The sequence below is a fragment of the Lissotriton vulgaris genome, chromosome 4_1 (genome assembly GCF_964263255.1).
Source record: "Lissotriton vulgaris chromosome 4_1, aLisVul1.2, whole genome shotgun sequence".
Lineage (NCBI taxonomy): Eukaryota > Metazoa > Chordata > Amphibia > Caudata > Salamandridae > Lissotriton > Lissotriton vulgaris.
In genome coordinates, this window is record NC_141691.1 from 846,015,099 (window position 1) to 846,087,187 (window position 72,089).

Below are 72,089 nucleotides of genomic sequence, written 5' to 3' on the forward strand. Positions count from 1 at the left end.
CATAGCTAGGACAAAGGGACCAATGATTCAGCACCAAAAAGAAAAATGAAAGTTCAAAACAGGTGAGGGCTCGGCTCGCCCACAATAAATGTGTGAAATAAATCACTATATGCACTTTTCCATTTTTAATCAACCGTTTATGTTTTATGACAAGCTTGATTTTAATAAATATTTTTACTTTTAATAAAGCTTTAAAACTTAAATAGACTCTGTGGTTTTTGGTCATGAGTGAATGAGCAAAAGGTTTAGCAATTTGCAAGCATGAGACCATGCCTCTGACACTTCTGGACTTTGACTCCGTACTCTTGTCCTGCGTTGGATAATCATCATTGGGGATCAATCATCGATGAATTCGGGAGCTAAATGACTCTGCCACACTATCTAGTTAGTAAGGAGATTGGGGGTTCTTCAAAGTCTGATATCACTGAGGTATGTGGAAATTCTACCTGCGCCTATTATAATTGATAAACAATGCACTATTTAGTGTCCATAGTTCTGTTTGTGCAGATTTGTCCTTGCAACAGTAGTAGTATGGATTGTCCTCCTATCCAAACCAAAAGTAAAGTAGTATCTTATTCTTTCTTGATGGTCATTCACCTTTTTATTGTTGGCAATTGTCAAAGCATAAACATTTAGAAGACTTGAAAAGACAGTATGGACAATCCCAGAGGACTGCACTCAGTGCATAGAGCTACTGCTGACTAGAATGGGAGTTTCATTTTACACCTTTTGCCAAATGTGCAATCTTAGTTAGCTACACAGACAGACTAATAAGAATAATCTAGTTATACCACAGGGAGTCATAGTCGAGGCAGGATAAGAATTTAGATACAGTCTACAAGAAGATCAAAGACGATTTAGAAACAATCGAATGAGGAACGCTAGGAAAAAATAGGTACTCTATATTAAAATTAAAACTTACCTGGGCCAGCAAAGGAGCCCTCGTCTGACCGATCCTGGCCTTGTTCAGCAGCAGAAGCAGCCTCCTCCAATGCCCTCTTGCTCCTGGGGGAGCTGATGAACAACATGAAAGAAAGAAAGACCCGAAAACATGGGTGATATTTGTCAACCAAATCAAATATTTCAAAGGAACAGTAACAAAATATTTTGGCGAAATAGCAAATAGACAACTATTCCACTGGATATATTGACCTATCTCATGTGGTCTACTACGATATTAGTATTGCTTGATTTGCGGACCGTCGACTTGGAAAGTTATGTAACTCACTAAACAAACTACTAAAAAGGTTTGCCTAGGACTGGCAGACAGCAGTCCGCAGCACGCAAAGTGACAAAGTCCATTGTGATTGCAGATCAGCGACAACACTAAAAAGTTTCCTACTACATTAACCAGTCATTAAAATACTCAAACTATCAATCCACCACCACTATTTTTCTTATTGCCAGGTGTACAAAGGAAGGACTGGACTTGAGTCTGTAGGGGCAGATTTAAAAGCCCCTTGCGGCTCTTTTGCTCCATTGTTGCATGACTTTTGTGACGCAGCGGCGCAAGGAAGGGCATTCCTGCGCAGGAACGCATCCTAAAAGTGGCTGAGGGAAATCTACAAGATTTCAATCAGTCACTTTTAGGACAATGATGCGTGACTCAAACCATGCGCCTGCTTGAAGCAGACGTACGGCTTGACACAGCATTGGGGAGATAGGGCACCCCAGAGCATTGCTGGAGCTGTGCCATCGTTGCGACGCAACTCCAGCAATGCGCCGCCTTTACGGCACAGATGCGTAATGCTTCGGTGACGTTTTGGGCCCATGGTGTGCCTCATTGTAAATACGGCGCACCATGGGTGGTGGTGGCGTGGCGCACAATTACTGGCGCATCCCTGCTACTTTGCAGGGATGCGCCGGTAATTAAAAATCTGACCCTTAGTGTCTAGCATTACGCAGTTCTTTAAACTACACTCATACATAATTTCTCAGGCCAATGAAATGAACACAAAATCGAAAACAAATAAGCATAGTAGCAACGCTACTGAGAAGTAGAGCAGTGCACCTGAAATGCACAGAAGATTTTGAAATATAATTTACCTACAATGTAATCAGCAGCATTATTACTCTTGGTAAAAAACAAAAATTTGCAATATAATAACACACAGAGCAGGAGAAAACAGAGTAGTGAAGAAATAGCTACCACTACTCACCAAGCCCGGGGATCTCAAGGCCGAGCAGGTTGATCAAGTCATGTTCCCGGTCCAGGAGATCCGTCCAATGGTGGGTGGCCTGGTTGTAGGTGCGCCGGACCCGAGAGTGTTGGTACATGGCCCGGCACACCTTCCCCCACCGCTTCCGGCGCTCCCGGATCCCGTACCCGCTAGCGATCTTGCCGCCTGCCATGATGGTCCTGGGGAGGCGGCGCTGACCATAAAAAACTAGTGCGGCCACCTCCTCCGCGCTGAAGATCTCCCGGGCTGTGACTGTCTCCCCCCTCAAACGCCCGCACGGGAGCCGGGCACGGGGTGCGGGACCCTTCCCCTTCTCAGGATGCTTCCCGGCTCCCTTTACCATGGTCTGGGCAGAAAGGAAGCTAAATAATAAAGAAGAAATAGAATAGGGAAGAAGAAAAGAAAAGAGTTTAAAAAAGTAGTTTAAAATTAACCAAAAGTAGCAGAAAACACAAAAATATAGAGCTAGAAAAATAGAGGGATAGATAATAAGTAAAATAGATTAAAAAAAACTTCAAACAAGCAAAGGATGGCGGAGATTCAGAGAGGATACAGAAAGCATGCCCAGAACCATAGCAATGAATGAGAAACAAGATGGCCGCGCCCGTTCACGACCGCTTGGGTAAGTTTGCGCGAGATTTCCCTCGCGATCACACGCGAACTTGTACTAGCGAGCCGCACACTTTGCGAGATTACACATCGCGCCCGGAAACGGAAATACGTCATGCAAACAAGATGGCCGCGCCTGTGAACGACCGTGAGGGTAACTTCGCGCCGTTGCGCTACAAGCGGCTCGCTAAAACGCACAAAACCTTGCGAACTAACACGCTGCAAAAAAACAAATCGCATATTCGCACGAATTCGCGGCTTCCGAATTTGATCTCGCGCAAATTCGTGCCCCGCGAATCCCGCGAAATTGCAGAAAAACGAGTTTTGCAAAACTGAAAGCACTCAGCAGGTGCAAAAGTTCAAACTCATCATTAGTAACCATTCCCTGTATTGCTTCCTGAGGGGCCCCTCCAGAGTTCAGTTGCCTACTTGCAACTATTCCTTTGACCCTGCTCTAACCCTCCTCACAGCAGGCTCATAGAATAGCTACAAGTAGGCCACAAAGGTCCTGTGAAAAAAGATTGCACTGCAACAGAAAGCAAATTACAGATAAGGAAGCAGGTGCCAGACTGGAAGTTTAAATTCAGTGACACATTAATCAACCCCAAATTAATTCATGTCAGTTGAAGCAGGGCAGGTGTGCTTGCTTTTCCCGGCCATAATCTACAGTGATGAACCAGAGGGTGGCAGTGATGTGCCAGAGGGTGGCATGGGTGAACCAGAGGGTGGCAGTGGTGAAACAAAGGGTGCTGTGAACCTGTGATGATGAACCAGACGTAGAAACAACATAGTCGCAACCGTTGCGAGCCGACAAGTAAGTTTGCAATTGAGAACTGGTACAAAACCCTTGCGAACTGGCAGAAACCCTTGCGAACACAAAAAAAAAAGAAAAAATCCGCAAATTCGCGAGAGTTCGCAGATTTTGCGGATTGCGAATTCATGAATACGCAAATTCGCGAACCGCAAATTCGCAAAATTCGCCCGTGCTTAGTCATTTGTTTATACCATATATTACCATGTTTAAGGGAGAAGCACATGCACTTTGGCACTAATCAACCGAGGTAAAGTGCTCAGAGTCCTAAGCAGGCAAAAGGTTTGGGGGGAAGACCTCCCTAAGGATGACAGCTTCAACGGGTTCCATTCATGTGCCATGAGCATGCCACTAGCACAAAGCATCCAGTGATCTGCAATTTAACTTTTCCCATTTAAAGTATGACCCTAGAAGTCACACACAGTATGCATTACCTCTATTGGCTGAAAAATCAGAAGAGTTTGTCTCACTTATAACTTGGTCAATGAATAGCTTTGTTGAGGTGTGGGAGAGGGTGCTCCAAGAGCATAGTAGAGGGCAGGAAAAAGAGTATGGGCACAAGGTATCCTGATGAAACATGTATTATAGGACCGTTAAAGGTACAGCTGTAACATGGAGGCTGAGTACACTGTAGTAGTTTTGAAGGGGTAAATGCAGAAGCTGTGAAGGTGGGAGTGAATGCTGCAGGAGCCTGGAGGGAAGGCCCACAGGATTCCAGAAGGTAAGCGGAGTGTGTATTACAGGAGTTTGAAGGGAGGCCTGATGCTTCTACTTGTTGGGGTGCACTTCATGGTTATAAACAGAGAGCTGTAGGAAGAGGGAGTGAGAAAGGTAATGTGGCAGAAGGCATAAGGTGTAATATTCTGCTGTTGTTAGGACCAAGGGAAATCAAAAACAAGCTGGGGGAGAAAAGTATGCATCCCCTGTAGGAAGCAAGTGGTGTCAGGTGGTCTGGCATGCTGACAGGCAGTTCTGGTGCCCGGGCAGGTTGCCCCCTTGTAGTTTTCAGCTAGGATAGTTAAGTGGCATAGCAGCTGTTCGCTCAGGTTTCCCTGTTAAACATTTGAGTAGAACGTACAGTTGGGTTTTTCACTTGCACTCAGGTACTTGTAGTCATGTTTATCCCATCATAAATTCAGGACCACCACATGTGCCATAAAGGGACTCAGAAAAATCTGAACTAGTAGAGCTTCTCATAAAAGGAGGAGAAATGTGATAGATCTGTAGCAGTGAGCTTGCCCCATGTCATCCTCCTGGGCACCATGTTACTACTGCATATATTCCTGGTAATTTTTATTTCACATTCAGCGCTTGCATTTCATTACTAAGTGCTGAAAGCAAAGCTTGCTACTGCTAGTGGCCATTCCTCTGCTTCTGGTCAATAATTACGTTTGTGTTCTTTGCAGGCAGTGGACTAGTGCCAATGGGGGAAGAGGGTGATGCATTCTTTGCCAGTAGATGTTGGATGTCAAATAAAAACATTTGGCCCCAGCACTTATTTAGTTTACAGACTAAGCACTTGTATCTCTTTACACCTCAAGATTAACTTGTGATCTTAACTCTTGTACTATTGGAAAATATGGCTCTTGAACAGTACGAATGGAGGGGGGGCAGTATCAATGCAGCAAAGCATTCGCAGATGTATACCGTCTTATCACTGGTTTGCTAGGACGATTCAAAATACATTCCTAAACCCCTGCGCATTTCCAGGGCATCAGCGAAATACATCTAGATGAAGGGTATGGATGCATGTGAACCTTAGTACTGTCATTTAAAACTGACATACATGATGCTTAAAGAAGGCATCCATGAAGCAGGAGAGGGTTTATGATAGCCCTAAACGCAATGAATAGGCAGGTGACATCCATGTCCCTCAGTAACATTTCTGCTTTAATTCGCTAGAACACTGTTACTGTCAAGGAGAAGCAGATATAGATGTCTGTGATGTGTGTTTTGATCTTTAACTGTGGAGCAGGATGTCAGGAAGACCCTCAAGACCATATACTGAACGGAAAGAGCTGTCTACAACCAGAGTCGTTTTAAGGCATGGACAAAGTGGGCTCTGGCCCAGGGACTCAGCTTTTCGGGGCCCACGTGATACAGCCAGCTCTGTTCTGCAGAGAGTCTTGCCCTGAAAACCTTGAATAATGTTTAAACAGATTGTTGCAAATCACATTTTTCTATCATTTATTTTTAATGAGTAGGAGTCTATTACAGACATTTTGCAGACAAAGGGACATATATACACGCCCCTATCGCCATGAGAATGTCACTTTTACGGACGTTGTAGTGGTGATAGGGGCTGCACCTTATGTAAAAGGCAGCGTTAAGCCACTTAACATGGCTAAACGCTGCCTTGTACATAAGGCACCCTTTCACGCTATGGTTAGTGTGAAAGAGGCGTGCAGTGAGTGTTGTGGTGGGCGTTCCACCGCAGCACCCATTGTATTTGATGCTGCCCCCTATGTACAAGGGTGGCATACATAGGAGGAAGCGCCAAAATTAAGACCAGAAAAACCTTGATCATAAGTTGGCGAAACAAGGAGAAATGCATTATTTCTCCTCGTTTTTGCTTTTTCCATGTGTGCTGCCTTGTGCCGCACGCATGGAAAAAGCAAAGTGCCATGCTTTGTTTATGTACAGGAAGGTGTGCCCCTTCCTGTGCATAAACAAACCTTTAAAAATATGCTATTTTGACACTTTCATGTGTACTGCATGAAGTAGCACACATGAAAGTGGCAGAATGGCATTTTAGAATTGTTTATGTGCATGAAGGGACACATAAAGAGTCCTCCCCTGCAATCAGACACCCTCACACTCTGGAGCATGGGTGCCTGCGTTGGCGCCAATTTGCCAAACTTAGTGCCTTCGCAGGGGGTAACGCAAGTGGCGACATGCTCCCATGCTCCGCCACTTCCTTGTACATATCCCCCTAAATGTCTTTATGTTTCGTGTTATCATTCATATACAAAGTTTCTTTTAAATCAATACAGGACCTCTCAAATGAGAAATTGGATGTGACAAGGATTATTTGCAGTAATATTAGTGAGCTGCTGCTGTATTACAATAATGAAAACACACATCACCTGAAAATTAGATGTACACTCATTTAGAATGTAACCAAAGAGGGCATGATAGAGCTGAAACTGGATCATAACATCGAAGCTGTTCCGAACAGGGACCCCCAAAATACATTTGCCCAGGGCCCCCAAAATCCTTAAAATGTCCCTGTCTGCAACTATCACTAATGTGCGCCATTCCCAGTTTATCGTAAATCTGGGGCAACAGTAATTGCAAGGAAATACTCCTGCGTGAGGGATTTGTGGTAAAACAATCGGAGAATGGGACTTCTGTGTCTATATCAAACTCCTGGTACCTGCACCAATGGAATTAACAAGCCTCTAATAATGGGTCTTGGGCCACCTCTTGTTTGAATCTTATTTATAGTAATCTAGGCCAGTATGTTACATCTATTAACGATAGAGCTTTTATCGAATAACTACGCCGTTTCTATTCCTGTCCCGAAGTTTTTGTAAATGATGAAAGTGTGCACTCTGTAATAGTGGAGACCTTAGGAAACGGTCTTATTAAGTGTAATTGGATTCAACCTTCAGTGAGTTCAATGCTTCTATTATAAAGGAAATAGTGCAGACTAGCGGATCATGACTGTTGGGCTTGAATAACTTTTTAAGATTATTTCCTGAATTAATTAAGGATCGTACTATGTTAATTGGGCAGATACGTAAAAGGCGCCAGAGGACCCATTATTGTGTAAAACAGGTACTTTAACTGTTACATAAACCTAAAAGGAAAACACTGCCAGGTGGTATTATATTTATTCCGCCGTGACAAATTAACATTTCGAGATAAACATTAGAGCATTAAATGAATCATAAAGATGGGGTATTAAATGTAATGGAAGATAACATAATTTTTAAATATTTTGCAATAAGATCATACTCGCGTTTAATTTTTTGCACGTTGAATGTTTGAACCAGTGTTGGAAATCTAGATGATAGGATAAACATGTATAAAGCAAAGGCTCTTTTCAGAACAGCTTATATTTTACCCGAGTCCCATTTTTAAACCTACCCTTCTTCAAGTTAGCAGAAAATTAGCTGTTTTTGTTTACTTGATAATTATGAATCATACCTTATGATGTAAAACAAACACTTTGCGCCATTGGATATTCTAAGAGACTTATTTACAAGGCTCTTGCGCCAGTTTTGCGTCATTTTTAACATGGGCTTGTAAATCTGCCCCTAAATGTTTATGTAGTGTCGCCTACATCTGGCTTTTTGTTGTGACCTGGGCCCTTAACAATACTTGCTAGTATATTATCTTGTCTTTTATATACAATAATTGTCTTATTGTGAGCTCGCTGTGTCCAGTTCCTACTCGTGGAGCCAGTTCACAAAACATTTTTGCTGGTGCTATTTCATGTCATTGGTGGTAAGTAAGGCAGTGCTGGAGGCGTGGGTGAACGATCAGTCTACCTTGTACTAAATGCCCCATTCACTGAACAGTAGTATCCAATAGTCTTAGTCCAACTGTTCCTCATTATGTTAATTACTAAGGAAGTAGTTGCCAAGACAGCAAAATTCCAGTTTAAATGCTTGCAAAATGTGTCCTGCACAACACTAACTGGGTGCCATACAAGTGGCAGGCTTTCCCAGCATTTATCCTGTTTTTCTCTGTCTCCATGAAGTGCAATTCAGAGAACATCTGGCTTTGGCTTCCAAGCCCATGTTGCCACTGAGAAGTTTCCCAATTCCCAGCTTGTAGACTTATTCTGGCATGCAAAGAGGGACTTCAGGATTGGGGATTCATTGGAAATTATTATTATTTTTCCAGGCCCTATGAAAGGCCACAAGGCCACTTCTTTTGACTCTCCATTGCAGTCCAATCTTCCGGGATATTCACTGTCTTTTGATAAGTCAGGGCATATGAAAAAAGGTAAATGCTACACTGATTGCAGAGTAAGTGGTCATTGTTTCCTGGTGGTGTTTTATTGACCCTTTATAATGGAGTCAGCATCTGCTAAAAACATACCTGCACATTTTCATGCAGAGTGGAAAGTGGTAAGTGGAATGCCATTTTACAGTAGGAGTGGCTGAATGTGAGAGGAACCTTTCACTTTAATACTGAAGTTAATACATTTTACAGTAGAAGTGGCTGAATGTGAGAGGAACCTTTCACTTTAATATTGAATGGGAAGTTTCTTAAGGCTCTCCTGATATGGCAGTATTTTATTGTATTGTTGGATTTACCTAATGCATCATGACCCCTGTCAGGCTCAGATGTGCTTTGGCGAAAAGATAATATGCGACAATGCTTGTCTATAATAGTGTTGACTTTGCACAGTGGCCTACATGGAAAGCTCGCTGGTTTCTTGCATCAGTAACAGGCGCCCAGTTACGTAAATGGAAAAAAAAATGTAAGGCATAATGGACATGGATTTAACAATAATTTATTTCTACATCTTCCTGATTATGGCTGACAACTCTGTGGATCCACCAATGGATGAGTGGACAAGTCCATTGTATGCACAGGACACAGACAGTCATGGTAGATGATCTATATCTAATCTTCTGAGAGATGAAGATTTTGACATGACAACAAGGTAAGAAGAGGCTATTCGTTCTGGATGATATAAGCCCTGCATATAGGTGCCCATGGTATTAGGTCTATGTAGTCCACCTAGGAAGAGTAGCCGCAGGCATGTGCTATATAAATCAAGTGTTAGATAGTCTTCAGTGTCCAATCTGCAAAGGTTAGTTGTTATCCACCAGACATGTTGTTGTTGTTCACTAACCATAGGAAGCTCTTTTGAGATGTCTCATGAGAGTTACTTGAGCGAAAGACAGGTATTCTATTGGCTATAGGCAGCCTCAGTATTTTTGTAGAATCAAAAGACAAGGAAGGGCTCAGGGGCACCTATAGCAAAACCAAGATAGGTGACCTTAAGAGCACAACTCAATGTAACATAAAAGCAACTCATGGGTTGCCATAGAAAAAGCACCCATTGAAAGAAATGAACAAGCCAGTGGGGTCTGGGTAGTAACTCTCATCATGGTCTGGTTCTAGGCGGCAGTACCTTTGATCATTAACAAAGATTCTTAAAAAACCTAACAACTAAGATAAACAATACTGAAGTTAATTAATAAATTACTGGGGAAACATGGCGGCCGGCTAGGTAGCAGGTCGCGGATGTCAGGAGCAGCGGCGGTGCCTGTTTGGGGTGATTATCGGTAACTGATCGTACCGGGAGCAGATTCAAAGAAAGCTCTTACTTTTCTGAGCATATGGGCTCCGGTCCGAAGAGCTTGCTGCGAGTTTTGCTGTGATTTTGAGGCTGTTTTGTCCGGCGTTTCATGGCGTATGGCGGCAGCTGGGATGGAGACCTCCATGCAGTAGTGGGCGGAGAACGAGGAGGCAGAGTCGTGTCTGCCAGCGGGACCGCAGAGCGGGAGCTGAGGAAGGGCGGCTCTGGAAATCGGCAGAATGATAGCAAGGATTGGAACGCAAACGAGCGGAGGCCAAGGGAGAGGAGAACAACCCTTGGCTAAGTCTTTGGAGGTAAAAGGCAGTGAGGGTTTGTTGGAGGATACTCAAACATTGATCCCAGCTGATATTGGCTTGGAACAGCCAAGGAGTGGGGTAGATACAAAAAAATTGGTGACAGGGAGTCCCAGGTATCTATTAAGGAGTATTAGGTCGGACATTAACGAATCTGTTCTGGGTAAGCCAAAAACGTTACAAAAGAGTTTCAAAAAGGGCTCCATCAAAGAAGCTAAAATTACCAAGACAGGAGAGTTATCCTCAAAAAAAAGATACGAAAAAAAAAGGAAAACAAAAGGGGCCTGAACACAAGGTAGCTACAACCCCATCACTTAATTCGTATTTTAAGCCAGTTCCCAAGGTACTGGTTTTGAAACCGCACCCTACACTGTTATTCAGGACCCCATCTCTGATAAAGGTGGAGAGTTAGTGCAGTGTTTGCACGGTGACATAGAGGAACAGGATTGGTCTGCGCACTTAACCCCAAATCCTTTTCAGGCTCTGGCAATTGGGATGGAAGAAGAAGAGGGAGAAGTTACGCAAGTGACTGCAGAAATGACTGACGCAGAGACCTCACAACAGTTAAATATAACACCAGCAGTTGATGGAGTAGCGGGGGCAGTAGGAGGAGTAGGTAAGGAAGGGATGGAAAGAGGAAAAGAGGTAGGGAAAGCGGTTGAAGGGATACCCTTAGTGACAACAGAGAATATAATAACAGAGAAAATGTTGATACCCCAGGAAGGTTTGGAGAAGATGCAGATAGCCCTCCAGCAGAATAGTTCAGATCCCTCAGATATGTCGGTACTGGCACTGCTAAGAAAGTTGGAGAGAGACATTCATTTGGGCTTTGAAGCCTCTAAAAAACAATCAGGAGCGTATAAGTGCCACATGCAGTCTACTAGAGGATACACTTGATAAATTAAGTACTTGTACAGAAGTGCTTGAGAAAGAAATGAAAGTGATGCAGGGGAGAATTTTGGATAATCGTAAAGAAATTGAGATTATAAAATTTAAAGAGCGAGAGAGCGACGAGAGAGTCGAGAGATTGGAAAATATGCAAAGACGTAATAATTTGAAGATCTTAAAATTACCAGAAGGAAAGGAGGGGTCAGATATAAAAAGTTATGTAGTGCAATTGTTAAAAACTGAGCTACAGTTAGAAGAAACAGAAGAAACGTTTCTGCAAGACATTCAGAGGGCTCACCGAGATCCCTTCCGGCTGAATCTAAATCGCTCTAAACCAAGAAAGATACTAATTAATTTCTTAACGTACAACTTAAAAGAGAAGATTTTGACAGTAGCCCTCAAGAAAAAGAATATAATTGTGGATGGAACTGCAGTAGACATTAGATCAGATTTATCACCTGCCACAGCAAGTAGACAATGGGAATTAGGAAAGCGAATGGAGCCACTTAGAGCATTGGGGGCGACAGTCCAATTGAAATTCTCTGCTTTCCTAAAAGTAATGTGGCAAAATAAAATGTATACGTTCCGTGTAGTCGAAGAAGTAGATGCCTTTTTGGATCAATGTCAAGGAGAATAGCACTCAGTTTAGGGCAAAGTGAGTGATATAAAAATAAAATAAAAAAAGGGTCAGATTACTGTTTAACACCCATAAATCAATGAATAATGACTATAGGAAAGCAGAGGCACCACTACTGCGGCATCCACTAGCCTAGGCCATTGGAGTTTTGGTTGGGTTTTCCAGGGAGGGAGAAGGGGGGGAGGGGGAGCACGGGGTTCTTGGGGTAGGGGTAGGGGGGAGGTAATGGGGGGGGGGTGAGGGAAGTGGGAGTAAAAAAGAAAAAAATCCTCAGGAGCGTCTTCGCCACTAAAAAAAGGGAATTGTGGGCTAGTTTTTATGAGTGGGGCTAAGACTAAGGAACTAAGGTATCTTAAATGGAATGTTAACGGTTTACGGGTAAAGTCTAGGAGGCAATTAATATTGAAATATCTAGAAGATTCCCTTGCTCACGTGATTATCTTACAAGAGACGCATTTAACTGAAAAAGAAAGTAAGGAGATTTTTCCTGATCAGAAATGGATAGCTAGTGTTTTTTCACACCCCAAGAGATGGTTACGAAAGGGGTGGCAATTTTGATTAGGAAAGGGGTTGATATTGTTATGGAAGACAAGACAGCAGATAAAAGAGGTAGATGGGCGATTGTCAAGATAAGAGTGGCAGGGGAAGTATTGGTTAATATGGACCGAATGTGGATGATCCAACAATTTTGGATAACCTAGCTGCAGAATTACTAGACTTTTCAGGAAAAATAATTATGGCTGGAGATTTCAATACAGTCCTAGACTGTAAATTAGATAGGACAGGAAATAGCAGAGCTGTGGTAAATGGTAAGATGTCGTCTAGGTTAAGGTCGATCATGACACAGCAAGGATTATGTGATATTTGGAGACTGAAAGCAGGCCAGCAGTTAGGATTTACCTTTCATAATAAAAAATATAATCATAGTTCACAAATAGACTTTTTTAAATCGATATTAGGTTGAAAGATCGGGTAACGAAAGTGACACACTTAGGAGCGCATATGTCAGACCACTCAGCTGTTGGATTAAAATTGGAATTAGGAACAGACGGTTTGAATGCAATCTGGAGGCTGGACCGTACAATCCTGCTAGATGAAGACTATTTAGAAACCTTAAGGGATGAGGTACAAGTCTTTCTAGACAAAAATGATGGATCGGCTAAACGAGATATAGTATGGGACACATGTAAGGCATTCTTGAGAGGGATATAGGGAGCTCAGGGTGCTAAAAAGATGAGTCTATATCATAGTATGGTTTCAGAGTTGGAGAAAGAAATACGATCTTAGTAAGGTAGTGGAATTAGACTAGGAGGGAATGCAACGGAAGAGGAAGTCAAAAATAAGCTCCTGGATTTAAAAATAGAACTTACAGCTGTATTGTCACGGAGAATTAATGAAGATGGGAAGCCAGCCAGTTGGCCCACTTTTCATATGGAGAAGGGTGTGGCAAACTGTTAGCATGGAAATAAAAAAAATCTAATACGCAATCAAATAAAAGAAATCAAAAAGATGGATTCAGGAGAAATCATAACAGATAGCAAAAGAATTGCAGAAGCTTTCCATGACTACTTTGTAAAAGTTTACACGGAAGATCTTTGTCCAAGACAAACTGAAATGGATAACTGGCTACAACTCTTGAAACCTCTCTCTGGAGGTTGGAAGGGAGCACTAAACAGGGAAATTTCGCAAGCTGAAGTGGTTAAGGTGATTAAAGTTAGTAAAAGAGGGAAAGCACCCGGCCCGGATGGCCTCCCGGCTGAAGCATATAAAGCTCTAGTGGATTTGATCGCTCCCACACTGTGTCAATTGTTTAACCAAATCTTCAGAGGGGAGGTAACTATACCCAGCTCTTGGAATGAGGCAACAGTCTCCCTAATACCTAAACGAGGAAAATCACCTAGTAGTTTAGACGCATATAGACCTATATCACTTCTGAACTGTGATTATAAGTTTTTTAAAACATTTTTAGCAGACAGACTTAATAAGGTTATTCACAAACTGATTCATGAGGACCAAAAAGGTTTTGTTAGGGGGAGACATCTGAAAGAACTAACTTTTACTCTGATTGGAATAATAGATATGGCTTCCAAGCATGAACTTCCCTTGGCGGTGATTGCTTTAGACGCCGCCAAGGCTTTCGATCGAGTTAACTTTGCTTATTTAAAAACACTCTTGCAGCACCTTAACTTAGGAACAAATTTCACTGAATCTCTCTTCTCTCTGTATTGTTTTCCGACATCACACGTTCTAGTTAATGGAATACTTACTCAGCCTATTAAAGTAATGTGTGGAACCAGACAAGGGTGTCCTTTATCACCCTTGTTGTCTAATTTATATATAGAGCCAGTAGCCTGTAGAATCAGAGCCTCAGAGGAGATACCCCCTTTTATAGTTGGTGATTGGTCAAAAAAATTGGGTTTATATGCGGATGACATTATCATTTATTCTTCTAATTTACATAATTCTTTGGAAAATTTGGTGAAAATAACGAAGGAATTTGGAATCGTTTCAGGCTATCAGATAAATCAGGATAAAACTGAGATAATGGCTTGGAATTTAAATACGGAAAGGGTAATCAGTAAATCAGAAATGAGGTATCTGGGGGTTAGGATAACTCAAAATATTGGAGATCTCGCTGAAGTTAACTTTTTCAAGATTAAGAAAGAAATTGTGGCAATTTTAAAAGGGTGGATGAATCTTCCCCTGTCATTATATGGTCGGACTAATCTTGTGAAGATGGTGATTGTGCCAAAAGTTACGTTCTTGTTCGGATTTAGAAAAGAATGGTTGGCTAAAATACAGAGTGAGATAGTGTCATTCACTTGGGCATCAAAAGGATCACGATTATCGTGGAAAAAGTTAAGGAGGAGAATCAATAAAGGTGGTCTGGCGGCTCCGGATTTGCAAATTTATGCATGGGCCTTTTGTTTAAAGAACTGTAGGATGCTTTTTGGTACCCTAACTAACTCAACGATTGGAGAACTATTTGGTGTGATGCTGAAAAGTTGCGGATATAATGATTTTGGTTTTTTATATAAGTTTGCAGACCCTACATTTTTCAAAAAGGTGAGACTTAAGGTCTTACGGGACTTGGCGGAGGTATGGTATAAGATAAGAAGAATATTGAAACTGCCTTATTTTAGTTATATGGCCCCAATATGGGACTCTCCTGGTGCTCCACTTTGGACAAAAGATGTTTTGGCTTTTCAGTTAAAAAAAGAGGACGCTTTGCAGAGATGGAAAGATTTGTTCCAGGACGGTAAATTGGTGCCGTGGGGCCTCTGCCAACAATTGTGGGGTCAGGTCTTTTTGAGATATAAGTATTTGCAGATTCAGAGTTGGGCAAATGATCCAGAAAATGTAATTGGGTCTCAAAATGACTTTGAGTTGAAGTTGGGGATAGGGACCTTTAAGAAGGAAGTGGCCACATGGTACTGGACGATATTGGAAAGGGAAGATGGACCTTTTCTGCTTCTGGAGGTTCTGTGGAAGGAGTGCTTGCTGAAGATCGCGACAGAGAACCAATGACGAGTAACAATGTCTATGCTTTACAGTATTGTTAAACCTGCAAATTTAAGGCGAAATCTTTTGTTTACCATCCATAGGGCATATTGGTCCCCTCGTAGATTATCTAAATTCTAAATTGGCGGAGTTGTGGGGTGTCCGAAATGCAAGACCCCAAATGTGGATGATCTACACATGTTCGTCTTTTGCCCAAATATTAGACAATTCTGGCTGGATGTAAGCAATTATCTATCTCAAGTTCTGAATCTGCGGATAGAGGTAAGCCCCGAATTAATAATAACGGGGAGATTTGATTTATAAAGTAAATGCATGAATGATAATGTAAGACTTAACTTTTATGCCATTCTATTAGCTCGTAGAGAGATATGTAAATTGTGGGTCTCACCACTCAGCCCTAATTTAATGGACTGGATTTTAGCTATGAGGTATACGGCTAAGCTTGACACTTCAGATCACACCAAGAGAAATCGGAGATTCTGGGTACCCTTTCTTTTATGTTTTGGCTGAATAATATTATTTGATATAACTTCCGATGATTAAGCCCCCGCCTATCTCGCTGGTATTTATTATATGGGATTTCAGGTCCGAAATAGAGTAGGAGGTGGACACACCTGGTGAGTCAGATGGCCAAGAAGAATCGATTGATTGGGGGTCGGACTCAAAATAGGTGGAGTTTATGCCTCGCTACTCTAACCAGCTTATGAGATAAAAAGCCCAGTGGTGGACTAAGTTAGAAGATATGGGTGGCGAGACGGCGAATGAGGAAAAAAAAAAAAAGAGAAAAAAAAATGACTGGCTTATGGCAGAGTTTGGCCTGGACATTTTTATGGTGTTAGGTAAGTATTAGAAGGTGCTATTTGGGTTGTCTATTGTATACAATTATACTCTGTGCATCCCCACACACCTATGCACAGTCTCCTCTTCCCCTTCAGGCTGTTCGTAGCCACCACCAGTGCACAGAGGTCATATATTAACAGGATGGAGACAGTGGCAAATTGCTCATTGCTTGTTGCAGAAAGAAAGGATCTGAGAGTCTACCTTAAAGCATGCTTAGTTGAAAATCAGCCAGGTGTATATTACCTTACTGAATTTCATATTGCCTTGGTCTTCACTAGGAGTGAATGTCTTAGTTTTCCTCCTCGCACAGTGAATTATATTCCACCAATGCTCTTTTTGTTATAGGCGAGGGTCGAATATGTGCGGAGCTACTCTAGAGTGTAGTGCTTATATTGTGAGTATCTTTGGAATTTAGCTTGCTGGTGAGACTAGCTCCTGGATAAGGAACATTTGCAACATGTGAAATAGCAAGTGTGGTGGGTGTCTGAAGTTTCCAAGGATATGTATTAGTGCTCACATTGTGGAGAAAATACTTCTTGAAACTTGATTTACTCAAATAATTAAGAACAGGTTGGAGTATATAATTACTCCAAGTATTGTTACTTACTTTTATATCAATAGTGGGAACTCTATTTCCTCTGGCCTGATGATGCCCACTGTCTTTTCGGTTAGTTTCACTCTACACAAAAAACACATACCTACATAAACACATACAAGGTAGCTGCGTGAGCGCTCTGCGCGCATTTTCTTAACTTCGCTGTTTTAACCATTTATATTTGTATTTTGATTGTTTAATCCTGTTTTTAAAAAGCGCCCCTCACTTGCACTATAATAGGCCCCCGCACTGCCGTTTTGGCGGATTTGGTTCTGGGGTGGGTGCCCTGTCCGTTTTGGTCGCCATTTTGGAGTGGGGTGTTTGGATAGAGGTGTCTCTACCCTCCAGCGGTTCCGTGCGCAGGAGCAGCCTGGGAACACCTACTTAAGGCGAGTCCCTCCTGACACTGCCCCTGACAAGGTAGCTGCGTGAGCGCTCTGCGTGCATTTTCTTAACTTCGCTGTTTTAACGATTTTTATTTGTATTTTGATTGTTTAATCCTGTTTTTAAAAAGCGCCCCTCACTTGCACTATAATAGGCCCCCGCACTGCCGTTTTGGCGGATTTGGTTCTGGGGTGGGTGCCCTGTCCGTTTTGGTCGCCATTTTGGAGTGGAGTGTGTGGATAGAGGTGTCTCTACCCTCCAGCGCTTCAGTGCGCAGGAGCAGCCTGGGAACACCTACTTAAGGCGAGTCCCTCCTGACACTGCCCCTGACAAGGTAGCTGCGTGAGCGCTCTGCGCGCATTTTCTTAACTTCGCTGTTTTAACCATTTTTATTTGTATTTTGATTGTTTAATCCTGTTTTTAAAAAGCGCCCCTCACTTGCACTATAATAGGCCCCCGCACTGCCGTTTTGGCGGATTTGGTTCTGGGGTGGGTGCCCTGTCCGTTTTGGTCGCCATTTTGGAGTGGGGTGTGTGGATAGAGGTGTCTCTACCCTCCAGCGCTTCAGTGCGCAGGAGCAGCCTGGGAACACCTACTTAAGGCGAGTCCCTCCTGACACTGCCCCTGACAAGGTAGCTGCGTGAGCGCTCTGCGCGCATTTTCTTAACTTCGCTGTTTTAACCATTTTTATTTGTATTTTGATTGTTTAATCCTGTTTTTAAAAAGCGCCCCTCACTTGCACTATAATAGGCCCCCGCACTGCCGTTTTGGTGGATTTGGTTCTGGGGTGGGTGCCCTGTCCGTTTTGGTCGCCATTTTGGAGTGGGGTGTGTAGATAAAGGTGTCTCTACCCTCCAGCGCTTCAGTGCGCAGGAGCAGCCTGGGAACACCTACTTAAAGCTCCTCCCCTAGCGCAGCGGGATCGCGCAGCGGGCGTGTCCTCGCGTGGCCGGAGTCGTGCCAGAGTCCTGCCCGTCTGCGCTCGTCCGCGCTAAGGACGCGCTGGACGTCGCGGCACTCTGGTCAAGGACTAATTATTCCATCCTGGGACCACCATGCTGACTTACTCGCGGGAGTGCCTGTTTGCCATCGGTCAGGTAAGCTGCTGTTGTACCCTTCCACCGGTACACCCATCGTGTGGCCCATATCATTGCCCTTGTAATGGGTGGGCTCTTGACTCTCCGCGTCCTCTCCCAAGGACTATTTCCTCGGAGACCCGCAGTGCTACAGACACTCCTACTACCCAGAGGATCCTGAATTTGAATGTTAGGTCTGCGCTGAAACACTATCAGAACATCTATGACCTCATTGAGGAGGAAGCTCCAGACATATTTGCCATGACTGAAACATGGCTACAGGACGCTGACACCGCTATTACCAATCTAGCCTGCCCACCCGGCTATTCTATGTACACCTTGAATAGGCTGTCTAGGGGTGGGGGTGTTGCGTTAGTGGTAAAATCTATCTATTCCTGTGTCTGGAGTGCCCTAAGCATCTCTGGGTGTGAAAGCGCCTTGTTTAAGGTCTCTGTCAGCCCTGAGTTTACCCTGTCTGGGATGGTCATTTATCGTCCACCCGGCAGTGATGTGGCGTTCAGAAATGCTTTCCCTGATATTGTTGGCCCTCTGGTTGCAGACTGTGCCAACTTTTCTATCATGGGTGACTTAAACCTGCATTTCGACACCCTCTCTGGCTTGACAGTGCGTTCCATCTCCTCTGACCTAGAGGCCTTTCAACTTCCCCAGATGGTTTCCCAGCCTACCCATCTGGGGGGGCATATTCTGGATCCCTTGTTCACCAATCTGCCGGGGATTCAAATCACCTCTGTTTCTCCGGTGGAATGGACAGACCATTTTCTGGTGTCCATCCTATGCCCTGTCTCGGCCACTCCTTCCATCTCTACGGCTAGACGGGTTCAGAAGAGGGCTTGGAAAAAGCTTAGGTTAGATGACTTTCAACGTCTTCTATTAGAGGAGCCGCTGGGCCCTTTGACGGATGTAGAAAAGGGGTATGACCTCTTCTGTTCTTGGATCACTAGGGCCTTGGACTCTCTGATACCTATTGTATCAACTAAAATCAACCCCAGAGAGTCGAGTCCCTGGTACGATGGCACACTTCGGGCCCTAAAGGGTGCCTGCAGACGAGCTGAGAGGGCTTGGAGGAAAACCTATGGGGCTGATCTAAAAGCTGCATATACCAGGTCCGTCAAGCTCTACCATTGAGCCATCTGCCGAGCTCGTGCGGCTTTTTACGCCACTGAATTCCGGAACAGTTCTAATCCGTCGAAAGCCATCTTTAAGGCCGTAAAAGATCTTATGACGAAGCGGACTACCTCTACGACCGTAAGCTCCCTTTCCCACTGTGAATCCCTTGCATCCTACTTCTTGGGGAAGGTCCAAGCTATTTATAGGACATTCCCTAGCATAGGGTCCAGTGGGGAAAGTACTAATGGGGCTCACCATCAGACTACACTGCTTGTCTTCCCCCCCCTTACCTTGGACGGTTTTGACAAACTTGCGTTGCAAGTCAAATCTGGATCTCCATCCGATCCAGTAAGGCCTGCTCTCTTCCGAGATCAGGCTTTTATGGGGCGTCCAGCTGTATGTTCCCTCGTCAACCTTTCCTTGGAAACGGGAGTTGTTCCATCTAAGTGGAAACAAGCCGTGGTGTCCCCAATTATCAAAAAGCCCACCCTGGACCCATCCAAGCCTGAAAGTTATCGCCCCATCTCGCTGCTACCCTGGCCAGCCAAGATCACTGAGGCCCATGTCAATCTGGCCCTGTCTGAACATCTGGTACGGACCAATGCCCTCGACCCCACACAAAACGGATTCCATGCTGGTCACAGTACGGAAACCGCGTTACTTGTGATGGTGGAACATCTCCGGGCAAGGTTGGATGCTGGTCAAACGGGGGCGCTTATTTTGTTAGACCTTAGCGCCGCCTTTGATACGGTAGACCACAGCATCCTCCTGCACCGGCTCGAGGAGATTGGCATTGGCGGTCAGGCGTTGCAATGGTTCCGCTCCTTCTTAGATGACCGCTCCTTCTGTGTTGCCATCCCTCCCTTCAAGTCCAATTACCAACCGCTGGCCATGGGGGTTCCGCAAGGGTCCTCGCTGAGCCCCACGTTGTTCAACCTATACGTGAGACCGCTGGCTGATGTCGCTAGGCAGTGGGGCCTAACTTTGGTCTCATATGCCGACGACACACAGCTGGCGGTTACTCTCAGCGGGGATGCGGAGATTGAGGCCCCCAGGTTTCAGTCTGGACTGAAGGCGGGGGCTAGCTGGCTGACAGGCATTTGCCTTCAGCTAAATGCCACAAAAACAGAGGTGATGGTCGTCGGTAAGGGAGTGGAGCTGTGGGGTGACCACTGGTGGCCCTCAGAGTTGGGACCTACTCCGATCCCGGTATCGGAGGTGAAAAACCTGGGGGTATGGCTGGATGCGGGCCTCTCCTTTGTAGGGCACACAAAAAAACTGCGGCCTGCTGCTTTGGACTCCTGAGGGGCTTGAGACCTGCTCTCAGGTTCTTTGATGCCCCAACCAGGCAGCTGGTGATCCAGGCCACTATCATCTCTCTCCTGGACTACGCCAGCTCTCTCCTGGCTGGGGCTAACCAGGCCGAGCTAACCCGCTTGCAACGGGTTCAGAATGCTGCGGCGAGGGCGATTGTTGGCCTGCCCAGATTCTGCTCGGTGACAGGTGTCCTTCGCTCCCTACATTGGCTTCCGGTTAGGAAGCGCATCCTCTTCAAGGTTTTGTGCCTTGCCTTTAAGATCTTGAGAGGTATTGGCCCGGAAATCCTGTCGAGTTGTCTTTCCTTTTATGTTCCCACCCGTAGCCTCCGTTCCCAGGGTCTGGCCCTTGCGGTGGTCCCCAGATTCAGGCTCAGTCGCATGGGAGGCCGCTCGTTTAGGGTATTGGCTGCGTCAGCATGGAACTCCCTGCCTGTTGAAATTCGTCTGATGGAGGACCTTTTGACCTTTCGGAGGGCTATAAAAACCTTTTTGTTTTAGCTGTTTTGTTTTTTCTCTCCTGTTGTGTTACGTTCTACCTTGTCTCTGCGCCAGGACGCTCCTTGGCTGGAGTATCTGTGCGCACAATAAATAATCGTAACATAACATACCTTATAATGCTTGTGGAACTGTTGTTTCTCCATTACGCACATGAGAGAATCTCTGTTTTTAATCAGCTGAGTTTAAGGTGGTTGAGCTGTATTCAGTTCTCAATGCCAGGCATGTAGACAGTGGTGTAGTCTGGAATCATGTAATTCCTTTGGATTTTCCAAATTTATTGTAGTCTGATTGTCAACTATCTAGGGAAAATTAGTTAGGATGAAGCTGTAATCAGCAGTAGGAGTGGTGTTAAGTGGTGTTTGGATAGGAGGGAAGAGGTAATTGAGTATTTGGAGATAAGAGTAAGTTGAGTCTAGGATACTTCTTTGAATTCCAGTCTCTTTAAGTCTCAAAAGTAGAGTTGGGTAGTGGAGCGTATCAAAGGCAGATGATCGACCCAGTAGTACTACTATTCCATTTCAGTGTTTTATCCTTCTTAGATCACTCTAAATTGAATCTATATGAATTCAAAACTTATACCAAAACAGAGAGAATGTTGTTTAAATTAATAAAGGCAGAAATTGATCAGTTCTGTTTTTTGATGAGCAATTTAATGACGAAGGTCTTGAGTTTATTAGGGAGGGCTCATGCATTAGGGAGGTATTTTGGAATGTTTCTTGGCGCCATGACTGGTGAAGTGATAAGTTGGATATCTAAACCCATGGCTGCTAAGCTTTTCCCACTAGAATGCTAAGGGCTTTCTTGCTATTTGGGGAATTTTGTACTTACACGGTCATACTTTTTTGCCCACAAAAGGTAACCATGTCAAACATCTGCCCTTTTTTTCCAAATCCTGTGAATTCTAAAGGGGTTCAAGGTTTGTATATACCCTAGAGGAGAATGAGAAAATAGCCAAAATATAGCAACATTTTGTTAAAACAAAATAGAAAAAAATTGGAGATACCTTCTGCTCAAGAAACTGTCTCTTTTTTCCTCCAAAAATGACATCAACAAAAGATTTGTTATGCTGGACCACCATCTTACCAGTTTTCAGGAACAAGCACACTTTTATTAAAAAGAACACGTTTTACCATAGTTTAAAATTTTTCTAAAAGACAGTTAATTTTTCAGGATACTTGTGGTTTAAACCTGATTGTTGTTTGTGTTGGAAACAGCTGCCAACCCCATTGGCGATCTCAGAAATCTATACATTTGTAAAAGCAGACAAATTCTGTATTTGGCAAGGATTCATTTGTGTACATACCTCTAGGAAAGTGCCCCTTTTTAGATGGTTACTCCCCCTATTTTTGTCCCAAAGAAGATTGTTATCACTCCAAAAGTTCCCTGAAGTCTGTTACCCGGGCCTCAGTTGCAGTGCTTTCTCCCTAAAACTAATAAATGTGAATTGGTAACCCCGATTGACAAGGATTTTAACCCCTTTATAAATCCATTGCAAGTTGTTCTAAGGGTACCCAGGACATGGGAGTTAAAGGAGTTACCAGGGCATGAAGTACTGTTTGCGCCACCCTGAATGACCCAAATAAACAGATGACAGCGGATCTGCCATTGCAGACTGCTGGAGCAGTGCAAACTGCACTACCTCAACTTTGCCTTTGCCATGTGTTGCAAAGTCAAAGCACTGTTTTTATTATATGTCAGTCACCTTTAAAGTCGGCCCCCTGAGCCCAAGGTGCAGGGGGGCATTATATTAAAGGTATGGACATATAAGTGCATGGGCATATGTTCCTATATTAGCCATTTTCATTAAGGACTACCATAAGTGAACAGGGGACCATAGGATTACATGGGCTGGCACTCAGTTACCCTCGAGTTTGACAGCTCCATTATGGCTTCACTGAAATATCGCATGTTTGGAATCAAATAACTTGTCTTATCACCCCTGACATGATTCTCATGCAAAGGCTGATGTGGCATTATCCCAGGTGGCTACCTTAGAGGTTGTCCACCTGGTTGCCCCAGCTTTCCTGTGCTCTGGTTGGCAGACTGCAACTTCTGCTGCCAAGACAGGAATACGACCCCCTGCTGGGAAGTGCAAACACTCCCAGGAGCCAGAAACAAAGGCCTGCTTGGAAGTAGGTGGCACCTCAGTCCCTGACAGGAAGACTAGTGAAGTGGCACATCAAGGTGGTGAGCTTCAAAGCCTGCACCACCTTGGATTTGCAAGCAGGCGACCAAAGGAGTAAAGAGCCCTCCCCCACTGCACAGGTACATTTGCACCAGAGCAGGTGTGCAAATGATGTAGTTGGGTGGTGAACACCTCAGAATGCTAGCAACACCCCAAGGGTGGGCTACCTAGTCTGCACAGCGATGGAAGGTTTCTGCCATTTTTTATAGTTACAAATTAGAGGGTTCTGAGTAGAAAAGGAGGCAGACACCCTGGATGGGGTCCCCCGAGGGGCAGAGTAGCTGCTGGAGCTAGCAGCCATGGCCACTTGCACCCACACAGCTAATGTCCCTAAATATAGGATTTAAGGGGGCACCCAGGCACCAGAATATCAGTTCTGATTCGACTTGCAACAAAGGGCAGAGAAGAGACCTGAGTTTGCAACAACAGGACCTGCACAAAGCAAAGGCATGATACCCTGCACCTGTGGCTACCATCCTGAGACTGCATGACTACAACTCATCCAAAACTAAAGACTGGTTTCCCCGGACAGAAGGACCCTTTTGAGGGCCAAAGGCAACTCCAGGCTAATCCCCTTCATCCCTGAGGTAAACTAAATGTCCTGAAACACAAGAATCGATGGCCATCGTACCCTTTGAGGGATCACCCAATGGTAAATGGTCCGGTGCACTGTGGGACAGGTAGTCCTGACCTCCAACAAGTTTTAGGTGGCTACCGCTCTCCCCCAAATGTTAAAATATCTAAACTTTTACCTTACCACTGCCAAGGCTTGTTAGTGGCCAGTCCTGCAACAACTACATTTACTTGACACTGCACCATTAGGTAACTCTGCAGCATCTTCAACTGACCATTTTAGTGTCCCCTTTGTTGACTTTTTGCATCCGTTTCCTTACCAGCAGTGACTGCATGGTAAAACCAGCTCCCCCACAGGGCCCGCTTTAGCACCACAGACAGCCAAAACAACGAGCTAGGTAAAAAATTGACTGCATGGCCTGTTCCTGGGACCTGCATCACCTTAACCCCCAGTGAGTTCCACACACCTCGACCTGCAAGTGACCAATTGTCACTAGTGCTTGTTACTATTGACAGTAATGTTAACGTTGTGCAGTATTGAATTGCAGTGATTTCCTTTTCCTTCTGAAATCCATATCTACAGTGATATATATCTGATTGTATTAACTTTGGTGTGTAAATTAATATAAAAACCAGCTTTTTTTTAAAATAAATTGATGTTGATTTTCTATTGAGTCATGTCCATTATTTATCATCCATGTTGGTACTCTGAAATGCTTAACAGCCGTTCCTATAGTAAATTCTGAATGCTCTTTGACACACTACCAGGACTGAGCTACTGATTTATTATTGGGAATCCAAGGACAATTCTTAGGGGATTGTGGGAGCATTACATAGTGAAGCCTAACCAGCTTCAGTACATACTACTCCACTTTCCAACAATCCCTCAATGTTTTTCCAAAGAAACAAACTGTTGAAATAAAAAATAAAAAAGTAATAAAAAGTAGTAGGAAAATACAACCATTTGTGACTACATTTCCACTGTAAGTCCTTGTCAGGATGGCCGATTTACAAAGAAATATACCCTTACATCCACTAGACCCCGCTGGTCACAGTGATATGTAGGGTTTGTATGTTCTCCAAGAACGTGAGATACCTAGAGCCAACAGTTTAGCTGCACCAAGCAACAGTTTATTAGGTACTATACAGAAATTCATATGGTAAAATAAAAAGAATCAAAATTGGGTATGACGGAAACCGATGTATTTCTGAAATATACACAAGATTCTGAGATGAGGAACAATGGTTATTTGCACACCTCTGAATTTTAAGTTACCCATGTCATTAAGTGATATTGGGCTAGATGTAGATGGCTAAATACCGGTCGGTAATGCCGGAATTCGGTAAATTTCAGCATTACCGATCAGTATATAGCCACATGCGATGTAGGTATTACCGATCGGCATCGGTAAAAATAAGGGAAACCAGTTACTGATTCCTTATTTACTGATTGGCAGACAAAAATACTGAATCAGTAAATAAGGAATCGGTAGAAAAACGCAAATGCGATGTACCAAAAATCGGTAATACCGAATTTGCTGAAAATCGGCATTTAAGAATCGGTAATTAGCACTGATTCTAAGCAGGTGGTAATCAGGTGCACTGCATGAAAACAGCCCCAAAATGCAACACTGTGAACACAATGGTGGCCCTCGACATGATAGCAAGGCTCCTACATTTGCAAGCAGCAGGACTGAGGATCCACAGACAGGAGGAGCGCGTGTACAGACTGCGTGTAACACTGTTCCAACTGACTGCGGCTGAAATCCATGAGAGGTACAGGCTACACCCAAACACCATCCTGGACCTGATACTGGAACTGCACCCACTCCTGGAGCACCAGACACCAAGGGCGCATGCAATACCCACTCATGTACAGATACTCTGTTGCCTGCACCTCCTGGCATCTGGCAGTTACCAAGGGGTAATAGCTGTGGCAGGTGGAGTCTCACAGAGTTGCCTGTGATGCCATGTTGCAAAGGATGGCACACTACATCATATTCCCCAGCACACAGGCAGAACTGCTGAAGACCAAGTTGGACTTTTATCAGAAGGCCCAGTTCCCACACGTCATTGGTTGCATTGATGGGACACATATATCAATCTGCCCCCCTTCTGCGACTGAGTAAATCTACCGCAATCGCAAGTCCACACATTCCATCAATTTACAGGTCATATGCAATGCGTCTTACACCATCACAGACATAGTTGAAAAATTCCCAGGGAGCACCCATGATTCATACATATTATGGAACAGTGGGATCTATACCCGTCTCCTTGCAAGTGAACTTGGAGAAGGCTACCTGCTAGGTAAGTACATGGTGGCGGAGTGAGCTAAAGAACGGTGATGGATTAAACCCAGATCAGTTGACTGGGGGTGAGTGTTTGTATTGTCAATGCTCCGTCCATCACCACCTTTGGTTTTTCTTTGTTCGCCCTAAGTAGGCAGGGTATGCTCAGACGTGACTCCCTTGCTCACTTTGCCACTGGAGTCAAGCAAACCCGGCTGAAGGCTTCTGTAATGCCAGAAACCGGTCCTGGAAAGCTTGATTCCGGTCCAGGGAAGACATGGTTTGGCAGTTCGGGCTGGACTGTTCCCATGAGGCACAGGGTCAGACTGATTTGCTTATGGCCATGTCTGAACTGGGGTGGCGGAGTGAGCTAAAGAACGGTGATGGATTAAACCCAGATCATTTGACTGGGGGTGAGTGTTTTTATTGTCAACGCTCCATCCACCACCACCTTTGGTTTTTCTTTGTTCGCCCTAAGTTGGCAGGGTATGCTCAGACGCGAGTCCCTTGCTCACTTTGCCACTGAAGTCAAGCAAGCCCGACTGAAGACGGCTGTAATGGCATAAACTGGTCCTGGGAAGCTTGATTCCGGTCCAGAGAAGACATGGCTTGGCAGTTCGGGCTGGACTGTTCCCATGAGGCACAGGGTCAGACTGATTTGCATATGGCCATGTCTGAACTGGGGTGGCAGAGTGAGCTAAAGGACGTTGATGGATTAAACCCAGATCAGTTGACTGGGGGTTAGTGTTTGTACTGTCAATGCTCCGTCCATACCCACCTTTGGTTTTTCTAGGTAAGTACATGAGACACCCCCTGAAGTATACAGCTGTTGCTGCGATTGTAGACTGTGAATTACTTACATACTTCTCACACACGTGACAGTGCCTATGCGGTGCGCTCTTTCATCCTGACTCCGTACCTGCATCCATCCACCCCAAGTGAAAGGCGATACAATGTTGCACATAGATCAACAACATAATATGATTGAGCGAACATTTGGACTTTTCAAAAGCCGGTTCCACTGCCTGCTCAACAGTGGAGGTACACAGCAGTACCAGCCCCTGGTGTGTTGCATAATCATAGCTGTATGTGCCATACTGCATAACCTTGCCACTAAGAAGGGTACACCTGTGGAAATGTGTGATTCTGAAGAGGAGGATGAGGAATGAACACAGCCACAGCATAGCGCAGCAGGCAGCGCAGCTGCAGCAGATGGGAGACAGAGACGGTCAGAGATCACACAAAATTATTTCTGAGTAGGTAATGAGACAAAGTCAGGTAATGCATTTGTGTCAGGGTGTTTAATATACCTTACAACAGGCAATTGTCCAGTACAGTGTAACACCAGCTACGTGTCCAAAGGGTTAGGTCACCCACAACAGAATGTGATTAGAGGGCTGTGCCTATCTCCTGCGGCCCTGCACACCAGTGCTGCGTTCTGCATGCACACTGTCTTCAGCAGAGCAGTCCTACAGCAGAACCATGCCTCACACTGCTCCTCATGCTCTCTGGCAAGGGGGGTTTCAGTGCTGCAACTGATTGCCTCCTCACTCTTGTCCACATCCCTGTACCAGTGGCAGCAATCTGATTAGTCTGCATCACCTCTACGGCACTGGTGACTGTGACCAGGCCCTGAGTAACCTCACGGCTGCACTTTGCCATTTCAAGTTGCATGGCTACGGATCTCCTACTCAGCACATGGGTTGCAGTGCACAGCCTGTTCATGGTGAAGCCTGCAAGTACTTGCCTGTCTCTCTATTTTGCTGCGCGCTCCCCATCCATTCTGCCACATAACTGCCTCACTGCCTCCGATGCCTCCTTCACTCCCTCTGCCACAGTATTGTTGAGGCAGTAGATGGCCTCCTTCATGCCATCCACCTTCCTGTTGTTAGACACCATCTGTCTCTGAATGGCCCTCATTGTCTTCCCCTGCAGGCGCTGGACTTTGAGCATTTGCCCCTCCAGTCCTGAGAAGACACTGGATCCTTCAGCATCAGGACCCTGTGACCTCTGTGGCGGTCTACGGGCACCTGTGATGTTCTCCACCACGGGGGACTTTGCCCCAGATGGCTGTGTGTCTTCGCCCGGTGTGGTCTGTTGGGCTTCCTGCCTGTCCTCCTCTGTGGCATCTATCTCCTGGAGTGGAGCCACTGTGTATCTCTTTGACCGTGGTGGTGGTGATGTTGGTGTAATGTCTGGAGGTGACATGACTTCCTCCTCACTTCTGTTTTCCTCCCTGGAGACATCACCAGTCTTCCCCTCTGCAGCCTGTGGCGCTGTTCCGCCTGTGGATACAGAATGTACTATTACTCACTTTTCTGGGAGCAACTGTGTGCAAATAAATTTCACAACTGACATTCTAGCTGCTGTCCTCCGCTATCTCATCTATTGATGTGTGTGACTTGCCTATGGTTATTGCGGACTACATTTCCCATTATGAATTGCTGATCTTACCTAAAACATGGTCTGGAGTGGGATTGTTGCAGGTGGATTGGGGTTAGGGAGGGGAGACAGCATGCTGTGCATGCATATTACCTTGTCACTTGGATGGTGTTGCAGAGCTATCCACGCCCCCAATGCCACTTATGCTCTCTGGCTGGAGGTCAGACTCTACCAGTTGGTCTAGGGCAGTAGGAGCAGGTGCTGTGGAGCTTCCGCACCTGTCTTCCCCGCTTATCTTTGCCGCTCAGCCATCCTCTCCTTCGCACGTGCCCTCAGGGCATTCCATCGCTTTTTTAAGTCCTCAGTTCTGCTATGTGTAACCCCAATCGCGTTTATCTTCTCCTGGATTTCCATCCAAATGCTCCTTTTCTGGGACTCAGGGACGTTTAGTGATCTCTTGCCAAATAGCTGGTCAAGGTCTTTGACAACTTCCTCTCTGAGGACATCCAACTCCCTATCACTAAACTTATGCTTCCTTTTCCTCCCGGCAGCATCCTTCCCTTTCTCAGGTGTGGCCATGGTTCAGTTCCTCTGTCTTAGCTGGGTGTTGGCTGTGCAGCTCCTCTGCTGTTGCTCCTACTCCCTGTCTCTCCAACAGCTACAGATTCAGTGCATCTGCATGGGTGTGGCCACTTCCTGGTTGGGAGGTCATGTGGATGCTCAGGATTGGCTGATTCGACAAATACAGACTTTTTGAATTACTGAATCGCTATTTACCGAATCGGTATTACAGAATTGGTAATACCAATTCGGTAATGGGTTTTCGGTAATTATTTTACCGATTTGTATGAAATCGCTATTTTTTTGCGATTTTTACTGAATCAGTATTTTTTACCGATTTTTTTCCTACATCGGAAATACCGATTCCTTAATAACGAATCAGTAATAATCAAAATTAAGGAATCGGTATTTGGGAATTACCTAAATCTAGGCCTTAGAGTGGCATTTTTAAAAAAGGTTTGTTTCGTGCACTCTGGTTTAAATTTGGAACCTACGAATGCTGAGAAATCCAATTGGTAATAACAAGTGTTCTACTATTCTGTGCTTCTACATGTTTTCAGGGTGCGCACCTGTAGGGCTTCGTTAAACTGGGACTTTTTTCAACAACTTAATTACATTTTTGCATTCACAAAACCCAAACTGTGATTTGGAAACATTTTACTGTATCGCAAATTTAGTTTCGGAATATATGTTCAATTTGTATTTGGGTGGAGGGTGTAAAGGATATCCCTTCCAAATACCAATTCTTTAAGTTATGTATTATAGTTTTGCAACCATATTTATATTACCTATTGGTTGTTGCCAGTAGGTAGTTATAGTTAAAGACTAGGGGGCATATTATCAAGGGGGTTTATCTCCGCTTATTTGGCTTTAAAAGCCAAGAAAGCGGAGATAAAATTATCTCCCTATTACCTAGCTGTCGCTAACACCATTTAGCTACAGCTAGTAGGACATAGTCACCATCTTGGGCCCCGCTTTGCATGTCAGTGATTTTTATCACTAATGACATGCAAAGTGGGCGTGCCAAGATGTTAGCGACTGGAAACAGTCGCTAACATCGCTATCTCCTATTACCAACTTTTGGAGGTATTAGCGCCAAGCGCGAATATCTCCAAAAGCTAACACCTGCCCCTGAGCAGTTCTTAGCCATGTTATCCAATGTTAGGTGGATAACATGGCTAAGAGCATTAGCTCGGTAATGCATGAATATCGCTGACTTTTCAGCGATATTCATGCATTTCGGCCGATTTTTATCGCTTAGGAGATAAACCTTGATAATAGCAAGGTTCCTAAGCGATAAAAATCGCCGCAGCTCGGCGATAAAAATATCCCCGCTAAACCAACATAGCGATATTTATCGCTAGTTGTTGGTAATATGCCCCTGATTTCCATAGCAAAAGCATTTTTTGACTTGCCTATAACTTTGACATAGTTTGACCAATCTTCATGCACTTTTCCCAGAAAGTGTCATGGAAGGTTTGGGGTGATCCACGCAGTGGGTACAGAGAAAAAGGGGGTGCAAAAAAGGGCGCGTTTGTAATGTTAATTCCCATAGGAACAAGTTGCTGAACCTACCGCCCAAATCGCTGTATGGAATTACACTAAATTTGGCAAAAAGTTAGATGTTGTTACACAGATTATGCTTTTTGTCACTTGGTGCATATTGATCCAGTAGATTACGAGTAATTTAAGACAGAAATTATAGATATCTCTCTGGCCGCAGATATTTCACAGTCGTTTTGTGATGAATATTGGATGAATGCACAAAAGGCGATGCTGTGCTTGGCTGGATGCAACCTGAACAGAAAGTTGTGGCTGACATTTTACCGTTCGGGGATGGTTCCCGAGGCTGAAAATGATTGTGAAAGCTAACATAAGGGGTCAGGGTGGTGGAGACAGTCTGACCCTTTGTTTGAGAAATGGGTATGTTAATGACACAAGCGTTGTGCCCAAAATTGATTTTTAGGTCTCGCCTACCATCGCAGTGCATGCGCTGCTCGTTTGGCGAGATCTATTGTTGTGGGGTTTGTGTCGGAAGCTGGTTGGAAGTTCCGCTTTTCATTAGCGAGCTTCACGCTTTATGTGAAACGCTTGCATTTGATTTGTAGAGAGGCATTTTGGTTTCCTCCCTGTCTCCTTTCCAGCTCGCCCACCCGGACTGGACATTTTGCTCATGTGCTTCTGCTCATGTGCTCATGAGAAAGCGCAGGCAGCTTGTTCTAAACCTCTGCTCTTCGTTCCATCTCGGGCTAACGCTGCCTTCATAGTTCACAGCGCTTGCATGCTTCAGAGCTCATGAGAAGGTGAGTTGGTATTTTTGTGACAGTCACACAATAGAATGGATAGTTTAGTTCTAGACAGAAGGTGCCATTAGAAGATCCTGTGGATGACATCATAGAACAGAAATGAAAGAGGAAACACAACTGTCCATTAATTTAGAGTTAAAGGAGTAGCATTTTAGGAGTTTCAGAGTGTGGGAATGGGGACTGTTTTAGTCAAAGAAAGTGTTAAGTTTGTCATCAGAGAGAATTAGCATGTGTGCGCTGCGACCAGTGTTAGTGCATGCCTGATTTGGGGCAGGGGCTGAGGGGCTTGGGTGTGCTGTGCGAGGGGACATGTGAACATCTGCAAGGCATCTAACCTCCTGATGCCTTTGCCTATGGCAGCGAGCTACTTCTGCCAGTCCCTGGCTGAGTCTACACTTTCAGAGACATTATTCCATCTTTTGAGAGTTGAAAATTTAGCACAAGTTTCTGTTCACCAACCCTCCCTCGCATCTGTCGAACGCGATTGGAAGCAGAATTGGGGGAAGGCTCTGCTTAGGCGGATCTACCAGGGATCTTCTAAAAAGATATTATTTTATAATAGTACCCCTTGCTGGCCCAATGGCCAGGCCCCCTCTAGGTGCTGCTTGGGAAGCCTTGAGTGGTCGATGGGTGGTGCTCTAGCAAACACTTAAGTGGCCCCTAATGCATACAGGGAAATCGCTCTCCTGGCCCTTGTTCGGCAGAAAGGCAGCTATTAATGTGGTGCAGTGGCCCTCTCCCACCTTTATGCACCTGTTGAGCTAATGTGAGTTACCAGTCTGCCGGAGGTTGTCTGTCTCTCCCTGCACGCCCAAGTGAATACGAGCTCTGCTGAGGGACCTGTGTGGACAGCTGTGTTTTTGTGGCTGCAGCACTGAAGAGGAACTGCACCCCCACATCTGTATTACCTGTAGCGTGATGCTAAGAATGAGAAATGCCATGAGCTACTGTGAAGCAGCCTTACGCCAGGGTGGGATGAACCAAAAGGGACAGGCCCTTAAAGACTCTAACGCAGAGGGCCCATCCGGCTCAGCCTGGTTTGATGAATGGCTAGGCAGTGGCCAGCTATCACTGACCACAAAACCTTTGGCTACATCGAGAGGTATTACTAACTCTGGCTGTATGAGGTGGAGGGATGGCAAAGGCGTGAGGGAGTACCCAAGCTAGAGCTTCCTTACTTGTCTTTGTAAGGCATCACCATTCAAAACTTCAAGTCAGTGCATGGTGTGCAGCCAGGATCAGTCAAATGCATCTCTTTTGAAACTGACAAAACATGCTTTTATTAGACACGCAGCAGGAGGCAGTTTGATGTGCGATATTCATGCTTAAACAGAGTATGGCTTGCCCTCAGGCCGTTGGAGGTCTGCATAGGGACATCGCCAGTCACACACCCATTTAGAGCAGAGCAACAGGTGTGGCCGCACTGGGCGCTGACACTCGCCGGTCACTGTCAGACACTCATGTATGCACTCACACTCTCGAGATACTTATAGACCCATTCAGATATCCTCTCACACACTTATACATCCAGTGACATACCCACCCATATACTCATGCACTGACTCACATACCCCTTCAGGTACTCATGCACCAACTCACAGACCCACTAATGTATGTTCTCACCGACACACTCATGTATGTTCTCATAACCCCACTCAGACTCATACACCCACTCACACACCCATACAGTCACAGGTCTTCTAAAAGACATTTGGACTCAGTCAGTCACTCATACAATCAGAAACTCACACACCCACCTACAAACTCAGTCAGAGATATATACACCTACTCACTCACCCTGTCTAGGCTCATGGGTCCACTCACAGACTCACCCAGATACCCACCCTCCCAGTCACAAACCCATTCAGACACACATGCATGCACCTATTCACTCACCCACTCAGAGAGGTATCCGCTCACTCACAGACCTATTGAGACACTCTAACACACATTCACAGATCCACTCAAAAACTCATACATACACTCACAGACACACTCAGATACTCACAGACCCACACAGCCACTCACACAGCCACCCATAGACCCACTCAGAGACGTATGCACCCAGTCAGTCATACACTCAGAGACTAATGTACCCACTTACAGATGTACTCAGAGACCCACACCCACTGACAGAACCACTGAGACATTCACCCTGCCAGTCATAGACCCACTTAGAGATTCATGCTCTCACTCACAGATATACTCAGACACTAATGCACCCACTCAATCCCCTACTTCGTCACCCACCTAGACACTCATGTATCTACTTGCAGATCCAGTCAAGCAGTAACATACTTACTTACAAATGTGCAAAGACACTCATGCACCTACTTAAAGATTTAGAAAGACTTACACAACCAATCACAGACCCGTTGTGACACTGATGCACCCGCTCATAGATGTACTGAGCAGTCACACATTTCGTTACAAAAGTATAGATAGGCTGATGCACCATCTCACTGATCCTCTCAAATACTGATACAGTGAATGAGAGACTTAGTGATACAGTGATGCATGCAGTCATATATTACACTGAACAAGTTATGGACTGTGTTACTGTGATATTAAGGGAGCTTTACATGCTATAATGCAGTTATTTAGATAGTAATGTGTTTAGTGTGTTGGTTTTAATCCATTTTGCAGTTATAGGTTTTGAATGTGGTAGTGGCTATATAATGTCTGCATTTGTTTTGTCATTTTGCTACTTATTCACAGTGACCGCGGCTACTGATATCATTATGATGCCCAGCGTCGCCACAAAAATGGAAAATAGTCTTTGAAGATGAGTTTCTGGAAACTATACAAAAATGTGAGTTTGAAAAGTACACTAATGAACCTCTACTGTTAAATATACTGCAGATAAATATATATATATATATATATATATATATATATATATATATATATATATATATATATATATATATATATATATATATATATATATATTACCTACTGCCGGTCGTCAGTAGGTGTATATAGTTAGGACCTAGTTTCCATACGAAATCCGCAACATTCTATTGGGAAAAACTTTTGCGCCGATTAATGAATGTAAGCGATTTTCTCAAAGAAGATGGCCTGTTACGCTCCGCTCCTTCCCTGAAAGTTTCAGGGGGATTCGTGAAGCGGGGGCCGAGAAAAAATGGGGGGCCCAAAATGTGTTTTCTCCATGCAATTTTCCATAGGACATCTAGACAAGGCTACAGCCCGAACCGATGAACGGAATAACACTAAACTTGGCAAAATGGTAGAGACTGGTATGCAGCAGAGTCTTTTGTTTAAATAGTGTAAATCGCTCCAGTAGTTTATGAGAAAATCAAATTTGAAAAATATATATATCTATAGGCATTGCACCGTGAGTGCACTGTAAGCCTACTGTACTCTGTACCTTCCCGAGTACGAGCCGCAAGCTGATTGGCTGCCACTGTCTGTCAACACTCCAAAACAGAAATTGTTGGCAGCCATCTTGTGCCTCGGTAGACTGAGGCACAGGAAAGCAGGAAAACAAACGTGTAGAACTCAAAAAGGGGGCAGGGTATAAGTACCCTAACCCCCTAGGCCTGCTCACTGGGTCCCTGGGGGGTCCTTGTGGGATCCCCTGAGCAGGCCTATGGGGTCAGGGTCCTTCTACCCTGCCCCCTTTGCTTGTTTTGCACCTTTGTTTCACTGCTTTCTTGTGCCTTGGTTCTACCGAGGCACAAGATGGCTGCCAACCTGGTTTGGAGTGTTGACAGACAGTGACAGCCAATCAGCATGCCTTTCACAGGAAAGCAGCATGCTCATTGGCTGTCAACACTTCTAACCAGGAAGTGGTGGCATTCATCTTATGCTAGGTAGACAGAGGCACAAGAAAGCAGAAAAACAAATGTGTAGAAAAGAAAAGGGGGCAGGGTAAAAGCACCCTTACCCCCTAGGCGTGCTCAGGAGGTCCCACAAGGACCCCCAAGGCCAAAAATGTTTTAAAAAAATCCTGTTATGTTTATTTAAATATTGCCCCCAAGGGGGACCACATCGCAGGGGCATAGTGATAAAGAAGTGTGGGGGGTGCCCAATTCCCCCCCCCCCCTGCCCTGGGGACCACCGCCCTCCAGGGCAATGCAAAGCAGCCTCCTGGCTCATACTGGAGGCTCCTGTGGGTTAGTTGCCCCCAGGGACCCTCAGTATGCAAGGGGAATTAATTCCCCCTCTGTAAACATGCCCGGGGGCTGCATTGCAGAGAGGTTTAAAAAAGGGTGTGCCTCATTACACCTCTCTGCAATGCAGCCCACTGGCTTATACTGGAGGCTCGTGTTGGGCTAGGTGCCCCCCAGGTACCCCCAGTATGCAAAGGGAATTAGTTCCTCCTCTGCAAACGCGCTAGGGGTTGCGCTGCAGAGTGTTGTAAAAAGGGGGCATGCCCTCTGAACACCTGCCTGCAAAAATTTAGTAAATCAATATAAAAAAATAACAATTAATACAGTAAAAGATTTTCATTTAAAAAACCTTCAAAATTAAATGAAAAAAACATAGGTTTCAGGCCTGATATAGTTAGATTTAGCATTTTAAAAACCATTGAAATTCATAAAAAAATCACAGGTTTCAGGCCTTATATAGTTAGGAATTAGCATTTAAAAAACCTTGCACATTCAATTAAAAAACCATAGGGTTCAGGCCTTATATAGTTAGGAATTAGCATTTAAAAAACCTTGCAAATTCAGTGAAAAAACCATAGGTTTCAGGCCTTATATAGTTAGGAATTAGCAGTTAAAAAACCTTGCAAATTCACTGAAAAAACCATAGGTTTCAGGCCTTATATAATTAGGAATTCGCATTTAAAAAACCTTGCAAATTCACTGAAAAAACCATAGGTTTCAGGCCTTATATAGTTGGGAATTAGCATTTAAAAAACCTTTGAAATTCACTGAAAAAACCATAGGTTTCAGGCCTTATATAGTTAGGAATTAGCTTTTAAAAAACCTTTGAAATTCACTCAAAAAACTATACGTTTTAGGGGTGTTATAGTTAGCTGGACATTTCACTCATACAAAACCATTGAAATTGCTCCTATATAGTTAGTTGTACTAACTATATTTCGAGCACCCGCAATCCACTGCTGATGATGTCACATATTAGATCATTAATGACATGGTCAGTGACATCACTGATGACATCTCAAATGACAAATCGCCGAAGTGCGTCTGTGGTTTAGCTTGTAGTTAATAAACTACTCCGTGGTAAAAGGAACCTCCCGAGTGCTGTCTTTTTCATTCCTTGTGGATTTGCTTGGATTTGATGAGCGCAATATATATATATATAGATAGATAGATAGATAGATAGATAGATAGATAGATAGATAGATAGATAGATAGATAGATAGATAGATAGATAGATAGATAGATAGATAGATAGATAGATAGATAGATAGATAGATAGATAGATAGATATAAATATAGATATTACCTACTGGCGGTCGCCAGTAGGTAGTTATAGTTAGGATCTAGTTTCCAAGGGAAGAGCATTTTTTGTTTTGCTTATAACTTTGGTGTCGTTTGTTGAATCTTCATGACATTTTTTAAAACAAATTCTTTGTTGATATCAGCTCCTATGTTGAAATTTTGGGGGGATTCTTCAAGGGGGGCTGAGAAAAAAGGGCATCCCAAAACATGTTTTCTCCATGTAAATTTCCAATGGAAACTTCAGATAAGGCTACAGGTCAAATGGGTGAACGGAATTACCCCAAATTTGGCAGTCTAGAAAGCATGCTTTTGTTTATTTGGTGTAAATCTGTTAGCTTGTTTTTGAGAAATATTGAAATTTACAGGTATCGATATTTGGGAAATCTGGCATCTGATTGGCTGAGGCGTTACAAGCACGAACTTGCTGCTGATTGGCTGCGAGAGCTAGCAACTAGGAAGTGTTGGCTGCCATTTTGTGATTCTGTTGAAGCGAGTAAGGGGGAAAAAGGGTGAAAAAAGTGGGAAAGAAGAGGGAAGGAGCACTGTAACCTCTGTGGGGTTTTTACAGTGTGGTATAGAGGAAGTGCAAAGGAAAGTATTTACCCCTACTGGTGTGAAAGTGGTGAGCTACGGAAATTAAGTGAAGTATTGCCTAGAGTGTGATGCTGCTAAGGTGAGCTGGTGCGGGTCTCAGGGAATAAAGCGTGAGACAAACTGTGTGTCTTATGCTACGAAGGCATGTGCCCTGACACCGCACTCCAGCTGTGGAAGTAGTGTCAGCATGTGTTATACCTACTAGGATGAACTACTGACCCATACTGGTCTGAAAGTCCTGGGGTACGGAAAATATGTGTGGTATTCTCTAGAATCTCGTGCAACTAGGAAGTATTGGCCACCATTTTGTGATTCTGTTGAAGCGAGTAAGGGGAAAAAAGGGTGAAAAAAGTAGGAAACAGCAGGGTACGAGCACTGTAACCTCTGTGGGGTGTTTAGGGGGTGCTATACAGGGGGTGGGAAGCTAACTACTCATACCTAGGGGTCCGACAGTGCAGGGCTATGGAAAATAAGTGAGGTATTGCAGAGAGTCTGATGCTGCTAAGGTGAGCTGGTGCGGGAGTCTGGGATTAAAACGTGAGCCCAAATTATGTGTCCTATGCTGTGAAGTCATGTGCCGTGGCTACTACTGACCCGTACTGGTCTGAAAGTCCTGGAGTACCAAAAATATGTGAGGTATTGTAGAGACTCATGGTGCTAACCTGAGCTGCTGGCGGACTCGGGGATGAAAGCGTGAGCCCAAAATGTATGTCATATGTTGAAGTCATATGCTCTGGCAGCTGTTCCACATCTGTCGAAGTAGTGTGAACATGTAGTTATACCTACTCAGATGAACTTTTGTTTTCAACATTGCAACTTATGTATGGTGCTTAGGGGGTGTTATACAGGGAGTGTGAATGTAAATTTGTGCATATCAAATCGATTCGGAATTTGCCAAGTGGAAACTACTCACTCCTACGGGTCTGATGGCGCTGGGAGTGTAAGCTGAGCTGCTGATGGACTCGGTGTAATGTCGCTGAACTACTGACCCCTATTGGTCTGAAAGTGCGGGGTACGGAAATTAAGTGAGGTATTGCCTAGAGTGTCATGCTGTTAAATTGAGCTGCTGCTGGACTCGGGGATAAAACCGTGAGCCGCAACTGTGTGTACTATGCTGTGAAGTCATGTACTCGGGGCGATGTGCCACACCTGTCCAAGTTGTATATGGTGCTTAGGTGGTGTTGTATAGGGAGTGCGAAGGTAAATCAATACGGTATTGGTAAAGCGCAAACTACTCACCCCCATGGGTGAGTAGAGTTGGTGTTCAAAGTGAGATCTCTGTGTTGCAAAGTGAGATGGTGTGGTCACTGTTGAACAGCTGTGTAGAGAATACATTTTAGCGAGGGTCCGGGAGTTGCCGTTACCTGGCCCTAAAATAGCCGCCCTTAGTTGTAACTTTTAGGGTGGCTCTAAAAAGAGCCCTCGTGTTCATTAGTTGGAGCTACATATAAGTGTGGATGCACAGCTTCATGTTATTCAGGAAAACTCGATTTCCCTGATCTGTGAAGTGTACTCCGTCATTTCTGTAGATATCAGCCATATCAAAACATATGTTGTTGTTGTAGATGGACCCCATTTTGTGGTCTCCGAGGTATGCAGACACAATTTTGTTGACTTTCCTCCTAGATTTTTCCAACTGAGGACAACATTGTCTTGACCATTTCCGCTTCTGTCTTTGGCATATACGGGAATATACAAAGACAGTTTGAGGCAAAAGTAACATCTATTGTACAAAGGTGTCCTTCATAAACTTTTCCAAACCTACTCCAGTCAATGTGCGTAGGTCGTTTCCACCACAGTGCACAATCATGAGGTCAGGTTGTTGGAGATGCAAACAGGTTTTAACCAAAGGCAACAATTGGTGCCACTCAATCCTCTCTATGGAAACAATTTAATGTTCACATTTTGTAAACTTAGGTCTAAGTCAATACGTCTCTGTTCTGCATACCTCTTGCACCAGAAAACATAGCTATGTACTACGATCCACACTAGCATTTTGAAGGTATGGCTGGAAGGTATGGAAAGATGTCTGTAGCTCATGCAGTTCCTTCGTAGAATAAGAGATATGTTTAAAGCTGGGCAACTAGTTTATTTTCATATACAAAACAATACCTGATTAGGAGATGAAAAGCATTGTTTTTTAAAAGTAGGGTGCACATTTGTTTTGTGGAAAAGTATCTTTGTGATTGGTTAAGAAAAAGAAGTTTGAACGTGGAGTACATACTATAGGATAACATTTGCTCAACTCAACCTCACCTGCTACTTGCATTTGGAAGGCACTGTTCGACAATTGTGAACTTTTAACCTGCACGTGCCGTTAAATGTTTGAGAAAATGTGGCAAAAAATATTGTTAGGTTTAAAAAAATGTATGAACTTTTAACCTGCCTGTGTTGTATAATGTTCTAGGAAGTGTGCTGATAGAATACGTTGTACTGCTGACTTCAATGTCTCGTTGAATATGGAAAAAACTGTTTATCTGGAAAATTAAAAATAAACTAATAGAGATAAGTTTTGAAACGTAAAAGAATCAAGGAAGTATTCTAATTTGTTCTTAACATGTATTTATGTGTGGAGGAGCAAAAATATAGAAACAACAGCAGCAGGAAGAGGAAGAAGCAGGGAGTGGGGGTACGTTAAGATGGGCACAATGGCACACATGTACAATCAAGTACAGTACAAGTATAGACAAACAATGGCCAAAATGAAACACCCAAACAACGTGCATAAGTCACACAATCCGGCAACATCACACCACTGAACAAGCATAGAAGTGAAATTCATACAGGATGCGTACAAAGGCCGGTCATGGGTGTTGTGGGATGTGTGCGACCATGGTCATCATGGATGGGATGCCGAGCACGTGGCACATGGGCGGGTTCACTGTGTGTTTCATAGCCAAACAGCTGCTCCTCCCTCCCACGAGCCCCCACACTTTTGTACGGTGCGCTGTTGTATTCCATGCACTTGTTCCACACAGCATTGTAATGCCTATTCCGGCATGTCCTGTGGCATTCAAAGTACACAATGAGAGTGCCTTTTGGTGGTGGTGTATGCCACTTTACAACATCGTCTGCTGCGGCCCTTGTGGCAGGCCACATCAGAGCATAGAGACACACTTACCACACTTCCTGCATGCGGACATGTCCAAGACGCCCCTTTTCTCATGCCGGATAGGCACACCCCTGCGCTGACCTGTGTACGCTGGACCAGCAATTGTGTGTTGTGCTTGCAGGAGGATTCGTGCATAGCTACATGTCCAGGGTCACTGCCAACGCTGAGGTGACATGGTAACGTCTGCTGAAGGCAGCACACTATGATGTTGCAGGGCTCATGCCTATCATGGTAACACAATGATCACACAGACAAACTTTCTCAGATGCAGTTTGGGGGGGTTGATGGCCCTGGGGTTGGTGCGATGAGCCGTGTGGCCCTCATGGGTATCTCTGTTTCATGCTCATTGTCTCTATGGTACCTGTGGGTGTTCTAGTGCGGCTATTGGCTGTGTTTCCTTTCATGCTGCAGGTAGTTGTCATGCTTACCACTAGCAGAAAGGAGGTGTAAAATTCCTGGTGTTAACATGGGTTATCGCCTGAATTAATTTTGCATTGCAGTTGTGAAAGTTGTGATGTCATTTTTTTGTGTGCAGAACAATATATGAACTGGGCAGTGTATCCCATCAAGATGCACCACCTGTCGCACTATTCCTAATCAATATAAATACAATCAGATTTCTTCATTGATTTTGTGGGTACATTGTAAGTGCGAGCACAACCTCAGTGCAATTGAATAGAGATTTTTAATATTTAGAATAAATTTCATTAGTGCACCTTCTGTCTTTTTGCATAGGCACAGCTACTCTGCATTTCATTATAAGCACTTTAAGGCAACTAAAGTTGAGCTAAATGTAACACAGTATTCTGAAGTTGTTGCAAACTGCAGAGATCTCCAGTATTCCCGCGATTAGTGGTCCAAAAATTCACACCATGGTGGATACCAGCAAATAATAGTTGTAAGAACAAGAAAGAGTCACACAGCAGTTAAGAAAACAACCGAAAAGGTCAATAATTTTTTTTTGTAAAACTTTCTTTTTTCATAAACCATAAACTATTTTTACATTTTATTTTTTTATTATTATGTATATATAAATATATATAAAAAATAAACCAATAAACAAAATGTAACAAACATAATAGAAAAAAAACAAGTTGGAAGACTCCTGTGAGGACCATGGATGTCGACGACAGAGCCTGAAAAATAAAGCACAAAATAAGCATGTGTGTAATGCGCATATCAAAGGACTGAGAGAGAGAAACAGAGAAGTAAAAACAAGCCAAAGAGAAAAAGAGAGGGAAGGAAAGATAGGGAGTGAGAAAGGAAGATGGGAGTGAGAGATAGAAGGAAAGGAATGAAAAGAGTGATAGAGAGAAGAACGAGAAGTGAGAGAGAGAGAGACAGAGAGACAGAGACAGAATGAGACTGTCACCTCTGCGCGTCCATGAGCAAATAATTACCTGGTGCCTACGGAGTGGGCAGCAGTGGGCGGACTGCACGTGCCCGTCAAAACCCCGCCGATCTTAGATGTTTTGCTGAGTCCTGAATAACGGAGACCACATCAGATACTACGCCGATCTCAGATGTGTCGGTGAGTCCTGAGTCCTGACTCCTGAATGGCGGAGACCACATTATCTGTTCCACGGATGTGACAGATGTCGCTGAGTCCTGAATGGTGGAGACCACTTCAGCTTCGCGCGGCCTGGCAGATCTCAGACATGTCGCTGAGTCCTGAGTCGTCAATGGCGGAGTCCACCTCAGGGTTTGGTGCCACTAAGCCTGTGGAACTCAAGCTTGTGCACGTGGTGGTAGGCTCCTGATGGCCACATGAGTTTGGGGTGGCACTAACCCTATGCATATGAAGTCCGTGCCAAGGGGATGGCAGGCCACTGACGGCCATACAGCTGAGGGTGCGACTAACCTTCTGTGCAACTTTTCAGAGACTCTTTATGGGTGAGACCCTGGGAGCAACGTGTCTTGCGTCATCTGCAATTGCCACTGCATCTCAATTGTGAGCCATGTGTCCTCAGTGTAGATCGAAGGCAGTAGTTAGCATAGACATTGGAGAATGTTTTTTGTCACTTCTTGACAATTCTCTGAGCAATTAATAAATCCAGGCTGAATTCTAATTATGATCCCTGCTGTCCACTGTGTAGATCGAAGGCAGTAGTCGGTACAGACATACGTCCGCAGTGCTGTGCCGCCAGGGTATCATTGCAGTGATATCGGTATTTGTGTGATTTGTGCAAAGTGTAATATATATATATATATATATATATATATATACATATATATATATATATATATATATATATATATATACATACATATATATATATATATATATATATATATATATATATATATATATATATATATATATATATATATATATATATATATATATATATATATATATATATATATATATATATATATATATATATATATATATATATATATATATATATATATAACACAGCATTCTCCGATTCTGAAGCCTCTGACCCTTCAGGGTGGCCTCGGAACAACGGGCTCGGAGTCAGCCCATCAAAACACCATTCAGTGTACCACAAAATGAGGCCCAACGCTGGAAAGAGAGGCTTTTATTCAGGCATTTCGCAGCAAAACATGCTTCCATTTCCTGACGTTTCGGCGTTCAAGCCTTGCTCACAGATGGAAGTAAAAACATGTAATTGGCAAAGTACGTAGTGTGTGCTTTTTGAAATAATAGTCACATGACTGGATCTTAAAAACACAAGTCCCACATTGCATTTTGATAATCATTGCGAGTAGCAATTCGGAAGTCCTCATATTCCTTCCCCTGTGCATTCAATATTCTTACTTCACAATCGCACTGTTGTTGGTGTGGGGTCATAAAAACACAAGTCAGGTGAGTTGGTAATCTTTACGTGTATATATTCAATGAAAAAAACATAGGTTTTACAAACGTTATAGTTAGGAATTAGCATTTTAAAAACCTTAGAAATTCACTGAAAAAAAACATAGGTTTCAGGAGCGTTATAGTTAGTTGGAATTTTCACTTGTACAAAACCATAAAAATTCCCCCTTTGTAGTTAGTTCAGCTAACTATAATTTGCGCATCCGCAATGCACTGCTGATGACGTCACATATTACATCACTCATGACATGGTCAGTGACACTACTCATGACATCACTGATGACATCTCAAATCACATCACTGATGGCGTCACTGATGACATCATCCTTGTGATAAAGTGGCAGACCTCCTGTCGACCTAATATAACCTTTGATACACACACTCCAAAATACAAAATAACATTTTCATAAGAATGGACATACCAGTACAAGTTAAAACACACCAATTCAGTAATTCCAAGATCTACACACATATCCACTCATTCACCAACAGTCCAAATACAGTCACTCAGGCATGTACTCACTCATCATATGTACTCATACACCTATACATCTTGGTACACACCGCCACTCATCCATAGAGTTACTCACACACATAGCCACACATGCAAACAAAGTATCAAACATCCATCTGCTTGCATATACAGTTATACACACACTACCACACTTACTTCTACGGAAACTTACACATACTTACTCTCTTAAACAATCACTTATATAAACACTTACTTATTTGTACAGGAACTCTTCCAATCTCTCACTCTCACATATACTCACTTATATACATCAATACTCACATATACTACTTTAAAACATATGTAGTTACTCATAAAGACACTATTGAGACAGTCATTCACCCACTAACACACCTGTACACACACTCATCCACCTATACAGTCCTGCACACATGCTGTCTTCAGCACATACAAACAGTGAGTCACTCATTCATGCATCTATGCACTAAGTAATACCCCCCACCGAATCATACAGACACTCAGACACTCATACTGATACTCAGATACTCAAAAAACGAACTAATAACCCATGTTGACACTCATGTAGCTACTCACCAACCCATGCAGTCACTTATACCGAAAGTGAGAGACTGATACAGATATTTACATATTTAAAGATTACTCACTAACCCATGTATTCACTAAGATAAACTTAATCAGTCAGTTTTACAATACATTTTACAAAAAAATCATCCATTTAGACACTTATATACCCATTTATTCTTCCTTCGACCTTGAGATATACATATAAAACATATTTAATTTTCAGAAAAACACACATTCACTGGATGATGTCATCAGTGATATCATTTGAGATGGCATCAGTGATGTCATGAGTGATGTCATTGACCATGTCATGAGTGATGTAATATGTGACATCATCAGCAGTGCATTGCGGGCGCGCGAGTTATAGTTAGCTGAACTAACTATAACGGGGGAATTTCTAGGGTTTTGTTCGAGTGAAATGTCCAACTAACTATAACGCCCCTGAAACCTATGGTTTTTTCAGTGAATTTCTAAGGTTTTTTAAATGCTAATTTCTAACTGTAACGTGCCTGAAACCTATGCTTTTTTCAGTGAATATATATATATATATATTTATTATACTATGTATACATGTGAAAATGTCTCACTCTGCCTATTTGCCTCAGTGGCACGGAAAGAATGGGTGGAACTGATGTCAGCACATCAACGTGGTCCTCTCATGGCTCCGATGACGTCATACGGTGTCGTGAGCGGAACTGTGATATTATGACATCATCGTCGACTTGGGAGAGCTAGGAAAGAATTTCTGTGGAATGCTGGTGCAGGGGATATTCACCTAAGTGTTCAGGCTAGTGCTCCAGAAACCGAAACCAGTGTTCCGAGGGCAGAGGCCCTGCAGATGGCACACGAGGAGGGGTGCCCAGTCCTGTGCAGCAAAGTGACAAGCACCACAACCCACAAAAAAGGTAACAAGGGCACTAAATAAAATAGGATCTTCTCTTTGTATCTGGGATGAACAACGAAGTTAAAATGCCCTAGAGGCGGACATGGGTCACACGGTACGGTCATACTGCGGTGGGACACACACTCGTTGACCTCTCATGGCACTGCTCCACACTTCAGGGAAGATGCTTTCCATTAGCTATGTTTTCTGAAGACGTGTCACGCCGGCCCCGTCCAACAACAGAACTCCTTTAGATCCAAACAGACTCTTCCACTTTCTCACCGGAAGTCGTACTGGGGGTAGTGTTTTAGGCTTTATGGTAGTGCAGTGATGTTTGGGTTGTGTAGGGGGTAGTGCTGGAGTAGTGTTTTAAGGTTTAGGGTAGTGCAGTGGTGTTTGTGTAGTCTAGGGGGTAGTGCTGGGAGTAGTGTTTTAGGGTTTAGGGTAGTGCAGTGGTATTTGGGTAGTGTAGGGGTTCATACTGGGGGTAGTGTTTTAGGGTATAGGGTATGGCATTGGTGTTTGGGAAGTGTAGGGGGTCGTGATGGGGGTAGATTTAGGGTTTAGGGTAGTGCAGTGGTGTTTGTATAGTGTGGGGGGTTTAGGGTAGTGCAGTGGTGTTTGTGTAGTGTAGGGGGTCATGCTGGGGGTAGTGTTTAGGGTTTAGGGTAGTGCAGTGGTGTTTGTGTAGTGTAGGGGGTCCTGTTGTAGGGTATAGGGTAGTGCAGTGGTGTTTAGGTAGTGTAAGGGGTCATGCTGGGGTTAGTGTTTTAGGGTTTAGGGTAGTGCAGTGGTGGTGTTTGGGTAGTGTAGGGGGTTGTGCTGGGGTAGTATTTTAGGGTTTAGGGTAGTGCAGTGGTGTTTGTGTAGTGTAGGGGGTCATGCTGGGAGTAGTGTTTTAGGGTTTAGGGTAGTGCAGTGATGTTTGTGTAGTGTAGGGGGCCGTGTTGGGTTCCATGGTTTTAGGGTTTAGGGTAGTGCAGTGGTGTTTGTTTATTGTAGGGGGTCCTGTTTTAGGGATTAGGGTCGTGCCGTGGTGTCTGGGTAGTGTAGGCGGTCATGCTGGGGGTAGTGTTTATAGGTTTTGGGTAGTGCAGTTGAGTTTGGGTAGTGAAGGTGTTTTCCTGGGGCAGTGTTTCAGGCTTTAGGGTAGTGCAGTGGTATTTGTGTAGTGTAGGGAGTCATGCTGGTGGTAGGTTTAGGGTTTAGGGTAGTGCAGTGGTGTTTGTGTAGTGAAGGGGGTTGTGCTGGGGGTAGTGTTTTAGGGTAGTGCAATGGTGTTTATGTAATGTAGGGAGTCATGCTGGTGGTAGTGTTTTAGGTTTTAGGATAGTGCAGTTATGTTTGGGTAGTGTAGGATTTCATGCTGGGGGTGGTATTTTAGGGTTTGGGGTAGTGCAATCGTGTTTGGGTAGTAGAGGGTAGTGTTTTAGGGTTTAGGGTAGTGAACCCAACCAGCCACAATATCCGTGGACAAAGGGAATCCTAACTCTTTTGAATGCTCCACCAATTGAATAATTTGGGTCAAGGGCCCTACCACGTCCAAGACTTATCAATTCCTTTCTTGGGATCTCTTATATACTTGGAGAAAAAGGAACATAGTTTTTCAAAATTTTCAGGCGTGTGTGCCACCTTCCCTTTCAGTGATGGACTGGGGCATTCTCCCCACATCCTAATCCTGACCTCCCTTTCAAGGGGTTGAGGGATATTCCCCACCACATACTCTGCTACTTTGGCATCAGGGGTCCACTCCGCCGACCTAGGATGGTAAATTTGAGTAGGCTTAAACATGTCCGAGTGGACCCTGTCCCCAACCGGGGACTAAGAGGAGTGGGACTCTGGACGTCAGGGACGCCCGAGTCCTTATACTCATCAGAGGAGAAATCGTCCTCCGATACACCCTCTCCCTCTAAGGGAAACCCTCCATAGGGGTCTACAATAGTGGTGACAGCGTCTCAATTTTCTCCGGGCTCTTCCTCCTCCCAGCAGGGTGCATGTTTTAGCGTTCGCGCACTCTTGAGAAAGAGCTCCGTAAATTTATCAAATCCTTCCAAGTGCCCGTGTTATGCTTAACAGCCCTTTTTATTCCCCATATGGGAGCTACTAAGACCCGCCACCAGCAGACCTGGGTCATTGAACAACCCAGGGATGCTTTTCGCCAGCTCATCAACCTGATCACTAAGAGGAGCCAGCGCCCCAAAAATAGCCCGAGAGAGGGCTTGGTCCACTGCTGGAAGGAGAATTTGGGGGCCATTTCTCTTCCACTTCCTGGTAGGAGGAGTAAAAATGGTCTTCTGGAGAAGACAAGTAGCAGAGGGTGTGAGCACAGAGCAAATGCCCCTAAAATCCTTAAGGCAGCCCTCTTGCTAGTGCTACAACAGCTGGGCTTTCGCGCTCAACAAGTTTCTGTATTATTATTATTATTATTATTCCCCAAAGCTGTTATAAGAACAGACTGAGGCGCAATACCAATAACCACCACCAGGTGGTAATTGGTGGCAGTGTGGGGAAATCACCGCGTAGCGGTGTCAAATTTAGGCAGGGGTTGGTCGGGAAACAAGTGGACACTAACGGAGTGACCGGATTCCCAAACGCGCATAAAGACAGCAGGAGTGCTTGACGGAGCTGCCTCGCTCGTACCAGATGCGCCTGACAGGATCTCACCACGTGCAGAATGCACAGCGGGAGAAACTGCGAGGGGGAGAATGCGCTTGGGCAACAGCCTGCTGCGCAGGGAATATGAAACAATACCAAGGCAATAATGCTAATAAAGTGCACAAGAAACCGCTATACAAACAGCAGCAATGTCAGGTTAGGCCAAGAATGTAAGGAATGCACTTAACTGATGAGCAGTGAAGAAAGAGGAAGCAAAAGGGACGTCACAATATTATATATGTGGACTGTAATATGATTGGACTATAGTTGCCTTGGAGACTATCGTCCTAATGCTTCATGGGTTGTGAAGTCTTTTGTTTAATGATTGTTGTGTTACGTTTTCTTTGAACTGCTATGCAAATAAAGTGAGAAAAAATATGCATAATCCTCACCTCCGTCCTGCCATAGAATTAATTAAACTTTATTCGATCTGATTTAGAAACATAGATCATAAAAGTATACATAAAAACAGTAAATCCTCTTTCCTAATACAATACAGTGAGAATTAATGAAAACCAGTAGGTAAAAACAGGTTCAGAGCAACTTCAGGTAAACTGAATTGTAAAGTTCAATGTTTCGTAAGATCAATTTCATGTACTTTGTGCAAAATACACAATAAGGGGTCCAAGTAAGATGTAATGCTCCAATACCTGACCAGTCTGCACAACATAAAACTGCAGAAAAACCAAAAACAAAAAGTGTTTTGCCCACTTCTGTCATTGGTCTATATGTGGGCTACATCTGGGTGATATTTGTGCTACATTTGGGCTCTTTTTTCTCTGGTGGTCATCTTGGGAGACTTACTGCAGTCTCCTCAGTAAGAAATGCTTTCAGTTTTTTACTTTGATTCCATCAAGAAGGCATTCCGATGTGTCACACATTTGCCATAAATTCAGAATGTTAGCAGTTTAGTTGTTCATTAGATCACTGTAGTAAAACTACTGCTCACCAGGGAGTTAACTGGAAGTCTACTGCTGGTATTGAAAGTGATTGTCTCAGTCTGCATGTCAGAATGTTCTAATGAAATAGAAGAGGATTTGAGATCTCACTTAAAATATGCCCTAAATGTTCTTTCTGCAGCACTAACTATAATATCTATGGCAAAATGAACCCCCTCATTTTATTCCTTTTTAAATTAAATGTTTTAAGTATTACCAGTTTATTCCAATCAAGATGGCTTCAGGTGTGCCATACTTTTGTCATAAGTAAGACTGTTAACGCTCTAGTTGTTCTTTAGTGTAGTAGAACACAAAGGCATCAACTGACAGGCTGCTCCTGTTGAAATATAACAGGAAGATATTTGAGATCGTACTTGAAACATATAGTAATTTTTCATTCTACAGCACTAATCATAATTTCTACGACAAAATTAACCCCATTATTTTGTTCCTTTTTAAATTAAATGTTTACGTGTTACCAGTTTATTCCAATTAAGATGGCTTCAGGTGTGCCATACTTTTGTCATAAGTTAGGCTGTGAGCGCTCTAGTTGTTCTTTAGAACACTCTGGGAGGCTGCAGTAGAACACAAAGGAATCAACTGACAGTCTCTGCCATTGTTCGATGTACATGTTTTACTGAGAATGTCAGACTTCATTCTCACATGACTGAGAAAGATAATGTGAATTTACAGAAAATATGCTCTCATTTTACCTTCTGGAGCACCTTCCAAAACTCTTTGGGAAAAGCATGTGAAAATAGTTTTCTCTCAAACATGATCATGATATCCCAGCAGAAGGTTTTTCGCAGGGTATTTAGCCTTAGAACATACTACAATTCCTGAAATGAGTATGGTACTATCAACAAATGAATTCTAATGTAACTAAAGTCTGTTATCACCCTTTATAGTTCTCCTTTTGGTAACCCTCAAAATCTTTGATTCACTACAATGCATTTCAATGGGGTACTATCATATATATTGGCCCCAAGATGGTTGCCAGCAATTCCAGGATGAAGTGCTGACAGCCAATCAGATCTCACAATGACATGTGTGGTTAGGCTCCGCCCAGATATCCATATTTTTTCTTTTTCAAAATTTTCTGGAAACACTGAATGGATTTACACCATTTAACAAAAAGAGTTCTTTCTGAACCAGGGGCTACCTTTTTTGCTGGATTTGGAGTAATTCTGTTTAGCAGTTTGGTCTGTAGCTGTAGCTAAAGTTTCCAACGGGAAATTGCATGGAAAAAACACGTTTTGCGACCCCCCTTTTTTCTCACCTCCCCCTTGATGAATCACCCCAATCTTCCAAGGGAGGAGCTGACAGCAGCGGGCCATAAGTTTTGAAAATTTTGCGAACATTCCTCAATCGTCGCAGTTATTGGGAATAGAATGTTGCGATGTTCCTATGATAACTAAGTCCTAAATATAACTACAGTCTATCTATATATCTATCTATCTATCTATCTATCTATCTATCTATCTATCTATCTATCTATCTATCTATCTATCTATCTATCTATCTATCTATCTATCTATCTATCTATCTATCTATCTATCTATCTATCTATCTATCTATCTATCTATAAAGCAGTAGAGCAGCAGAGTGTTTTGTATTTATGGAACTTAGCACTTTTGATGGATACATATATATGGGCTATATATATATATATATTCACAGAAAAAACCATAGGTTATAGACCATATATAGTTAGGAATTTGCATTTACAAAACCTTGAAAATTCACTGAAAAAACCATAGGTTATAGACCATATATAGTTAGGGATTAGCATTTAAAAAACCTTATTTTATTTGCACAAAACCATTGAAATTCCATATATAGTTAGTTGCACTAACTATATATCGCGGACCCGCAATCCACTGCTAATGATGTCACATATTACATCATTCATGACATGGTCAGTGACATCACTGATGACATCACTGATGACATCTCAAATGACATCACTGATGACATCACTGATGACATCTCAAATGACATCACTGATGACATCACTGACATCTCATTTGACATTACTGATTACATCACTGATGATATCATTTATGTGATAATACATCTTCAGACTCTAATATAACCTTAGATACACTCAGTGTAAACAGGCACTCACAGACTGTCACACATCCATGGAGTTACTCACACACCTAGTCAGTCATGCAAAGAATCAATCACACCTCCATTTCCTCAACTATACAGTTATACACACCTTACTTATTCAAACATATACTAACACATATTTACTCTCTTATACAATCCTTGATACAAGTTCACAATGATTCATACAGCCACTCTCACATTCACGTGAGCTCTCAGGTTGGTGGCAGCTCCTGGGGTTTACTCGAGTGATTCAGTGTGAGAACGAGCTGATTTTCGAGCTACTAGCTCGCCATTCTTGTTTTAAAACGTGTCAGGCCACTGTATGCACGCAGGCATGAATGCGATGTCTGGGAATTATGCATTTAAAAATTTCGTATAAATTGTCACTTACTTTGTTGGAGCACTGATTTTAAAGCGCCCACTTTCCGCTGCATATTTTGTACATTTCCACCCTTCCTACGGCCTCCCTCGCCCCGTTCCACCGCAGCTGACAGTGCTGTTTGAGTGGAGGGCGAGGCGCCATCTTGGGCTGAGTTTCCACTGAAGCCTGGCCGGAGTTAGCGGTCTAGCGCTTCTTGGGGAGGCTGGGCATAAAAAGACACGCAAGGCTGCGCTCTCTGTGAGCTCTCAGGTTGGTGGCAGCTCCTGGGGTTTACTCGAGTGATTCAGTGTGAGAACGAGCTGATTTTCGAGCTACTAGCTCGCCATTCTTGTTTTAAAACGTGTCAGGCCACTGTATGCACGCAGGCATGAATGCGATGTCTGGGAATTATGCATTTTAAAAATTTCGTATAAATTGTCACTTACTTTGTTGGAGCACTGATTTTAAAGCGCCCACTTTCCGCTGCATATTTTGTACATTTCCACCCTTCCTACGGCCTCCCTCGCCCCGTTCCACCGCAGCTGACAGTGCTGTTTGAGTGGAGGGCGAGGCGCCATCTTGGGCTGAGTTTCCACTGAAGCCTGGCCGGAGTTAGCGGTCTAGCGCTTCTTGGGGAGGCTGGGCATAAAAAGACACGCAAGGCTGCGCTCTCTGTGAGCTCTCAGGTTGGTGGCAGCTCCTGGGGTTTACTCGAGTGATTCAGTGTGAGAACGAGCTGATTTTCGAGCTACTAGCTCGCCATTCTTGTTTTAAAACGTGTCAGGCCACTGTATGCACGCAGGCATGAATGCGATGTCTGGGAATTATGCATTTTAAAAATTTCGTATAAATTGTCACTTACTTTGTTGGAGCACTGATTTTAGAGCGCCCACTTTCCGCTGCATATTTTGTACATTTCCACCCTTCCTACGGCCTCCCTCGCCCCGTTCCACCGCAGCTGACAGTGCTGTTTGAGTGGAGGGCGAGGCGCCATCTTGGGCTGAGTTTCCACTGAAGCCTGGCCGGAGTTAGCGGTCTAGCGCTTCTTGGGGAGGCTGGGCATAAAAAGACACGCAAGGCTGCGCTCTCTGTGAGCTCTCAGGTTGGTGGCAGCTCCTGGGGTTTACTCGAGTGATTCAGTGTGAGAACGAGCTGATTTTCGAGCTACTAGCTCGCCATTCTTGTTTTAAAACGTGTCAGGCCACTGTATGCACGCAGGCATGAATGCGATGTCTGGGAATTATGCATTTTAAAAATTTCGTATAAATTGTCACTTACTTTGTTGGAGCACTGATTTTAAAGCGCCCACTTTCCGCTGCATATTTTGTACATTTCCACCCTTCCTACGGCCTCCCTCGCCCCGTTCCACCGCAGCTGACAGTGCTGTTTGAGTGGAGGGCGAGGCGCCATCTTGGGCTGAGTTTCCACTGAAGCCTGGCCGGAGTTAGCGGTCTAGCGCTTCTTGGGGAGGCTGGGCATTAAAAGCAAATGTGCTTCCGGGAGCGCAGCGGACGGGCGCAGCGGGCGCGTCGATGGCGCGCCGAAGGCGCGCCTAAGGTAAGCCCGTCTGCGCCCGTCCGCGCCCCGGCAGCGCGCAGGGCCAGAGATGCTGCTCGGCCTGAGCCCCAGCAGGCGACCCCCCACATAAGGTATAGCAGAGAAGCTCTCCAATCCCTCAACAAAATCACCTGTGATATCGGCAAGGCATGGGAGGTCCAACATTGTGCTAACATGTCCTGTCCTGTATGCCAGTTCCAACTTAAACCGGACCTTCCCTCCCCATACGACCCGGGGAAAAAAGTGGGAGATCCCCTAATCCGAGCTGCTCTCATTAACGCCCGGTCCCTAGTCAAACACACGGAAGAGGTCCGCGAGCTGATACTCGACAGCTCGCTTGACCTCTTATTTGTGACTGAGACCTGGCTGCACACTCATTGTGCCCCCACTATTGAGTTAGCTATCCCCAGGGGCTTCAAAATTACTAGGGTGGATCGCAGCTCTGGTAGGGGAGGAGGACTGGCAGTTATCTATAGAGATAGATGGTCCCTAACCAAGGAATGTACTGGGGTCATCGAGGATGGGGAAGCATTGGAATTCTCAATTGCCCTCACGCCTAATTTCACCTTGGGTGGGCTTCTCATCTATCGCCCTCCGGGCGCCTTGGGCTCCTTCATTCCATCATTGGAGGAATTAGTGGTCCAGAGAGCGCTGAGATTCCCTAGGTTCCTGCTCCTGGGGGACTTTAACATACACACGGATGTCCCTTCAGCCCCTGGGGTTAGTGACCTTGTGGAATTATGCACCTTAGCACAGCTAAAAATGCAAGGACCGGATGCTACTCATTGTGGAGGCCATTGCCTCGACTTGGTTTATTCCAATTTTGGTGCTATCATCGAAACTCCTTCCCCAGTTACATGGTCGGACCATTTCTTGGTGAACTTTTCCTGGGTAACGGATAGGGCTCGCGCCACAGCGGATAAACATCAGCCCCCCTTCCCCCCTAGGATTAGTATCCCAGCCCTGGCAACCTCCCTATCCCACACCCTGCCGGACAAATCGGGAAATCTCGAAGAAGCTGTCGAGAATTTCTCGTCATGGATCAGCACCTCCGCAAGCCGGTTATCGCTTACCAAAGCGAAGATTCGCCCACGAGCCACCCCGGCTTCCCCCTGGTATACGGATCAGCTTAAAAATCTAAAAATAAATTGTAAAATGTTGGAAAGATTGTGGAGAAGGGAGTATTGCCCGTTAGCAAAGACAAAACTCCGAGCAGGGCAAAAAGATTACTATGCTGCAATCAAGAAAGCCAAGGGAGACTACTACGCAGATAGGATCTTTAAAGCTAAAAATAATAGTAAAGAAATATTTGCCATAGTAAAAAGTTTCACGTCCCCGGTTGCAGAAACTCAGGCAGCCCCCCCCTCGGAGGAGTGGTGTGAAAAACTGTCTACTTACTTTATCGATAAAATAAAGAAAATTCAAGACAGCCTTAAGATCATTGGCTTTGCCCATCCCCCACCTGCTCAGGCCACACAAGAACAGGACATCTCTCCCCCCCTCCTCATTCCTTCTATCGACATAAAGACCAAAGAAGTAATGTGTTCTTTCACAGAGGTTGAGGTGAAGGATGTCTTGACCATTCTAAAGGCGCTGAAATCAGGCTCCCCGGCGGACCCCTGTCCGGCCAGAGTTCTGAGTGGAGTGGCGGAAATCATTGCACCGATAGTCACTGACCTGGTTAACGAATCTCTTTTAACAAGTAACGTACCATCTCAGTGGAAACAAGCCAAACTTCTCCCACTAATTAAAAAACCTTCCGCAGACCCCCTGGCTGCCTCCAACTACAGACCCATCTCTCTGCTCCCTGCAATAGCCAAAGTCTGTGAGAAAGTGGCTTTTCGTCAACTTGAGAGGTTCGTGGAATCCACGGGGGCATTACACCCTGCCCAGTCAGGTTTCCGCTCCTCCTTTAGTACTGAGACCGCGCTAGTGGAGGTCACCGAGGCTATTAGAGACTGTCTGGACGGGGGCGGCAGAGCGGCCCTAATTCTTTTGGACCTCTCTGCCGCGTTTGACACGGTTCCACATGTCCAGCTGATCTCTAGGCTAGAGGACATTGGCATCACTGGCGCGGCTCTCAAATGGGTCAAGTCCTTTCTCACAGACCGTTCACAACAAATCTGGCTCCCTCCCTACCAGTCATCGATTAGCAAGGTGGACACTGGAGTCCCCCAAGGGTCGACTCTAAGTCCCCTGCTCTTCAATGTATACCTGACCCCCCTTGTACATCTTGCAGAGAGTCTGGGTGCTAAAATAATGGCCTACGCCGATGACACCCAGCTTCTCTTCACGTGGGACAAGAACAACCTCGATACAATGAGAGTCCAATTGTGCCTGTCCTCAGTATTTGCCTGGCTGGCCAAGGCTGCCCTCAAATGCAATGAGGACAAGTCGGAGATTCTCTTGTATGGCCAATTCCCAGCGGGATTCAGGGAATCCATCTGGCCCACTGGATTGCCGTGCCCGTCTGGAAATTGCAGAGTTGCTAAAAACTTAGGGATCTGGTTTGGCGCCGATCTGTGCTTTCGAGATCAGATCTCGAGATTGGCGGGAACCTGTTATGGTACCCTTATTACCCTCCGGAAGTTCTTTCCACTTCTTCCCCAGGAAGTGAAGGAAACAGTGGCTAGAGCACTCATTCTTTCGCGTCTGGATTACGCCAACGCATTATATGTGGGCGCTCCTGATTTTCTGCTTCGCAAACTGCAAGTAGTCCAGAACGCGACAGTGAGGCTCCTATACAACATCCCCAAATGCCATAGTGTACGAAGACAACTTGCGGAACTCCACTGGCTTCCAGTTGCCCTCAGAGTGCGCTTCAAAATCCTAACACTAGCTTTCAAGGCCTTACACGGTCCATGCCCACCATACCTCAGTGCCAGGTTTGCCTTTTATCAGCCCCCGCGTCAATTGAGATCTGCTTCCCTCAGACATCTGGTCACTCCCAGATTTAAGAGAGCCCGTCTGGGGGGAAAATCCATGACGGTTAGAGCCGCCCAGCTATGGAATAGTCTCCCTGACCATCTGAGACATACGACAAACCTTACATACTTTAAAAAACACCTAAAAACCTTTTTATTCAAGCAAGTCACGTAATCCACATGTCTTCTCTTGGCATCTCGTTCGTTTCTGACACTGAACTTCTCTCGCGCCAGGACAGTCTCGACTAGCAGTGCGCGTTATAAGAAATATATAACATAACATAACATACAGCCACTCTCACATTCACTGGGTCTTATGTTCAGTTATTTATATATGTCAACTCTCACATGGAGTGTGTTTTACATATGTACTTACTTTGACATGTAGAACTGAGATATCCATTCACTAACCAATATACTCATGCACACAGTCAACTGTCCATACAGCTGTTTCTACATGCACTTTTGAAGCCATACACCTAGGGAATCAACTGCTCACACATCTATGCACAGAGTTATACACCTCCCAGCCACCCACACACATACTCAGTCTCCCATACAAATACTTGGGCAACCATTCAATAACCCATATAGTTACTGATATAGCTACTGATTTAAACATGCAGCAGTTTACAGAAGAACATAAATAATGATTGCCAAATTAAGACACTTTAATCACTAACCCATGCACTCAGTGAGACACATTTAATCATTCTCTCATACAGTCAGTCATGCACCTACTAAATCCTTCATCCAGACACTTATACATCCACTCATTCTTCAATATGTAAGACATATTTTAACTTTACAGAAACATACAGTCACTGGGTGTTGTCATCAGTGATGTCATCAGTGATGTCATTTGAGATGTCATCAGTGATGTCATCAGTGATGTCACTGACCATGTAATGAATGATGTAATATGTGACATCATTAGCAGTGGATTGCGGGTCCGCGATATATAGTTAGTGCAACTAACTATATATGGAATTTCAATGGTTTTGTGCAAATAAAATAAGGTTTTTTAAATGCTAATCCCTAACTATATATGGTCTATAACCTATGGTTTTTTCAGTGAATTTTCAAGGTTTTGTAAATGCAAATTCCTAACTATATATGGTCTATAACCTATGGTTTTTTCTGTGAATTTCATTGGTTTTTTAAAAGCTAATATCTATAGCTGTGAAATATATTCTTTATTAAGTGACGTATCACGTAGCCCGTGAGACGCCTCATGATGCATCGCATAACCGTGACGTATCGTCTCTGCAGCGCAAACCAAACCCAAAACGTAAGCGCGCCAAAACACGCTTAAAGTTATATATATATTTTTTTAACCTTAATTAGACAAAATCCACACGTGCACATATCACAAACGTTCAAAAACACAATATGTCGGACTCCCGTTACGCTGCCGGTTAGCTGCCCGGTTAACGTACCAGGAAGCACCTTTACCGCGAAAAATCACATTTTTTTTTTCACCCCCCAGGGAACTTTAATAGCCCCCTCATCAATCCTAGGGGTTCAGGAGGGGTCTGCCTTACCCCTTTCATTCATTTACACCTTTTTTCCACCTCTTGTCTCTCGATCCCACAGTGAGACAAGATGGCGGCCGCTCCAGACTGTTTACAATGATAACAGCCAATCAGCTTCTCCTCAGACTCCCGTTACACTGCCGGTTAGCTGCCCGGTTCGCGTACCAAGACGCGTCTCTACGGCGAAAAAATCGGATTTTTTTTTTTGGGCCCAGCGTGGCTCTATAATATCCCCTCATCAATCCTAGGGGGTCAGAAGGGGTCTACCTTGCCCCTTTCCTTCATTTCCCCCTTTGTTTTGGCCTCCTCTTGTCTCTCGATCCTACCGAGAGACAAGATGGCGGCCGCTCCGAACTGTTTACAATGTTGACAGCCAATCAGCTACTCGTCAGACTCCCGTTACACTGCCGGTTAGCTTCCCGGTTAGCTGCCCGGTTCGCGTACCAAGACGCGTCTCTACGGCGAAAAAAACGGATTTTTTTTTTTTTTTTTTTGGGCCCAGCGTGGCTCTATAATATCCCCTCATCAATCCTAGGGGGTCAGAAGGGGTCTACCTTGCCCCCTTTCCTTCATTTCCTCCTTTGTTTTGGCCTCCTCTTGTCTCTCGATCCTACCGAGAGACAAGATGGCGGCCGCACCGGACTGTTTAGAATGTTGACAGACACCGGAGAGCCAATCAGCTTCGCTTCGCAAAGTTCCGATAAGCGAAAAGTACGCGAACCGGATCGCTGCCCGGAGCGCTGTTACAGATATATATCTTGATTTAAACGTTAATTTCTCAAAATCCACTGAAGCACATATATTGAGACCTAGCAAAGGCACATCGGGCTAACAGTCCCTACAATTTTGCCAAGTTTCGTGCAAATCCATTCAGCCGTTCGAGCTAAAAGTGAGTCCAACCGCCCTATGGAAAACTCAATGTTAAAAACGCGTTTTGGGACCCCCCTTTTTTCTCAGCCCCCCCTTGACGAAACCCCCCCAAATTTTCAGGAGCTGCTCAGAAACAAAATGTGCCATTTTCCTGAAAATTTTAGCCGATTCCGTCCACAAACGCCAAAGTTATTAGACATAGAATTTTCAGAAATCCCATAGGGAAAAAATCCTAACTATATATACCTACTGGCGACCGCCAGTAGGTAATATATATATTACCTACTGGCGGTCACCAGTAGGTAGTTATAGTTAGGACCAAAGTTTCCATAGGAAAAGCATTTTTTGTTTTGCAAATGACTTTGATGATGCTAGACAAATTTCCACAAACTTTTTACAAAACTACCTCTGGTAAATGTTTCAGGGTGATCCGTCCAGCGGGGGTCCAAGAAAAAAGGTGGGTCCCAAATCACATTTACACCATCTTATGCCTATGGGGTTTTTTCATTTTTTAACAAGACTACAGACTGAACTGCTCAATGGAATTACACCAAAGTTGGAAGAATGCTAGATTTTGGTCCAGAAAGCGTGCTTTTTGTCATTTTGTGTAATTCTGTTCAGTAGTTTCAGAGGAATTGAAGTTTAAAAAATATAGATATCTGGTGACTCACAGATCCTACTAAAATTTGATTGGCTGCCAACACTTCAACCAGGAACCAGGCTTGAAGCAGAGTCCAAGAAAAAAGTTAAAACAAGAAAAATGGCAAGAGTAGAATACCTTACCACCCCCAGATATTGTAGGGGATTCCTGTTTTTAAAGTATTTGATTTTTTATTTTGCCCTGGACGCCAAGTGGATTGAAAGCAAAATGAAAAAAGATGTACATGCTCCTGTGTGTCTTTTTTAAAGCCCCCTTGGGCTTATGCATAGCCCCGGGGACTGCCACCTCCCCAGGGCCATAAACAATAAAATTGTGGAGGGTGCTTAGGCCCCCACAGCCACCACCCTGGGGTTAAAATAAATAATAATGCATGGGTGGGCTCTGGCCCCCCCATGAAGCTTGGGGACTGCCACCTCCACGGGGCTTACTTAACAGGGGAGGTGGGCCACCTGCCCCCCCCTTTGGGGAGCCCTAGATGGCCCTTGGGACTACCGCCCCCAAGATAGGCTCCAGAAATTTTCAGGGGTGCCCACCGCAGGACATTGCAGTTTGCTATGGCTGAAGCCACAGCAAACAAGTGCTCTGTTTTCAGCAAGCAAGAGCAGGAAATGGTCTCACTTGCTTAAAGCAAAGCAGGTCTGTTTCCCTGCCTGCTGTGAAGTGAGCAGGGACACTGACATTGCTTTAAGATCCAAGAAGCTGCATGTTAGCAGATTGCTGGAAGCAATGCCAGCTCCCACAGGAGTCAGGGAGCTGGCAGGACCATGGGAGCCTTGAGGCTCCCCAACGTTCTGAAAGTGGGTGCCCTGGGCGGGGCTCTGAAATCCACACTACAGGCCGGGCCCTAGAGGAAGGGGTCCCTAGGGCCTAAATCAGCCCGGGAAGGGGGCCGCATGGTCCCATCTGTTTTTTAATGAAAAAACAAATAAAAAAGGGGAAGGTCCCAGGAGATGGGGTCCGTGGGGCCTAGAATGGCCTAAGAGGGGGGCTGCTCAGCCCACTCCCTTTCAAATAGACAAAAAAAAGTCAGGCCCAGGGGATGGGCCTCATGCCCAAAATGCTTCAGGAAAGCGCGGCCAGTTGGCCCCCTTCCTGAAATATAAAAAAAGCCAGCAACTTGCTGGAGGCCTGCTGCCTTTCTCCACCTCCCGACATGGTGCTGGTTGTGGAATGAAGTCCCCTTGGCTGCTGAGGGTCCTTAGAGGACAACCAGACTTCCTGTTAGCTCCAATAAGCCCTACACAATGGGATTGATGAGAGGTGGTTGAAGGCCAAACCTCCTTTCTCTACCACTCTGCAAATGCACCTCTCAGTGCACTGTTGGTGTGAGGAGGAGGTCATATAACACTACCGTAGATTGGGGGTCTGAAGGAAATGTTTATAGACTTATGGGGGTATGTTCCCTCATACAGACTAAATACCAAAGTGTACATCTATAGTCTCAAACATGTGTAAGTGAGCAAAATTGCAATGTCTCTCTCAAAAGTTAACAACAAGTGATAATCACTGGGGAAGACATCCCTTAAGGAGAAGAACCCTCCCTCACCCGAAGGTGACATGCTTCATCATATGGGTCCTCCTTACCAGTGTGGAAAACCTAGTCACCACTGGGAGCTGCTACTTTGGAGTTTAAGGAAGGATCTCAGAGACGTTTTGTTTGGTAAGGGGTAGGATTGTAATCCCATATGTGGGATGATGGATGTAGTGAGGTATGCAGCGCTAAGTCAAGCGTGCGCTCATAAAATTCACACTTAATACGTGTGTGTATTAAGCTGTACCGGGAGAGGATCCAACTCTTGGCACCGCAAACGGTTGCGTTTCACGTCCGAAAGATTTACTCAGAGAACTGGTATCCCTCCTCTTGTATTTCCCGGTCGCCGTGTTCCAAGAGACGCTTGACTTGGCGGGTGGAACACTTACAGAGGAACACACCCACGTTCCTAGGACCTAAAGCGAGACAGTACCAAAAAATTTATCTTAATATCGATAATATCTAAATACTGAACATTCCAACCTGACAGAAATCTTTTCCAATTTCAACCCACCAACACAGGGGTTGAGCCACAAGCCCTGAAGAGTCATGTTGATTCACCATAACACGACGAAACACGTGTCGGCTGACTGTGGACTATTCCTTCGGTTGTGGACTCATTAACCAATCAACCCAAAAAGAAAAATACCCAAGAATCTGCATCTGTTTATTCTATTCTCTCGTGTTATACATGAACATTCCTGTTTATACCTTGCTGTGTGTGCGAGAGCATTGCTGTTTTATGTGCTGTGAAAGTCCTCTGATTTTCTCTTGGACGGTTAAGGGCTTTTCCGTTCGCTCTTTACGCACCACTCACTTACCTAATTACAAAGCACTCCTTAACGTAAAATTTTAGGCAGAGCGCCCACAGTATCTGAAATTTTCTAAAAAACCCTGTACAGCTGTTAGTGAATGTATAAGAGCTTGGGTTATGGCGCAGTGATTGGACAAGTACAGAGTGCTGGCTAGGTGATTGGAGGACTGCATAGATAGTACCAAGGAGACTACTGGACTGCATTGGTAGTCCTCAATGATTGCAGCAGTGCATGTCTTAGTGACTGGGTCATTGCATGAGTACATGGGTAGTGACAGGATGATTAGAGTGCTGCAAGGACAGTGCATATTGAATTTTTTACTTCTTGGGTTTTGGCGGCCTGATTAGACAAGTACATAGTGCTGACTGGGTGATTGGAGGAGTGCATGGGTAGTGACAGAGGTTTTCTGGAGTGCATGGGTACTACCTGGGTGATTGGAGGAGTGAATCAGTAGTGTATAGGTGGTTAGACGTCTACATGGGAAGTGCTTAGGGGATTGTAGCAGTGCATGTGTTAGTGCCCGGGCCATTCCATGAGTACATGGGTACTGACTGGAAGATTAGAGTACTGCAATGAGAGTGCATGGTGAATTTATTAGTGCTTGGATTTTGGTGGAGTGATTGGATAAGTTCCTGGTGCTGGCTGGGCGATTGAAGGATTGCATGGGTACTGACAAGGCGATGGCTGGACTGCATGGGTAGGGCTCAGGGTATTGTAGCAGAGCATGAGTTAGTGCTTGGGTCATTGCATGAGTGCATGGGTACTGACTGGATGATTAGAGTACTGCAAGGAAAGTGCAAGGTGAATTTATAAGTGCTTGGCTTTTAGCAGAGTGATTGGATAAGTACACACATGTCACCTCAGTCCCAACCTCTCCCTTCACCACTGTGCAAACACGCCCCCTAGCAGGGTTTCAGTTGGAGGATTCATTCCCCTTGCTCTATGCTATGATCTAAAAGGTCCTCAATCTGGCTTGCTGTTATACCATTGCTCACTGTGATAGGGAAGGTCTGTTCGATACTTTGGTGTGAAGGGACCTCAGTCTGGTTGATATTATTTCCATTTCCCACTGTACTAGAAGTTGTTTTTACCGGGGATTTAGATCTAGTGATGGGAAAATAGGGTATATTGACCTTGTTAGCCCTAATATTATCTGCTACCAATGAAATTATCAAATTAGTAGGTATCAAATAGTTATATTTATTTACTAGACTCTGCGTAGTTTTGGGGATCTGCATAGCAGGTTTCGTGACAATATCCTTCCCCAGTCAATTAATACCATCCAGCACAGATAACACGTTAAACTGATTATGTGTCAGGATGCCATAATGATTCTTTGACATTGGTTAGCTGAATCTTTTTGCTGGCTTGTTATGTTGGTTAACGTATGGGGAGTAGAAAAAGCCAAGAGGAAGGATGTTGATCAAGGCTGGCTCCAGAGTGGCCAACCTCCCAAAGAATGTTCTTGACTAACAATGGTGACCTAAATGTAAGTACTATGCAATCCCCCCAAAATGTTTTTATGGTGTTACCCACCCATTGGACCCTTCGAGCCATCTTAAATTTGGAAAAGAGTTAAGATTCAAGACCTGTTTTCTTGCCCAACCAATACAGAGCTTTTTTCCTTAATCATTCCCATGTTTCTCTCTCTTATAGTCCCTTTGGTGGTACATTTGCTAAAACTATTGCATAGGGAGTGGCACATGGCGGGAGGTCTAGCACTGAATCGGGTGCTGGTGGCCCCCAGATTGGAGTTTGGGCGGGTTCGGCGGTCTGTTGCCTGGGAAAAAATACAGGTGGGTAAGAAAGTGTTGTACATAGAGTTGGTCCAGATGTCTTACTTTGATGAGCGGGGTAATTACGGGATATTTATGGGACTTGCCCAATGAAAGGTGTTTCCCGCCAGCTATTTTTTTGGACAGATCGTTGAAAAGAGGTTCCCTAAGGTTTGAGTTAGAGTGATTATTGCGGTTGGGTTGGTCATTACTGGACTGTGGAGTTTTCCCTTCTTTGCTTATCTGCAATTCTTGGGCAACAGGGTTTGCCTTATTTGTGGATAGGTGGTCCTCAATGAGTGTCAGTCTGGCCCTTACTTGGTCCAGGCTCACCCTCAGATATAGGTCCAACCATTCTACCAGAGTGAATAAGCTCTTCAAATCAGTGGATAATCCCTCTAACCCCTATCTAGGGTCCTCTTTTCCTCCGTTACAGCCCTTTTCTGTTGTAGGCTTTATTTTCCCCAGGTAGACAGATTTCGGGACAGTCGCTACTGGAAATTTTACGTGATTCTTGTCCTGTGTTGTTACTCTGGGCTTTGGGTTGGAAGTATTCTCTAAACAGAAAGGAGTGTTATGTTTTTTCTGTGGGGGCTGTGAAAAGGAGCCCAACTCACTTATTAGATCATCAGAAATGTTTTGAACACAACCATTAACCTGGGTTTCCGACCTTTTAGTTTGATCTTGTGGCTCGTGTTCTAGGGGGGGCGGTTCTGCAGATTGCTTGATTTCTGTGGACGAGCGTAGAAAGCTAGCCTCTATAGATTCTTCTACGGAAATAATCTGTTTATTTATGGTCCCCATAGCCCCCGTAAGATAACTCAATAAAGAATATATATATTACCTACTGGCAGTCGCCAGTAGGTAGTTATAGTTAAAACCTAGTTTCTATAGGAAATACGCAACATTCTATTTGGAATAACTTTGGCGCTGGTGGACGAATCTTCGCGAATTTCTCCAAGAAAATGGCCTGCTCTTCTTCGCTCCTTCCCTGAAAGTTTGGGGGTGATTCGTGAAGAGGGGGGCGAGAAAAAAGGGGGGTCCCAAAACGTGTTTTCCCCTTTGCAATTTTCCATGGAACCTTTAGCCAGGGCTACAGCCCGAACGGCCAAACGGAATTACACCGAATTTGGCAAAAAGGTAGAGTTTGGTTCGCTCCAAAACAGGAAGTGTTGGCAGCCATCTTGTGCCTCGGTAGAAAGCAATGAAACAAACGTGGAAAACGCAAAAAGGGGGCAGGGTAGAAACACCCTGACCCTCTAGGCCTGCTCAGGGGGTCCCACAAGGACCCCCAAGGCCCAAAACATATATATATATACTTTTTTTAAATCGTAGTGTCCGCGTACGGTATGCGAACTCCATGAAAAAAAAAATGCGGGTATGCTTTTTTTATAAATTAGCCCCCGGGGGGACCAAATTCCGGGGGCAAAATGATTTAAAAAGTGTGTGGGGGGTCCCAATTCACCCACACTGCCCCGGGGACCATGACCCCCGGGGAAAAGTAATTGTGATTGCGGGGTGGCATAGAGCCCCACCGCAGCCCCGGGGACCGCCACCCCCCAGGGCCTTGTTATTAGTAGCCCAGGGGACCGCCACCCCCGGGGCTTTAATATTAGTGGGCCCCCCTCATTCCTAGGAATGTGGGGGGGCTCATGCCCCCCTGCAGCCCTGGGGACCGCCACCCCGAGGCTTTGTTTAAAAAAAACCTCTGTGGCCGGCTCAAGCCTCCCACATGCCCCGGGGACCGCCACCTCCCCGGGGCACTAATATGCAAAATAGGGGGGTCCTTGATGGACCCCCAGGCCCGGGGACCACCACCCCCTGGGGCTTTGTTGATGTTGGAAGGAGGACCACACGGCCCGCCTTCTGGAACCCTCGATGGCCTTGGAGATCGCCACCCCCCAGGGCCGGCTCTTGCAGTGTCCTAAGGTGCCCACCCCGGGACACTGCTGTTTGCTGTGGTAGGGCGGGAGCTTCGTGGCTCCCACCCTACCACAGCAAACTGCTTTGATTTTTGAAAGAGAGAGCAGAAAACCTGCTCTCTCTTTCAAAAATCAAAGCCGATTGCTTTTCTGTATGGGGAGCAGCATGTTAGCTGCTCCCCATACAGAAAAGCAATGCCGGTTCCCGCAGGATGTGGGGAGCCCGCAGGGACCGTGGGGGGCTTGGGGATGGGGTCCCCGGGGCCTTAAGGGGGGAATAGGAAGGGGGATGCCCCCTCCACAAAAAATAGAAAATAAAGTTGGCCATGCCCCGGTGGATGGGGTCCTGGGATGAAATAGGCCACAGGAAGGGGGCGACACGGCCCCCTTCCCGATTTTTTGTAAAAAAAATATAAAAATTGGGGGCAGGCCCTGGGGGAAGGGCTACATAGACTCCCTTCTTAAACGTTTTTTTTTTAAACAGGATCGGGAGGAGGCCAAGCCCCCTCCCTGCACCTCCCTGCAAACGCGCCCCCTGGCGCATTTGCAGAGGGTGAAGTAATTCCCCTCGCATACTGGGGGTCCCTGGGGGCCAACTAGCCCACCAGGAGCCTCCGGTATGGGCCAGGGGGCTCCCTTGCAAAGATGTATAAAGAGGCCACGTCCCTTTCTACACCTCTCTGCAACGCAGCCCCCTGGCGCACACTGGAGGTTCCTGGTGGGCTAGTTGGCCCCCAGGGAACCCCAGTATGCAAGGGGAATTTGTTCCCCCTCTGAAAAAGCACCAGGGGGCGCGTTGCAGAGAGGTGTAAAAAGGGGTAAGGCCTCTTTACACCTCTCTGCAATGCAGCCCACTGGCGCACACTGGAGATTCCTGGTGGGCTAGTTGGCCCCCAGGGACCCCCAGTATGCAAACGGAATAATTCCCCCTCTGCAAACGCACCAGGGGACTGCGTTGCAGAGAGGTGTAAAAAGGGGCATGGCCTCATTACACCTCTCTGCAACGCAGCCCCCTGGCGCATACTGGAGGTTCCTGGTTGGCTAAGTGGCCCCCAGGGACCTCCAGTATGCAAGGGGACTTAATCCCCCAACTTAGAACGCGTTACGGGGCATTTTTGCACAGTGGTGAAGGTAGGGGGCGGGGCTTGAGGTGACATGTGTATAAACACGCCCTGTGGCGCGTCTTAGGTTGGGGAATATATTCCTCTTCAATCCAGAGGTCCCATAGGGGCCAACTAGTCCAACGGGTACCTCTAGTAAGTGCCACTGAGCTGCGTTGCAGTGTTGTAAAAAGGGGGCGTGCCCTCTGAGCACCTCTCTACAACGCAGCTCCTTGGCACAAACTGGAGGTACCTGATGGGCTAGTTGTCTCACAGGTGACCTCAGGATTGAAGAGGAATATAATCCCCAACCTAAAACGTGCCACAGGGCGTGTTTGCACATATTTGTCCTCAGGCCCTGCCCCCTTCCTTCACTATTGAGCTAAATAATCCTCTAAAATTAGCCGAAGTACGAATTCCGATTTACTCACCTGTTATCACGAGAGACATCAGTGCTGAATCCTTGAGCCCAGGACCGACCCTGAAAAGTAAATGTAACCGTACTTACAGTAACTTGAATTTCCCTCCATAGGCAAACATTGACTGGTTTCACATGGAAGTTTTTCTAAGTGTGGAGTTTTAGAAGTTTAAAAAATTCCTGTAAAATCAGCCGAACTACGAATTCTGGTTTACTCACCTGCTATCACGAGAGACGTCAGTGCTGTATCTTTGAACCCAGGACGGACCCTGAAAAGTAAATGTAACCATACTTACAGTAACTTGAATTTCCTTCCATAGGCTAACATTGACATGTTTTACCTGGAAATTCTTCTAAGTGTGGAGTTTTAGAACTTTAAAAAATTCTTCTAAAATCAGTTGAACTACGAATTGCGATTTACTCACCTGTTATCAAGAGAGACCTCAGTGCTGCATCTTTCAGCCCACTACTGATCCTGAAAAAAGATTCTAATCGTAGTTACAGTAACTTGAATTTCCTTCCATAGGGTAACAGTGACATGTTTCACTTGAAAATTTTTCCAAGTTTGGAGTTTTGGAACTTTAAAAAATTCCTCTAAAATCAGCCGAACTACGAATTTCGATTTACTCACCTGTTTTCAGGAGAGACCTCAGTGCTGCATCTTTCAGCTCACTACTGTTCCTGAAACAAACAACAGAGGATTAAAGGAAGGATGTATGTTGACCCCAATGCACTTTAACCTATACTTGGTGGATTTATCTGAGTACCTGGCTGATATTCGTGCCTTTCCCCCCAAACTCGCCGGAACCAAAATCCAATTGCTGAAATACGTAGATGACACTATACTGGCTGACCAAACTCTGATCAGGTTGCAGTGGCTCTATATTGTAAAACAAATCACCTGAAAATAAACACTGCAAAAACAAAGGCGATGATAATCTCCAGGCAAATAAAGAGGAGAGGCTCGTGGCATGTTGATGGTAAATCCATTGAGATAGTTACAGCATATAAGTACCTGGAAGTCTAGATTGACCATAAAGGAAGGCAGTCCGCTCTTATTACCGCAGTGCAAGGTTTGGCACACTCGCTGGAGGGGGCTTTTTGCAGAAGAAGGAATACCATGACCTCTCCTGATCTTACTCCCTTAATATAAGTAATGGGGACACAATTTTTACCATCTTTGGCCCATGGCTCAATAGCCTTTAAAGACAAGATCACATTGTGGCTGAACCGAGCTCACTCAGCCTGCTTTCGTAAAGTATTTTTTTTACCTACCTCCACTTCTCACCCAAATTCCCATGGAACCTGAAATCACAAAAATGGATACAAAAAAGGCAGGTTTATAGCATACTGCCTAAAAGCCAAACAATCACGGGACAATTTGCTAAAGAAGATCATATGGCAAATGATAAATGATCCTGGGTCAATCTGGCATGATTTTGTAACACACAGTCTTGAAACACTGGCAGGTCGAGAAATATGGTCCACTCCTATCCCATACCGGCGGCAGTTAAACTATTTTTTTTTTTACGTTTGAGGTTATTGACAATTAAAGAGAGGAAAAGGAACAGCATAATAATCAACAGTATGAAATACAACTGATGCAAAAATGTACAGTAATATAAGAAAGGTACACTAGTTACAATAAGCAAACTATAAGAAAAGAAGGGAGAGAAAGGAGGAGAAGGGGGAGGGGGAAATAATACATTATTATATTGCTAAAGAGAACAGTGAAATATGAAGGTAAAACACTGTAAGCAGAATAAACAGTCAGTGGATAAACATTACAATATAATTAAACCATCAAAAAGTAAGCAAAAGGACAACAGGGTATAATCCCGGCGGTTTCTGGACATCGTCTGATGGGTTAGCAATAGGTATAATGTTAGAACGCAGAGAGGCAGACCAAGATAGAAATATAGTAAGAGGAAGCCATAACTAATCTCTTTTAATGGCAAGAGAAATGGGATTGACATAGTTAGTGTCAAGTCTATGATGGAAACAAACAGCATTCCACCAAGCCTTGATTGTTATGTTATCAGCATTTTTCCAATTGGAAGTCATTAAATGGAGGGCAATAGCTAAAAATAAATCCAACAATCAAAAATTGGATGGTGATTGAGGCCATAGGGGAGAAAGTGAACCTAGAAAAATAGTAGATAAGGAAAATGGAAGATTAACTTTAAAAATCTTGTTAATTTGTGACCAAACAGAGCACCAGAATTGAGAGATAGGAGGGCATTCAAAAAGCATGTGTTTTAAATCAGTAAAAGGGGCGGGGCAGGACCAGCATGAGGAAGGGGTAGTGGATGAAAAAGAAGCTAATGTCGTAGGGGTACATAGTAGGCGCTGATAAACAAAATAAAGGGTTTGGGTGGTATTGGCTGTGCGGGAAGTTTTGTGAATCTTAAGCCATAATTTGTCCCAGATAGAGGTCGGCAAAAACTGTAATAAATCATTCTCCCAAGCCAACTCCGTCTTAGATTTTTGTATAAGGTGCACAACAGGTCGACGGCGTTTCGGTCCCACTACTTAATCATGGGGACCATCATCAGGACATTTAGTTAAATGCCTTATCATTTTAATCCTCTAATGCAGGGAAGGTATACCAGGAAAGTGCGAAGAGCAGCGGGCATGATGGTTGCCTAGTGGAGGCGGGTCAACCCACAATCGGGCGTGATTCAGTCAGCCGCGTTACAATAGTGCAATTTCCGCGGTACCAGGAGCTAACCGGGTCAGTCGGTAATTGAGTCTGCTTCCTGGTAAAATTGGAAAGCAAACATTTATAGATAGAAGAAGCTGAGGGAGAGGTGTCTAATAAGGGAAAAAATTGTAGAGCAAGTGAGGGGAGGGTTAGAGAAATGTGGAAGATTAAGAAGGTATTGATTTAGAGAGGGAATTAGAAGATTATATTGAGTTTTGAAGGTATAAGGAAGGGAGAATCTGGATTGAAGATCGGGAAAGGATAAAGGAGCTAGATTTTTGACGAGCTGAGAAATCCAGATCAAACCCCTAGAGTGCCAAGATTTCCAATAAATGGGGCAGCAGTTAAACCCTCAACTAAACAAGTTAAAACAAAGTTGGCGGACTGTGATGCAACAACTTTGAAAAAGTGAAATCACGGAGGCTGGGCATCAGATCTATACAGCAGTCGGGGTCTGTCACATTACCTGTCTTCTCACTTAAAGCCAATAACGAAGCATCAACTAATGAGGCTACGGTTCGGCTTCATCTCACTAATGGCATATGAGTATGGCCAATCGTACAAAGAAATGGCAGTCACACAGTTTTGAGCATGTTGAGAAGACGAGGAAACAATAATTCATATATTATGTATCTGTGAGAAATTACGCCCCATGAGAATTTATTGGCTCTGTCCCATTTAGCGAATATAAACATACAGACATGTCAGGCAGCCCTCAGCATAGCCGGCGGCGCGTTTTATGAAATTTCTGACAGCCGTAAAATCTATGCTGGTCTACGACAACCGTACAGAACTATGGGCTAGATGTAGGTAAATAGGATTTACCGATTCTAAAATACCAAATTCTACCGACTCAGTATTTTAGAATCAGTAAATCCTATGTAGGTAATACTTCGGTAAAAATTACTGAATCGTTAAGATTCGGTAATTACCGAATCGGTATTTACCGATTTAGTAATTGCCATTCATTACTATGGCATAGGAATGAATGTTAATTACAGATTCAATAAATACTGATTCGGTAAAATATGGAAATAGCCAAGGGTGGCAGGGTGTCCCTTGACAACCTGTTGCACCCCTGAATAGTACTGGTGTGCACATGTGGCATACATACATGCCCATGTATGTCTGTCACATGGCACAGGTGTAAATGCACAGATTTGTATTTACACAGGAATTCCTTATTTACCACCAACCAATAGTTGGTGGTAAATAACGAATCCTTAAAGCACAAAAGCACTCTTTACAGTGCTTCCTACATCTCATTTACCGATTTGATAAATACCAAATCTGTAAATGTTGATTCGATAAATACTGATTCGTTATTTACTGAATCGGTAAATATACCACCTACATAGGAAAAGCCTATTACCGGTCGGTAATTGCCAATTTCGGCCGTTACCGACCGGTAATAGCCTACCTACATTTGGCCTAATAACTCTAAATGCTGTGCAAATCGTTTTAACTTTCATGTTTCTACAGCTGACAATGTGATGTTTATATATTTTACTTAGATTAATAGGATGTCATTCCATTTTTTTAACTATTGGAAACTATGCACTTTATACTGCTGATAGTCTAGTTCGATTGCAAACATTTTAATTAATTGTTCAATAAATTATCTATTTCTATTTCTGTGCTTCTATTTCTTTCTATTTCTCCTTACATATTGATTTTTTTTATATGTAGACTACCTGAGGTTAATAACTTCTTTAACTTCTGTAACATAGGGCCCACCAGGGAACATTTGGAGAACTCTGAAGTTTTTATTTTATAAAGTGATGACATTTCATTAGCATTTATTTGACTTGAATATTGTTGATTAGTGTTGTATGCTATTTTTAAGATTGTATTAACAGTTATGATATTGTAGTACTGAATTACATGTACATCTACTGCTGGATATATTTATACATATCGAAATAAAAGGTTTTAGCTAAATCTTTAAGAGAGAACCTCAACTATGAAAGACCAAGGGTTACTGAAGAGCAGTATAAAAGAGTATTGTTTGCTAGCGATAATTATCTTTTAGTACTGTACATTTAAACATCCATTCATGCATGACTTGAGTCAATGAATACGTTTAGTAGCCTTTTAGAAAGTCTCATAGTTTGGGACAAGACAAAGATGCAGACTTAAAGTCTGATTTGAATGATCAGTGCATTATTTCCTGAAACATGGCAGTAGCAACAGAGTAGGGATATGTCACTGCTGGATCATTCCTTGATGGTAACATTCAAATAGGAAACTGAAAAATTAAGCATATCTTCAAGAAAGTAATTCAGAATGATGATGAAAAAGATCTGATAAAAAGCGAGTAATTATGGTTCTTGAGGGAATAATAGTCAAGCACTCTCAGCAACCAAGGTTGTACCAGACATCTTCCCAGTAGGCCATCCAACAAGCAGCACAATACCTGCTAAGACACTCTGGGTCTCTTCTGCAAGTGACCTTCACGCTTCTGACAGCCAACACCAAACACAATATTCCAGGCTGCCTGAACTCCAGTAAATAGAGAAATGAACTAGATGTGGATTAAAAACAAGCACCCAAGAGGGTAGTTTTTGAATACATATGAAACAAGACCCCCAACTGTAGAGTGGAAAAAAATTCAAAATACAATGTGTGAAACAAGCCAATACTACAATCAAAAGAACTCTCTCCTTGTACAGAAATCATTGTTGGCCTACTTTCAAGAAAACACACCAGATAGGGCATCTTTAAAAAATGGTTTGTGTTGGACCCTTAAGATTATCCTGGTGGTGAAAACTCAATTTTTCACTGCAGCAAGGCTATCTCTATTATAGGTTAACAGTGGGTTAACTTGAAACACTTAATAAGTGATAACTTCAGTGTGGGAACTGATAGAGAAATACTTCTTCGACTCATGTGAATTGAGTGTGAAGCACGGTGTT